This window comes from Medicago sativa, chromosome 1 (genome assembly GCF_051527215.1).
Source record: "Medicago sativa cultivar Bolivia chromosome 1, Bolivia_mono, whole genome shotgun sequence".
NCBI lineage: Eukaryota > Viridiplantae > Streptophyta > Magnoliopsida > Fabales > Fabaceae > Medicago > Medicago sativa.
Genome location: NC_140749.1, coordinates 21,016,376 through 21,088,464, shown reverse-complemented (window position 1 = coordinate 21,088,464; position 72,089 = coordinate 21,016,376). Strand labels below are relative to the sequence as shown.

The 72,089-nt window shown below is 34.4% G+C and overlaps 4 protein-coding genes and 2 long non-coding RNA genes across 7 annotated transcripts; 4 read left to right on the top strand and 2 right to left on the bottom strand.

Annotated features, from left to right (window-relative positions):
* Positions 1 to 850: 850 nt before the first annotated feature.
* LOC146953549 (B3 domain-containing transcription factor VRN1-like) lies at positions 851 to 3,393 on the bottom strand. Its single transcript, XM_085710570.1, has 6 exons — positions 3,129 to 3,393; positions 2,618 to 3,026; positions 2,141 to 2,259; positions 1,793 to 2,066; positions 1,456 to 1,514; positions 851 to 1,361 (listed from the first exon to the last, which is right to left on the bottom strand). The coding sequence occupies exons 1-6, from the start codon at positions 3,183 to 3,185 to the stop codon at positions 1,113 to 1,115; spliced, it is 1,167 nt and encodes a 388-aa protein (XP_085566696.1). The 5' UTR covers positions 3,186 to 3,393; the 3' UTR covers positions 851 to 1,112.
* Positions 3,394 to 4,172: 779 nt separating this feature from the next.
* LOC146953548 (uncharacterized) lies at positions 4,173 to 7,438 on the top strand. The gene is made up of 4 exons (XR_015010676.1): positions 4,173 to 4,429; positions 4,618 to 4,739; positions 6,258 to 6,332; positions 7,148 to 7,438. It is a non-coding gene; the product is annotated as an uncharacterized LOC146953548 (long non-coding RNA).
* A 21,487-nt stretch (positions 7,439 to 28,925) lies between these two features.
* On the top strand, positions 28,926 to 29,558 carry LOC146953547 (uncharacterized). Its single transcript, XM_085741707.1, has one exon. The coding sequence runs from the start codon at positions 28,926 to 28,928 to the stop codon at positions 29,556 to 29,558; it is 633 nt and encodes a 210-aa protein (XP_085597833.1).
* An 846-nt stretch (positions 29,559 to 30,404) lies between these two features.
* Positions 30,405 to 34,850, top strand: LOC146953546 (B3 domain-containing transcription factor VRN1-like). Of its 2 annotated transcripts, XM_085710561.1 has the most exons (9): positions 30,405 to 30,545; positions 30,815 to 31,095; positions 32,143 to 32,177; positions 32,297 to 32,774; positions 33,111 to 33,229; positions 33,304 to 33,577; positions 33,679 to 33,765; positions 34,166 to 34,224; positions 34,423 to 34,850. In XM_085710561.1, the coding sequence occupies exons 2-9, from the start codon at positions 30,948 to 30,950 to the stop codon at positions 34,669 to 34,671; spliced, it is 1,449 nt and encodes a 482-aa protein (XP_085566687.1). In that variant the 5' UTR covers positions 30,405 to 30,545; positions 30,815 to 30,947; the 3' UTR covers positions 34,672 to 34,850. The 2 variants fall into 2 exon arrangements, with proteins under 2 accessions (XP_085566687.1, XP_085566691.1); XM_085710565.1 differs by lacking the exons at positions 30,405 to 30,545; positions 30,815 to 31,095 and having other exon boundaries at positions 31,985 to 32,177.
* A 1,738-nt stretch (positions 34,851 to 36,588) lies between these two features.
* LOC146953545 (uncharacterized) lies at positions 36,589 to 39,139 on the top strand. Its single transcript, XR_015010639.1, has 3 exons — positions 36,589 to 37,068; positions 37,310 to 37,421; positions 38,878 to 39,139. It is a non-coding gene; the product is annotated as an uncharacterized LOC146953545 (long non-coding RNA).
* A 1,536-nt stretch (positions 39,140 to 40,675) lies between these two features.
* LOC146953544 (B3 domain-containing protein REM12-like) lies at positions 40,676 to 45,566 on the bottom strand. The gene is made up of 8 exons (XM_085748499.1): positions 45,086 to 45,566; positions 44,645 to 44,805; positions 43,979 to 44,258; positions 43,435 to 43,574; positions 42,823 to 43,105; positions 41,256 to 41,369; positions 41,106 to 41,164; positions 40,676 to 41,044 (listed from the first exon to the last, which is right to left on the bottom strand). The coding sequence occupies exons 1-8, from the start codon at positions 45,564 to 45,566 to the stop codon at positions 40,802 to 40,804; spliced, it is 1,761 nt and encodes a 586-aa protein (XP_085604625.1). The 3' UTR covers positions 40,676 to 40,801.
* Positions 45,567 to 72,089: the final 26,523 nt, after the last annotated feature.

Here is a 72,089-nt window from a genome sequence, read left to right as displayed (position 1 = left end):
TTAAGGATATTAAAAATAAAATTATATAGTAGTTAATGCATTGAAATTGTATAATTAATTTATAAAAAATCAAAAAAAGTTTCCTATTAGAGGTCAAAATATCTTAATATTTGTAACTTAGGCTTTGTTTCGGAGTTTGGAGAGGAATAAAGGGCTTGAAAAAAAGAAGGAGAAAGAAGTGGAAAGAATGAAGAGTTTTGGGAGGGTAGGACTTTGAGAGGTCATATTAAAAATATCCAATGGCAGACACATACAGCTTATACGTACACACTTGCTTGCACCACTGTTGTCTCTTCCCTCAACGTCAACCAAACACCGCTTGAATACCTTGTCATGAAGACTTTCTTTATGAGGAGCATGTTCAAACCCTTCATCAAACCTCAACTTTAATATCACTATTAGATTAGGAGGAGAGCTCGGAAGATCATTCATATTAGGATCATTGCTTTCACATAAGTGATTTGAACATCACATATTTACCAAAAAATTTAAGTCATTAGGTTTAAGAGTCATCTCATTTATAAAATTTTAAACCTACACTTTTTTAAACAATGTGAGAGTTCTAACTCACATGCCCTACACACAAAAATCATAAGAAAGAAATACATTTTATTCGACAAATTTTTTTCCAAAACTATGTGTGTTGCGACACGCGTAATTATAGTGGTATCCGTTCTAAGAACATTATGCAATTTACATTCAATGCAAATTCAACAAGTAAATTACAATACATTTCACATGAACTCACAATGTAAGTTAGAAATAGAAGCAACTTTTTTTAATTTGCTACAAAAGTGGCTTTGCTTTGTCCTATTTAACAGAACATTCTCAATATAAAATACAAAACATCTTCCCCAATTCAACGTCACTGCTTCAATCCATTTCTTAATTAATCATGTCATTCTATTTCACACGTTAGAACATCTATGCTCTCTCATTACAAAACAACCAAAAAAACATTACAAGCAACCATATTATAAATATCCAAAGGCAGACACGATACAACTTAGATTCAAATGAAATACAAATGTTAGCAATAATAGAATACAATGCTTATAATTGTAGAGTTAAATATCCAGCACTTAAAAAGGGCAAAGCAAATAAACATCTAGTTAGTGCCTTAAAGAAGCACAGCTAATTGAAACATCAAACACAAATTTCCTTTCATCAATTAACCTAAAGAGACAAGTATCTCCAATCTCCACATTGCATTCTTTCATGAATTTTATCCAATCTTTACCGAACCTACAGCCACGAATACTCTCATAATAGTTCACCTTTACGAACCATGACTTTCTCCCCATTTTTAACTCCACAATATTTTCATGACATCCTCTTTTCATAAACTCCTTTGGTACAGTCTGCAAATACAAACAAAAATATCATTTATTTATTTTTTGTAGTTCTTACATCTCTATCTATATATGTAACTATATTTTATGTAATTAATCCTACCGGGGCTGTGTTCTTCACCAAAACCTTGAATGTGTTATGTTTCATCACATCAGGACCTTCTGTACAATAGGCATAAACACAAAATGATATCATCTAATCTAATTTTCATAATACCCAAAAAATTTAGAGATATTTGAATTTATTTTTGAGCTAAAAAATTTCAAGTATGAACTTAAACATACAATATACAGTTAGGTTTTAAACTAAAAAAGAAACTGAATTCTGGATAACTTAGGCTACTAACTATTAAAAAAAGAGACCCCTTTCTTATAACCTTTTTCATAAAAAAATTATAACATACAAAAAAGCAAATAAAAGAGAAAGAAAGAATTAAAACCTAGTAGTTTCTTTGGGATTGCTTCGTTTCCGGCACGAGTAATTGTGACAATGAATGAAAAAGGTCTCCGTCGAATCATCTCAAATTTACAAACATCGTCAACTTGCAAATTATATTTTTCCCTGAATATTTTCCAACCACCACCCAAACAAGATCTTTCTTTATAACCATAATACCTCAAACTAACCTCCACACTCCTTTCATTACCAACCCTTATTGTTGCAGTTCCATTAAAATCTTTCAAGTGTTCTCTTGAAAACTCACATGGTAACCACTGTTTCAAATAATGATTTATTAGAGATATTAATTAAAGCTAAAATTATTAGATACTTTGTATAGAAAACTTACCAAGAAATAGCCATTGGTGTAAGATTGTGTCATTATAACTTCAAAAGAGGGATTCTCATTAACAGCTTCAGATGTTTGGTATTTTCTAGCCTTCTTCACCATGGCCACTTTGTTACAACCTGTAAAGTTTAAAGATATAATGATCTATTTTGTTTGCGTTAACTATTTATCATACATTTGATTTAGAGATTATTTTCAAACGATTTTAAAAAACCAAATTTTTTTATCATAAATGATAAAAATCACATATTTTTCCTTCCAAAAAAATAACATATTTTTATAGAAAAAGTATCTAACAATGCTTCCAAAAACGATTTTCAAGACACTTTTTTTTCTTCCTTAGATTTACAAGCTTTCAGAGAAAAAATCACAACAAACCATGGAATAACTCTTAAAAGTTAAAAGCAATTATTTCTATAAAAACTAATGATTTTTGTTTTAAAAAATAAATAGAGTAACAGACAAGCCTAAACTCACCTGAGAATTTTCTCTTGCCATTTATTGTCCTTTGAGCTTTCTTTGGCATTTCAACCTTATCACTCTCTTCATCACTTTCTTCACCTTCTTCAGTGGCTTCCTCATCACTTTCTTTACCTTCTTCAGTGGCTTCAGCACCTTCATCAACTGCTTTGATATTTGCATAATTTATTTCTAAAGTATTGGCACCAAATATCTTAACCTTAAAATATGATCCACCAATGAATTTGAAAGTTAAGAGATATCCATATTTGAAAGACTTTGCAAAACTTTCCCAATTTTTTTGAAACCAAATATCACCATTACTCTCCACCCAAAATATTTTTTGTTCAACACCGTTTGGAAATTTAAGGAATATAGGGTTTGATATTCCTTTCCAATATTTCTCCACATATTTCTTTGGAACCCTCTGCAACAAAGAAATTAAGAAATCATACATTAACAATAGGGATTACAGGATAAATGAAACATAATATAAAATATGCAATATAATAATTTCTAATAGACTTACAAGTTTCTTATCTTGCAATATTATTCTATGAAAATCTGGAACATGTTGAAATGACATGATGTTACTGAGTGAGTATTGAGCTAAGACTTTAGGAAATGAGGTGATGAGTTAAAGATTTTGAATGTGAGGTTTTTGTCTCTGAAGTCTCAAGTGGGTATTTAATTATTTAGTTAAGGAGAGTTACATAGAAAAGCCACGTTTGTAAAAATGCTATAACATCCTGTGAAGTGTCTTTTCATTTTAATTATCTTTTTTATTTTTGGGAAGCAAGTAGAAAAAAGATAGGCAACTTTCACTAATATAGAATCATTTGGGAAGTGAGAAAAGTAGCAGAAATTGAATTGCCCTAGCCCTAGACTTATTGGGAGAAGAGTTTCATTGATAGGTATGTGTTATGAAGGAATTGTGTTTTGACTATTGGATCTAGGCAATCTGGTTGGATAATTTGGTTTGAAGAGCAAATTAAGTTACAAGTTTGTCTTCTTTCATTCACCATGTGGTTACTTGTTATGGTTACAATTGAAATCATAAAAGCAATTCAATTTCTACCAATTGATTCTATTTTAGTGAAAGTTGCTTGGCTATCTTTTTATACAAACTTCATGTATACATACATGCTTGATGATCCAACAGTCTCATACGGCATACACTCAAAAACACAATGGTTTGATCCCTTAACACTACAAAAAAACGCATTAATTCCGGCGGTTTTGTACCGGCGGTCCCTGTAAACCGCCACTATATCCGGTATATTGCGGCAGTTTTTCTAGCCGCCGCTATCTACAGTACATTGCGGCGGTTTTGACCGCCAGTATTAACATAATTTAATTGCATAATTTACATTGTATATTATGGCATTTTAGACTGCCGATATCAACCATTTTAATTTTCCCAACCTCACAATATTTGGCGCACTAACTTCCCTCTTTTTTTTTTCCCAATTTTTTAGAAAATCCCTCCATCTTTTTCTTTTACCCTTTTCTGTTGAGATTAAATATTTTATAACAAAACTTAAATCTTTTTCCAAACATTCTCCAAGCTTCCAAAAACCCTCACGATTTCCATCACTTCTAAAACTATAACTAACCCTTTCTTCCTCAATCTTTCTTCTATTCCCGTCCTTTTCTTCACCGATTCCTCAATCTTTTTCAATTCATTCCAAAACCCTCAAACACCCAACATTCGATTCCCTCAAACCCAATCTTCAACCGATTGCAAAACCATCAGACCCAAACTATTCCTCAATGTTGCCGATCTGAAACCCTCATATTTGGTCCCTGTCGAAGTCTTCTCTCAACTTGGTGAGTTTGAAGTTTGCTTAGTCTGAAATACCCAAACCCTCATCTTTGTATTATTCTTGATTTTAGTTGGTTAACAAGGTTCAGTTTTGATTATAAGGTTCAATTTTGATTATATGATTAAGACTTTCTGCTGTTGGAATTTGTTGTTGTTTTTGTTATTGATTTTTTTGTTTTTGTTTTGCTGGTAGAAAAACTGAGGTCTGTGAAAAGAAACAAGCAGATCTACTGTTGATTATTTGAGAAGGTTTTGATTAAGCTAGAGATTTTGATTATTTGAGGAGGTTTGCTGCCAAATCAGGAGGATCTAGAGGTTTGTGAAAAGGACCCATTCAAATAACTAACATGTTTTTTATTATTGTTGTTTTATGTGTTTCACTTTTTATGTTTATACAATATGTTCCATCAAATAACACGTTTATGATTTTTTTGTTTTATGTTTATTTTATTTACATTTTTTTATGTTTTGATGAATAATTACTCTCTAGCTTGGTTATTTTAATTTTGGTTGAGTTCTATTTATTTTTTTGGGATGTCATAACAACTTTAGATGAACAATGAACTAAGGTGGTTCTTTTCCAATTTTTGTACCTTAAATGGTTTCAATTTGTGTGAGATGAGTTCAAACATACTTGTAACCTTAATTTTTTTGCATATACTGATCTTGTGAATTGATGCCATTTGACTCGACAAAAATCGAAAATTTTGGTTAAATTGTTTATCCTATGGCCTTGTTTAATTGTTTCTCCTAAAGTTTTCTTTGATCTACTTTTCTTACCGGAGCCTTAATTGAAATTCTTTCAACATGATCAAACCACCCAACTTTTCTCCTCAACAATTGGTGTTTGTTTTGTATATATATTTGTTTCCTGTTTGTGTTGAGCATGGCTCATAGTCATTGATAAGTGGGAACCGCTCAACTATACTTACTACTTCATTTTAGTTTGATGGTGGAACCTTTCTACTGTACAATCAAATGATAGAGTATCATTGTTCTTATCTTAGTAGTTAGGAGTTGATAAGGGATAGAATAAAGGGAAAATAAGAGTAGTTAAGAGGAGGTAGTGGAGTTTTTTCGTCTCTGTTTGTGCCAGTTTTTGGTGTCTGAGTGGTTCTGTTTGGCTGCTGGTCCAGCAGAAGTGGCAGGCCTCTGTTGTTTTTCTGCTATGGTGTGTCTTTGCTGCGGCTTGGATTGCATTTTGGGTCCTTGTATGTGTTTTTTTTTGGTGTTTTAGGCATGACAGTAAGTTGTGTAACAGCTGATGTGTGCAGTTGCTACAACTTCTGTAGTTGATAAGGGATAGAATAAAGGGAAAAAAGAGTAGTTAAGATTTGTTACTTGTTTGAGTAGTTAGTTAGCTATTTGGTTAGGTAGAGAATACAAGGATAGAGATGATCATTGAGTATTGTAAAAAAAAGCATATCCTTCGTAGTTGACCTTTCTGTCATAAGCCAAATTAATGATGTTATATGCAAGTCAAATTTTTCAAACATTTTCTCAAACTACACTTTTCATATTGTAAAAATTTGATGAGCACCACCATTGTGCTGTGGCAGCTGCCACAGGCCACAACACCTATTATATCTGACATAGACCACAACACCATGTTTTATGGTGGATTGTTTGCTTGCTGCCATAATCTGTCATTTGCAAATAGATAACACTGGATATTATTATTTTATTTTTTTTGGCTTTTCTGGATAACATAAAAAGTCAAATACACGATTTTTTGCTTGCCAAATAATTGATTTTAGTTTCCTTGTGATTCAAATATACTTCAATTCATTCTGTACTATACTTTTAACATTTCATTTTCTGTTTGTCCCATAGAACTGCTATAACTGTCAGCACATCAATCGCCGTTGCACCAAAATTGCCGTCTGAAATCTCAAAACTGTGCAGGAGGTATGAGATGCGTTCCTTGTACCTTTATACACTGTCTATATAATTCTATATCTTAATTCATCATCAGTGATTATTAAAATCGTGTAGTCATGTCAATTGATAAATCATGGATGCTTTAATATATTTTTTTTGTAGTCATGTCAATTGATAAATCATGGATTTGCAAACCACTAGGCACACCTGAATATGAAAATAGGATAATTCACTTTTTGAATTTTGCATTTGAACATCAACCTGCCGATGTACTTACAATTAAGTGTCCGTGTTCAAAATGTGGTTTCAAGAAGGGGGGAACATGGGATGAAGTTTACATACACCTAAAAAATAGACCTTTTTCGAAAAATTACAAAATTTGGACTTGGCATGGTGAAAGACCAAATGTAATCGCGTCTGAGGCAGTTCAAAGAACCTGTGTTGCAGAAGATACTTTTCAACCACAAAATCCAATGGAAGACATGGTCAATGATGCATTTGGAATTGGTCGAAACAACCTGGACGATGTTGTTCCATCCTCTGTGCATAACAATGAAGGGCATAACTCGACACGTGATGCAGACGATGTCGAGATTTTACAAAATGGATCTGAATGCTATTGGTCTAATGAAATCAATACTGCTAATTTTTTTTATCAATTAAATGCATTTCTCTAAGTTTATCATCATCAATCTTTATATTCATCAATTATGAAAAATTGATTTTGGATAATACTGTCTTTCAAGCTTTTACTTTGATAATAACTTTTACTTTGCTTAGGTTGTTGAATTGGCAATAATATCTTGCTTAATATGAGTTAACAATTATAATATTTTTTGCAGGCATCAAACGTAGGAAGTGAATCTCCAACACCTAATGACATAACTAGATCATCAGATGAAAGCAATGCACGTGGAGCATGAGAGTCCTAATTTTAGTGACATCAGTTGTGTAGTCATTTTTATGTTTTGAAACTTGTTATTTTGAGAATAGCTAAAGATGGTGGCAATTGTTTGTGTAACTTTATGTTTGGAGACTTGTTTATATTTGAGACTTGTTTATTTTGAGAATGGATATTTGTATCAAACTCCACTTGAATTGAATTATAAATATATCAATGACAATGTTCAAAATTTTTTGTCCTTTAATTTTGTTCAAAAAATAGAAATGTACAATTATATATTCCTATGAAATAATAATATTATAAATAAAATAATTTCAATTTTTTGAGCATTGTGGCATATTATATGTCAATTGTGGCAGCTCAATGATTAAATATCAGAAGTAAATTCTGGCAGTTGGACATGCCACTAGATGCATAGGTCTCAGGAGTACTTTCTGGCGGTTAAAACCGCCGGTACTTTCTGCATGTTACGGCGGTCAAAAATGCCAGAAACACCTATTGGCTTTGTAACAATTATGTACATAGTGGCGTTTGAAACTGTCGCTATATACAATTAAATGACCGCCACTTTAAACCAAGTATAAAACGGCGGACAACATGGCGGCTATGTAAAAACTGTCGCTTTAAACATTGTGGCAGGCAAAATTTCGGCAGTTTTAAAAATGCCAGAATTGTGCATAGTGGCGGCAAAAACCGCCGGAATATTCATTTTTTAGCCGCCGGAAAACACGCGTTTTTTTGTAGTGTAATCTGCCATTTTTACATAAGGAATTGTAGGGTCCATTTCACATGAGCTCACAATGTAAGCTAGAAATAGAAGCACCTTTTAATTTGCTACAAGAGTGTGTGTATCATCACAATATCTATCATACTTTAAGTGTCTCATTGTGTTTTGTGTCGTGTATTTGATGACATGATCCATATTTTCTAATGTCTAATTAATTAGATGGCTTTAGTTATTTAAGAGAACGTTCTAATGGTGGGGTTTAAAATGGGAAAGGAGAGTTCTTTCCCATGATGGGAAAGTTAAAGCATGACCATTGATATAATGCTTTTTAATTTGGATGGCTGAGATGTGTGACCTGTTAACTTTTTGATGGGTTATATAAAACAAAAACTGTGACCCCACCTCATAATTAAATAACCTTTTGTCTTTTGTTTGTAGTAGTGGGCTTTTGCAATTATTTTTGGGCCTGCACGCATGAGCTCCAAGTGGGTGTAGCTGGCTGAAACTGCTTCTTCTTCACCCATATAACAGAAAACGGGTCGTTTTGACCCGCAATTTGGGCCGACTTGATCTCGCGATGTAGCCATTGAAACGCAACAAAATTACACAGTTTTGATCGTGAGGCTGATTCAGCATGAAACCCATTGATAATTTTCAATTAATCTTCAGTCAAAAACACATCAATTATGGTAGAAAAGAATTAAGCTTATATTTAACTATATCATTGAAATAAGGAACATCCATTTCTTTTGTTTGAATGTGAAGAGCAACGAATTATCATCCAAACCTTTAGCTGCACAAATTTACTTTTAACAGCTAAACTACTTTTTGGTCCTTAGTAGTATTTCTATTTTTTTTTCTCTCGAAATGCTGGTGAATTCTTGGAAACGGTGGTTAAAATCCAAAATGTGTTTCTATGAGAGATCAAAAAGAGAAGAAGATTACTTGGGTTAAATGATTTGAGGTGCGTAAATCAAATTCAAAACGTAGATGGTCTTGGAGTGAAAGTTCATGGGAAGGAGATTCTTTGTCTGAAGATATGTTCAACCAGAATAGTAATTTCTTTAGATGTGGACGAACATCCATTTCCCAAAATTTGGTGAGGGTGGACTTTTGCGCTATTATGACTAAATGGGGAGGTGTGGTAGGAACGTTAAACAACATTAAAAAAATAGACCGAGTAATTTTTTTTGTTTTTTGTTCTACCTGTTAAAACCTACAGCTGTCCTGGGAAAAGGGACTTTCCCATGGTGGGAAAGAACTCCTCTTTCCCAGGTTAAACGGCACCCGTTCTAATAGTACAAAATACAAAACAACTTCCTCAATTCAACGTCCCTGCTTCAATCCATTTCTTAATCATGTCGTTATATAGCCCTCCAAAGTTCTTCAAGATTATGCAGAATCATGCACTTCAAAATGAAGAATTTGTAAGCATTTTATAATCTCCTAAACTTACTTGCATAATAATAGTTCAAAAGTCCAGTATAATTTCAAGTCAAGTATAGTATAATAATTTCTACTTAATTTTATGTGACTTACAATGACGAATTAAAATTTAGGAGTACGGGGTCATTGCAAATGCTTAACCTTATACATGTATTTTAATTTTACAAAATTTCAGTATTTTTACGAAAGCATAAAAAGTTGAATAATTTATCATGATTAAATTCAAACAAATTTTTTATAGGGGGTTAAAAAGCTAGATATTAACATTATTTTCAAACAAATTTTTTATAGGGGTTAAAAGCTATATATATTAATATTATTTATTTGCATGGATTAAAATATTTGTGCCTTGTTCTGAAGGAATCTAGTTGGAAAGGAACCCATAAGTTTAAAACAACTCAAAAAGCATTGCAAACATTCATGCATATAGTAACATGATACTTCTTAGAGTCAAATGAAATATAGATGCTTAAAATTAACAAAATACAAAGCCTTAAAATTGTAGAGCTAAGAAATGTTCAACTAAACATTTAGTTGGTACCCTAAAGAACAATAGAACAAACAGCCAATGGGTTTTTTTTTTTCCAACAATTTCTTCAATCAACTCAAAGAGACAAGTATGTCCAATCACTTTTACCAACCATGATTGTTCTTTACATAAACTCCTTAGGAACATTCTTCAAATACAAGCAAAAAATATTATGTATACATAATGTAGTTCTAACATCTCTATCTATATATCAACATAGTAACCATGTTATATTTAATTAATCCTACTGGGTTTTTGTTATTCACAAAAACCTTGAATGTGTTATGCTTCATCACATCACAACCTTCTAAAATTGCAGAAAATCAAAATGATGACGTGTAATTTTAATAGCACCAATTTTTTTTTTATAGATATTTAAATAGATACATCCTCCGGTCACTAATATAAGAAAAAATCCACTTTCTAGGTTCATTCAATAAATGAGTGTGCAGCCTATGATAAAGACTACATACATAGGCTGCATACTCATTTATTGAATGAACCTAGAAAGTGGATTTTTGCTTATATTAGTGACCGGAGGGTGTATGAGCCAAAAAAGGTTCAATTATGTCCTTCAACATATATTTTATAGCTAGGTTCCAAAATAAAATAAAAAAATCTAATCCTTGAACCCTCAACTATTATGTAAGGCACAATCACAAACTATTTAAAAGTTCAACAACATTAATACAATTTATTTCAAAATCACACGTATTTAAAACTAAAGATTTAGGATACAATTAAAAACTTTTAGCTAAAAAACATTTAAGATATTGATAACTTTGAAGGCCAAATTAAAAACTTTTAGTTCAAAGAAATATTTCAAAAGGTACAAATATTTAAGAATTCTTTACAATAAATGGTCTAATAAGAGTTAGAAGAATACCCTCAAAAAAATGTACTTTTGGACGGCTCCTAGAAGTTCCTCCGATCTAAGTTAGTTAAATTATAAATTAGTACGTAAAAATCAATTATAGAATTAAAAGTTACTGATTCTAGTTTGAAGTAGAATTTTTTTTTTAAGAAATCAAAATGATATATTAACAAGAAACAACGGACTATCTAAACGGCACAAGATGTACCATCTAAGACAATCGAAAAGTACAACAAGTGTTCAGCAAAAAGAAAAATAAACTAGCCAATACCGGCACATAAGAATGGGTTTTGGCATCAATCATGAAAGCTATAATAAAAGTTTACAAATTTAGCTTTAAACCACTTTCTAAGTCTCTCCTCCCTCATCCCATCCCTAAGCAAACATTTGTGCTACAGTCACCATTTTATTTTCTGATAAATCAAACAAACGGCGGAACCTAACACAAAAAGGTACCTCACCTATGTTGAAGCAAAAATCTTTTTGATGAATATTTTAATGATAACAAACCTCGTGGAATAAATGATAAGTTTTATGAATGGTGATCTACTGATGTTTGCACTTGAGTTTTTGTTAAAAGAACAGGAATCACATAAGTGGATAAGCTAGAAGCCACCCACATTGATAAGTGCATCATATCTACTCAACATTGAAAGAATGAGTATATCATCAGTTGAAACAACAAGATCATATCTCCATGAAGATTCATAGCTCAAGAATCATGATGGAAGAACTTACATCACAAGCTGCAAAAGAATGTGTTTGAAGTTATGTGACAAAACTCACATTGAGCTTTATGTTATATGATTTGAAGATCCATCATGGGTAAAGAAGATAAAAGGAAATATGCATACAAGTTAGGAAGATTCTCAGAACCTCCTCAAAGTATCACACTTCCAAAGCTTCTGAAGATAAGAATTTCTGAGTTCAGAATGTTCATATGAACAGAGATCAGAATGTTCATATGAATGGAGTTCATAATAATCATGAACATTAACCCTGAATATATCCAGAAATAATAAAGGATTACTTCATGGATAAACAAGAATATTTAAAGTCATCAGTTGCATGCAATGATGAACTAGATGCAAAGAAATATTCTTTTGGACTTCAAAGAAAGAATCATCTTGTTTGTCAAAACAAATGATCTCTCATTTATATGCTTCAAGTTGAAGGAAATAAATAAACAACCTTCATAAGGTTTAAAGTGTTAAAGAACATCAGAATGTTCAACACAAAGTACAACCGTCAAAAAGGAAGGAGCACAGAAGAAACATTCTGAAGTTCATATGTATGAACCTAGAAGGAGTTCAGAAGGTTATTCAGAAGGTTGCTCAGAAGGTTCATTAAAGCAAACCCATAAATCAATGTCCACACCAAGAACATGCAAGAACAGATGTGACATGAACATATCTTATAATGATTTTGACTTTGGATCAAGAAATCATTAAAGACATCTATGGTGATGAAAGGATTAATGGAATTGATGGTTCTTGGTATTTGTGCGTTCTTGAGTAATTAGCCAAGACACAAACAAAGTTTAAATCATACCAAGATACAAGAAATCAAAGGACATTTGAATTCATGAACTAACTCTGAGTTCAGAAAGTTAGATCAGAATGTTGCTCAGAGATCAGAATGTTCGCGCAAGAGATCAGAAGGTTACTTCTATACAAGCCCAGAATCTCAAGAACATGGATCAAGGTCATGCAAGGCACATGTGACATAAATAAATGTCAAAAGAAGTACTTATGCATGGATCAATCAAGCAATAAAGGCATATACAAGGATTATGTCAAAAAGGATACTTAATGTTCACTTAAGACTATGAACATTAAAGTCATAGGAATATTCCAAAGAGGAATATCATCCTAGATGTTATATACACTGCTCTTCATTGTGTTTCACTATTAGGATTTGATTACATCAAATGATAGTCTTACAAATCATCCTAAGTGAAACAAATGGAACATTCTGATGATCAGAATGTTCAGCTCAGCACAGGCTTACTTTATGAACAGTACAGTAGGTGAAAAGCAAAAGCCAAAGCAAAGCAAATCTGTCTTGCTCAATCAGAGATAGACACGTATGGGAGTTGGTACAGAACAAGGACCACACAATCTCTCAAAGCCTGTGTATGAAGATGCAGAATCCCACTATATCTTCCTGCACCAAGTTCCAAGGCAGATCTGGGAAATGAACTTTCTGAAGTATGAAGAAAAGTCCATATTTTGGTTATTGCCCAGAAATTCATATGAAAAGCATATGACATGCCCAGAACTTCATATGTTCATTCATACATGATGAACCCAGATGAAGAACATGATGAACCCAGATGAAGATCATCATGAACGCAACAACATTCTGATGTTCATCAGAGATCAGAATGTTCACCCAGATTTTCAAGTAAAAGCTTGTGGGGCCCAGGACACGTGGCATAACACCATTGGACACCCTACAACAGCTATATGAGCCCAAAGACTCTATAAATACAGATCTAAGGCTCAGCAAAACTTGCACCTTGCCAAAGCTTTCAAATAAACAACTTGAAGATTGTTTAAAAGCTCTTGCAATAGAAATTGATCAATCACTAAGGCTTTCATTTACTTAGTGCAAATCAATACTCTTTGTTATCTCTTGCAAAGATAACTTCTCTTCCCCCTCCTCTGTTTGATTCTCAAACATTCAAACTCCACACAAATTGCAAAGCATACAAGAAAACAACTTGATTTTGTTTGAAGCTTTTGCAAACTGAAATTGATCAATGACTAAGGCTTTCATTACTTAGTGCAAATCAATACTCTCTGTTATCTTCAAGATAACTTCTTCTTCTTTCTTCTTCTGTTTGTTTCTCAAACATTCAAACTCCAAACATCTTGTAAAGTCTCATCTAGCTTTAGGGGTACTAAAGTGTTAGTTTGAGCTGAAGGTGCAAAGTCTAAGTGGGTAACTTAGCAAGAAGAAAAGAAAGTCTCATCTAGCTTTAGAGGTGCTAAAGTGTTAGTTTGAGCAGAAGGTGTAAAAGTCTAAGTGGGTAACTTAGCAACAAGGTGCAAGCCTGCTGAGGCTAAGAAAATACAGAGGTGTAAGTGTTCAGCTGAACACAGATTGTAAAGTGCAGGACTTGAGAGGTTATCTCAGGCATCATAGTGGAAACTCTCACAAGATTGTGAGGAGAGGACTAGCCCACATTGGGTGAACCTCTATAAATCTCTGTGTGTTCTTTCTTTCTTCCTTATACTCTTTAAATTCAGTATACACTAAACACACACAACACAGTTACTTAATTAAATCAGTTTCTGCATAATCTGCACAAGAACGTCAGAACGTTCTGAAGTCAGAAAGTTAACTTAACTATTCCAAGTAAACTACTTGAGAATCATTTTTAAGTTGCAGGTTAATTTTTAAAGGGTCACAATTCAAACCCCCCTTTCTTGTGACTATTTTATCCACTTCAATTGGCATCAGAGCCTGGTTCTATGGTTTGAGCACTTAACAGTGTATGAGGAAAAGATCCAGAAAGAAGTGATGTCAAAGCCTGCAAATCAAAGTGCATGTCACATATGCAACAATATGGGACACTTCAAAACTAAATGCCCTCTGAAGAAGAAGATGCAAAGATGGCAACCAGAGATGATTTTGAAGTCAACACATGAGTAAAGACAAACACAAGAAGTGAATAGGTAAGAAATTCTAATCCTTATCTTTTATATAAAGTGTTTAATAATATCTCATTTGACTCATGCATTTTATCTTAAAAGTATGAACTTTTAAAATAATAACTTTTCTTGTATAAAGAAAGAAAATGTGAAACTACTAATCCTGAATGATATATATCTTAAAACCATTCAAAAATTGTAGTACTATCATTTTTAAATATTTGAGAAACATAAGATTCTCAATGATCAAAAATTTGTAAGATTTAGAAAAGTCTGAATTTTTGAAACAAGATGTTATTTTGAAAAGGAAAGTAAAACTTTGAAAAATGACATATTCAACTTTCTAAAGTCTGTTAAGACCTTTCAAAAAGCTGGTTTAGGATTCATAACCTATCACAAACAAAAGTGAGAAGGTAAATGAAAAATTTTCATTTTGAAAAATCTGAACCTATATATTTTTCTTAAAAAGAAACTTGAGAAAAGTCCTCATTTCAAAAAGACATTTTATCCTAAATTAGAATGAGCTCAAAAGGTTGAGATTGGTAAAATATAGTTTTCTTGTTTCAACAAATCTGATCATCTTAAATCAGAATGTGGTCATAAGAAAGAATCTCTCAAGAAGAGAAACACTAACCTCCAAGGACCCAAAGTAATACGGGTACCAAAAGCTTTACCAATTTGTGATGCAGGAATGTCTTCTAAATTTCTAGGAAGAGCTTGATTCATGGACAAATTATGTTCAAGAGATATGTGGAGATCAAAATGATGAAGATTCTCAAACTTCTCAAGATGGTGCTGAGTTGTTCTAGAACAATGGAACAATTTAAAATGAGTTCAAGTAAAAAAAAATCAAAACTTCATTTACTTGCACACCTCTAAGAAGCTATCATTTGTCATCACCTAAACATGAACCACAACCTATCCTAGAATACACCAAACCTTATCATGATTCCACAAATCTTAAAGATGTCCCTAAAATCTTCCACAACATAATTAGGCACACTTTACTCCCTAGATGTGGAACCTTTGATGCTGATACTAATTTATGTATCATCTCATGATCAAAACAAAACTCAACCTCTGCTTCATAATCCTTCAGTACATGATTGATTCTTGTTTGGATGTCAAACAAAAAGTTGTTGAGTTGCCATATGGGATCCATATGACTCCCATCTTTAAGGTTGCACAAGTATCCCTAGAAGGTGAAGAAAGTAAATACACCTTCATGAGATTCACAACCAAAACCTTAGGACAACTTCACATCACCACTTCAAACATGCCAACTCCTCCAACTTCAGGAACATCTGGATCTGTAAAAAGATATGCAGATCAGAAAGTTCAGAAAACTAGGAAGAAAAGAAGAGTTAAGAAGGTTAGAAACCTATCCAGCATACAGAAGGAAGAAGGAAATGGGTCTCCTGAAAATATGGAAGACAATGAAGCTTTTTCTCCTCCAGCCCTGGAATTGTTTCAACAAGTTGCTGAGCTTGCAAGAAAAGCAGTTCAGAATGTTGCTGGTGAGAATGAAGAACAACTTCAGAAGGAAGATGAAGTTGTTGAAGAAGAAATTGTGCAAGATGAGGCTGTCACTCAAATGGAAGATGATGAGATACTTCAAGAGGCTCATATGGTTGCTGCAATTACTGAAGAAGACAGTCAGAAGATTTACTCAGCTGGTGATGCATCTCAGAAGTTGGGAATGTTGCTGAAGAAGAACATCAGAAGGTTGACACACCTCAGAATGTTGAAGAAAACCCTTCTGACCAAGATCAGAAAGTTGAAGAAAATATTGAGCAAGCTTCTCACAAAGTTGATAAAGACACTCAAGAAGATGCAGAAATCTTGGCTTCACAAATAATGAATCAAGGAAATGTGCAAGTACAAAAAGATGAACACATGGAATTTTCATCTGGTTTTGATCTCAACATAGAAGATCTAAACTCATACTTCAACACTGATGTGTTTCAAGATGCTCAGGATACAGTCCAGATTGTTCAAGAAACATCTGAAACTGAAGATCAGAATGTTCAAAGTGACTGCAATTCAAAATGTTCAAGAAACATCTGAAATTGAAGATCAGAATGTTCAGGTGTCTGCAGATCAGAATGTTCAGGAAAATGCTCCTGATGCTGAAGCTACTCAATCCAAAAAAAAAAAAAAAGGTTGAAAGCTTCAAAGTTCATCCCTCTGTTTTCAAGCAAGGTAGAAATCTTATACTTTGAGAAAATTGGTCAGCAAGAGCTATTACTCAAAGAACATTCAATAACTTTGGAAGGTTAGAGAATGTTGGATCAAACATCAAGGCCCTTACTGGTCATCTGCACTCATATGATGCAAATAAAAGAATTATTCTTGCAAGCTCAAGATTGAAGAAGATGGTCTGATCAAAAGACTTGTCTAAACAATCTCTGCATTCACTTGCTACAATAAGTGAAAGTGTTTGAGTATGTCATTAATGTTGATCATATACCATGTTCTCAACGTATTGTCTTTCAATCTCAACTACATGTTTTTGCAACATATTATTGAAGAACAAGAAGACTTCTCATATTCTATATGAATTGGTCTTCACACTCATATTCAAGCATTTTAAGATGCCTCTGAAAAAGTGAAGTGTATGGGAAGGATTGTCAAATCTTTGACATAAAGAATTTGACAACAATGAGGATCCTCCAACAATGGATTAAGACATCCCTGGAGAAACCATCCAAAAAGTTTCTGACATTGCTAACAAAGTTGTTCAGAAAGCTGATGAAGTTCAGAATGTTGAAGAACTTCGAAAAGATGATGGTGGTGCTGAGAAAGAGAGCCAGCTAGCTGATGGTTCACCTTAGAAAGATGATGGAATTCTCATTGCTGCTAATGAGGTTCAGGAAGCTGATGCAACTACTGAAACATCACTTCAGAAAGTTGACACAGCTGCTGAAGATGGGAAAGTTGATGAAGTTCCTGCATAACAACTTCAGAAGGTTGATGAAGTTGAATAAGCTTCTGGAGAAATACCTCAGAAAGCTAACAAAGCAGAAAGCTTTTAGTGGAGAAAGATTCTTTAAATCTTCTACTGCTGAAACAATTTCAAGATCTGAAGTTGATGTTACAAACATCATGGGTGAACTCCAGTTTGATGAACAAGAAATTGTTCTAGAATCTGATATGGGAAATATTCCTGTGTCATTAAAAAATCCAGATATGCATGATGTTGCTAAAGCTCTGGGCACACACATGCTTAGTGAAAACACTACCATAGAGGAATCTGATGAGGATGAGCTAGCTGGAAATCAAACTGGTTTTGATCTGAATATGGAGGAATTCAGCTCAGACTTCAATGCAAATGTCTTTGAGGATTCTCAGATGGAAAATGATGGAACAATTCCTTCAACTCAAGTTCAGAATGTTCAAAGAAACATTCTTCATGAACAAAGCATTCCATCTGTTGATCATATGTCTGCAGATCCTGAAACATCTGGATATGTTAAAAGACACTCATATCAGAAAGATGGAAAGACTAAGAAGAAGAGAAAGCTACTGATGATTAAGCTGCTTCAAAAAGTCATGCTTATTGATGCTTGGAGTTCTCCATCCAGATGAGAAAATATTTCAAAGGAAGAGAAGCATGCTCTCTTGATTGAATCTGAAAGTGAGGGATATCATCTCATAAGGTACACATTTATTGCACTATGATAAATATGATATGATGATTGAATGCATCAAATTTTGTCATGATTAATATGTGTTGTTTATACCTAAGGGAAATATTTTTCTTCATACTCCTTTCATGGTGATATTATACTTATTTGCAACTGCAAAAGTCATAATTGATAATTAAAATCATTGCATGATGTCTTATGCTTTAACAAGATATATTAAGGGTGCATTTAAAATGAATTAGTATTCTTATAATTGAACAAGGGAATGCTTCTGTTATGTATAAATTCATGCATAATATTCTCTCATTGTTTGCCCCAAATTCCTTTTTAATTATCATGTTAAATGTTAAATGTGTTACATCATTTTGTGAATACTTATCTTTTCACATTTGAAATAAATGATTTTGATGCATTTTTAACTGAGTTATTGACATGAGATGCAAACTAAATCATCATTGTTGTTAAATAATTGATAGGAAGATTTATGTTTGATCATAAATGTTGAATCATGATTGTTCATTGATTTGAAACATAAAAATTGTCTTAATTTGTCAAACTTCAGAATAATCTGAAACGTGAAGATATTCACTTGATTTTGATGTAGTTTATGAAAATATCATTCCTCAAACATGATTTTAAATGAATCTTATGTTTGAATTAGCATTAGAAGATTTTTTATATACTTGATCTTCATGTTGATGTTGTGTATGATCTTGTTATAATCTTCAAATATTGCTCTAAGGTTTGCATATTTTGTTCTTAAACTTATATTGGACTTGCTTTGAGCATAAAAATTTGTTTTAAGCATTGTTGAATAATTATCTTACTTTAATTGCAAAATTGAAGACAAAGATAGAGTTGTAAACATCAATGGCATATCAATATGTGTTTGTGCATAAATTTGCTGCATATACTTGATTGTAAACATGTGTGTTTTCCACAAATTGTGTCAAAAATTGTTGCTTGTAATTGATTTCTTTTAAAGAAACTATCTTGCATCAAATGATACTTTGAAGCATTTCATCTTTTGAAAAAACTCAGCAATATTTTCAAACATGGGAATATTGTAAAGAGAGAAAGATATTTTCTAAACTCTGATTTCACCGCTTCCATAAATACTTCATTTTCTCTCAATGTCAAAAAAAATTGTTGAAAAAGATCAATTGATCTTTTCTCTTTTAAAGACTCAATTTAGATTAGATAATCATCTTCTAAATTATGAGCATGCCTTTGTCAAAATGAAAAACTTATCTGTTATGACAATAAGTAAAAGAAAATAATTATTTTCTTAGAAAATCAAAAGATTTGAAATGTAATAGGATATTCATCTCTAAAACTTAGGGGGAGTTTTCTATACTTGAAGATATCAATCTTTTCGAAAACATTGAAACCAAGGACAAAAACATTTTATCAATTTTTGAGAAAAATATCTCATATTTTGAATATGTTGAAATGGTTGCATATGTTATCATTTTTTATGTCTTGTTTACACAACTGATTGAAATAATGATTGCTCATGATCCTTGCATTGTGTTTTAAATTAAACCATGAGTTTAATATATGAATGCACTTGTGAATTACATGCAATGTCTTGTGATTCTTACCTTCCAAAATTATGTCACTTTTCTTTCATATCACCCCTACTACTTTTTGATAGATGACAAAAGGGGGAGAGATATATATGATGGGAGAAAAACCTAGGATGGGGAGACATATGTATTATGGGAGAGAAAAATCTAAAATGGACTTAATTAATGAAGAATGTTATGAATTAACCTTTTCCATATGTTGAGGGGGAGTTTAATTAGTTTGATAAGAATTAAACTCTTGCATGTGTTGAGGGGGAGTTTAATTGCATATCCATGAACATTCTTACATTTATTATTATATCCATCATAAAACTTAATATTTATTCAAAAGGTTTGTCATCATCAAAAAGGGGGAGATTGTTGAAGCAAAAATCTTTTTGATGAATATTTTAATGATAACAAACCTCGTGGAATAAATGATAAGTTTTATGAATGGTGATCTACTGATGTTTGCACTTGAGTTTTTGTTAAAAGAACAGGAATCACATAAGTGGATAAGCTAGAAGCCACCCACATTGATAAGTGCATCATATCTACTCAACATTGAAAGAATGAGTATATCATCAGTTGAAACAACAAGATCATATCTCCATGAAGATTCATAGCTCAAGAATCATGATGGAAGAACTTACATCACAAGCTGCAAAAGAATGTGTTTGAAGTTATGTGACAAAACTCACATTGAGCTTTATGTTATATGATTTGAAGATCCATCATGGGTAAAGAAGATAAAAGGAAATATGCATACAAGTTAGGAAGATTCTCAGAACCTCCTCAAAGTATCACACTTCCAAAGCTTCTGAAGATAAGAATTTCTGAGTTCAGAATGTTCATATGAACAGAGATCAGAATGTTCATATGAATGGAGTTCATAATAATCATGACATTAACCCTAAATATATCCAGAAATAATAAAGGATTACTTCATGGATAAACAAGAATATTTAAAGTCATCAGTTGCATGCAATGATGAACTAGATGCAAAGAAATATTCTTTTGGACTTCAAAGAAAGAATCATCTTGTTTGTCAAAACAAATGATCTCTCATTTATATGCTTCAAGTTGAAGGAAATAAATAAACAACCTTCATAAGGTTTAAAGTGTTAAAGAACATCAGAATGTTCAACACAAAGTACAACCGTCAAAAAGGAAGGAGCACAGAAGAAACATTCTGAAGTTCATATGTATGAACCTAGAAGGAGTTCAGAAGGTTATTCAGAAGGTTGCTCAGAAGGTTCATTAAAGCAAACCCATAAATCAATGTCCACACCAAGAACATGCAAGAACAGATGTGACATGAACATATCTTATAATGATTTTGACTTTGGATCAAGAAATCATTAAAGACATCTATGGTGATGAAAGGATTAATGGAATTGATGGTTCTTGGTATTTGTGCGTTCTTGAGTAATTAGCCAAGACACAAACAAAGTTTAAATCATACCAAGATACAAGAAATCAAAGGACATTTGAATTCATGAACTAACTCTGAGTTCAGAAAGTTAGATCAGAATGTTGCTCAGAGATCAGAATGTTCGCGCAAGAGATCAGAAGGTTACTTCTATACAAGCCCAGAATCTCAAGAACATGGATCAAGGTCATGCAAGGCACATGTGACATAAATAAATGTCAAAAGAAGTACTTATGCATGGATCAATCAAGCAATAAAGGCATATACAAGGATTATGTCAAAAAGGATACTTAATGTTCACTTAAGACTATGAACATTAAAGTCATAGGAATATTCCAAAGAGGAATATCATCCTAGATGTTATATACACTGCTCTTCATTGTGTTTCACTATTAGGATTTGATTACATCAAATGATAGTCTTACAAATCATCCTAAGTGAAACAAATGGAACATTCTGATGATCAGAATGTTCAGCTCAGCACAGGCTTACTTTATGAACAGTACAGTAGGTGAAAAGCAAAAGCCAAAGCAAAGCAAATCTGTCTTGCTCAATCAGAGATAGACACGTATGGGAGTTGGTACAGAACAAGGACCACACAATCTCTCAAAGCCTGTGTATGAAGATGCAGAATCCCACTATATCTTCCTGCACCAAGTTCCAAGGCAGATCTGGGAAATGAACTTTCTGAAGTATGAAGAAAAGTCCATACTTTGGTTATTGCCCAGAAATTCATATGAAAAGCATATGACATGCCCAGAACTTCATATGTTCATTCATACATGATGAACCCAGATGAAGAACATGATGAACCCAGATGAAGATCATCATGAACGCAACAACATTCTGATGTTCATCAGAGATCAGAATGTTCACCCAGATTTTCAAGTAAAAGCTTGTGGGGCCCAGGACACGTGGCATAACACCATTGGACACCCTACAACGGCTATATGAGCCCAAAGACTCTATAAATACAGATCTAAGGCTCAGCAAAACTTGCACCTTGCCAAAGCTTTCAAATAAACAACTTGAAGATTGTTTAAAAGCTCTTGCAATAGAAATTGATCAATCACTAAGGCTTTCATTTACTTAGTGCAAATCAATACTCTTTGTTATCTCTTGCAAAGATAACTTCTCTTCCCCCTCCTCTGTTTGATTCTCAAACATTCAAACTCCACACAAATTGCAAAGCATACAAGAAAACAACTTGATTTTGTTTGAAGCTTTTGCAAACTGAAATTGATCAATGACTAAGGCTTTCATTACTTAGTGCAAATCAATACTCTCTGTTATCTTCAAGATAACTTCTTCTTCTTTCTTCTTCTGTTTGTTTCTCAAACATTCAAACTCCAAACATCTTGTAAAGTCTCATCTAGCTTTAGGGGTACTAAAGTGTTAGTTTGAGCTGAAGGTGCAAAGTCTAAGTGGGTAACTTAGCAAGAAGAAAAGAAAGTCTCATCTAGCTTTAGAGGTGCTAAAGTGTTAGTTTGAGCAGAAGGTGTAAAAGTCTAAGTGGGTAACTTAGCAACAAGGTGCAAGCCTGCTGAGGCTAAGAAAATACAGAGGTGTAAGTGTTCAGCTGAACACAGATTGTAAAGTGCAGGACTTGAGAGGTTATCTCAGGCATCATAGTGGAAACTCTCACAAGATTGTGAGGAGAGGACTAGCCCACATTGGGTGAACCTCTATAAATCTCTGTGTGTTCTTTCTTTCTTCCTTATACTCTTTAAATTCAGTATACACTAAACACACACAACACAGTTACTTAATTAAATCAGTTTCTGCATAATCTGCACAAGAACGTCAGAACGTTCTGAAGTCAGAAAGTTAACTTAACTATTCCAAGTAAACTACTTGAGAATCATTTTTAAGTTGCAGGTTAATTTTTAAAGGGTCACAATTCAAACCCCCCTTTCTTGTGACTATTTTATCCACTTCAACCTACCCACCTATCCAACCAAAAAAAAGAGCTAACTTCGTTTCCGACAATGTGACGTAAATTGTCACGAAACCAACTACCCGATACCGCACCATCACCATCTCGGATGCTAGCTATCGTCCTCCACCACACCGACCCCTCCCTACCACAAGCCTTCAACCGACCTCCTACCAAGTTGTATCTGGCGGCTAGTATTCTAAACCAAAGACCCTCTCTATCCCCCAATAGTCTCCAATATCACTTTCCTAACAAAGATAAATTAAATTCCCTAATTATCCCTACCCCTAAACCACCAACCTCCTTATCCAAACAAATGGACCCCCAATCAATCCAAGTAATTTTCCTATTATCCTCACATCGACCCCAAAAAAAGCGAATTAAAAGAGATTCAATAGAGGCAATGATACCTGAGGGAGCTTTGAAGAAGGAAAGGGCATAGACAGGGAGTGAAGTTAGGACAGACTTTAGGAGAACAAGGCGACCACCAAAAGAAAGATGTCTGCTTTTCCAACCGGACAGGCGAGACTTAATTCTGCTAATCACAGGTTCCCAAAAATTCAACCGGCGAGGATCGCCCCCAACTGGGAGGCCCAAGTACATAATAAGGAAGCCACCAACTTTACAATTTAAAACCACCGCCGCTCCAAGTAGCCAAGACTGATTAATATTAACACCAACAAGCTCACTCTTATGGAAGTTTACTTTTAAACTCGACATTGCCTCGAAAAGATGCAACACGGCTCTCATAGCCTTGACATTGACCCAAGTTTTCTCCCCCAAAATGAGAGTATCATCTGCAAATTGTAAGTGGGAAATGGAAAGAGACTTGTCCCTACCAACTTTGTAGCCTGAGAAAATATTATTAGTAATCAGAGAAACCATCATGACATGGAACCCCTCCGCCGCCAACAAAAATACGAAGGGAGAAAGAGGGTCCCCCTGACGAAGACTTTGAGCTAAGGGAAATTCATCAGTGGAACTCCCATTCACTAAGACCGATGATGTAGCCGTAGTAACACACTCCCTCATCCATTTCCTCTAAAGGGTCGGAAAAGACATTTTTTCCATCACATCATCCAAATATCTCCAATCCACTGAATCATATGCCTTTTCAAAATCCACTTTTAACATCAATAAATCTTTGTTACATTTTTTTGCTTCATCTACCACCTCATTAGCAACCAGAATACCATCAAGAATTTGTCTTCCTTTGATAAAAGTTGTCTGGGTGTCTGAAATAACACTACCAATAACCGTCCTCAACCTATTTGCCAGTAACTTAGCCAATATCTTATACAAGCTGGCCACCAAAGAGATGGGGCGAAAGTCATTCAAACTCTGTGGGGAATTTTTTTAGGAATGAGAGTAATGAATGTACTATTTATACCTCTCAGGAGCTTGCCATTTCGATGAAAATCAGCCACAAAATGCATTAGATCTTCTTTCATATCCAGCCAGAAATCCTTAATAAAGCCAAAATTCACACCATCCGGACCAGAACATTTATAACTCTCACAATCCCACACCGCAATTTTGAATTCCTCCATGTTGAATGTTTGAAGTAGAATTAATTTCCGAATGCAAAAACTATTATACTCGAAAGTAAACAAACATATCAAAATCAATTATACATCATTTTGTTGAAGAAAAAAAAATCAATTATACATCATTAAAAATAATTTTAACCCTTTTAGAAGTGGAACCAAACATACAAAATCAACTTTAGGTCAAAGTAAAGAATTAATATTAAAAAATATATACAAGATTTAAGTTTATGTTTTTATAAACCAAAATAATATCTAATTCAAATATTAAAAAAATGTATAAAGAAAACTACATTTTGTTGATATTTTCATCAGAATTAGTTTTATTGTTTTCTTTTTTCTCCAAAAATTTAGTATCTATCGAACATTATGATATTATTAAGCGACATTGTCTTCCCACCGAATTTTGATATGAATGTCTTTGTGTCTTCCATGCAAATTTACCATGTGTCCAAATATTAATACAACATACTATCAAGTAGGAAAATCATTAATGATTCAAATTAAAGATGCTTTCACAACACCACTCCACAACCTATCCATAACCACTCCACATTTAAAGTACTAGATAGACCTTGTAAAACTTGTAAGATTTTGACAAGCACATATAAAATGGAAGATTGTATGTGTTAACAATAACATGCCAACCTGAATAAGAAGTAGTTAATGCTTGAGTATACGGTGTAAATTCACAAGAGCATAACAAAAGTCGTACATTGTGTGGCTCTGAAACAAAATGGGATGCATTTGATCAAAATGCTTCCATGTCAATAATGTCATATCATTTTCTCTGCCGTTTGTATTAATGCATACATTATCTATCATTTAAAAAAAAATTGGCGAAAGATTTTTTTAATTAATTAAGTGACAATAATGTTAAGGGCAATTTCATTCTCCACATCTGAAACAAACGCAACCCCGTTTTTGTTCCTTCATTTTTGTTTTTTGGTACAATGTTCCTTCATTTTATATACAATCATAAGTTAGTGCAAAACTCCCTTGTAAATTACTTTTTTTTTTAATAATTAGTGGTAAAACTAACACACATCAAATGTTAAAAAAATATATTACAAAAATGTCAGGTCTAAAAATTATAAAAGAATTATACTATACTTTCCCTCAAAATATACTATACTTAGCTTGAAAACTAAAAAAAAATCCAAAATGAAATTTGGATTTTCATGTAGTTTGGTTGGGATGGCAATGAACCAAACCAACTCGAAAATAGTTCGAGACTCTATTCGGTAATTAATTCGTTAAACTTGGTTCATGAATCAAACGAGTCAAACTTAAGTTTAAAATTAAGCTCGTCAAACAAATGAGTTGAACTTAAGCTAGGTATAGTTCGACTCGTTTGGTTCATGAGCCGGCTCTATATATATATATATATATATATATATATATATATATATAATATTGTTAAATCAATTACACTATTTTTAAAAGAAATATTATTTATCAGTGTTTTTTGTTGCTACTTTATTAACAACTATAAAGTAAAAAAGAGTTAAATCCAATAGAGAAAGAATGGCCACTTGAGTCAAAAGAAAATAAAATGATAATGTAAGATGGTAATTCTCACTTGAAAATGTTGACAGCAAAATAAGGTTATTCAAAAACTAGCAAATATTAAGCTTGCAGCGTTCACAGGTAGCACTTGGGTGACATAAAATTTATGATATTGATGATATTGATCAATCACAATATCACAAGTGACTTTTTCTCTCTTTTATAAGGATTGTGACATTGCGATTGACAAATGTCACCAATATTTCCAAGTCTATGTAACTCAAGTGCTGCCCACAGTTCACATTTCCCACATTGGAAGTTTAAATAAGGGTATTGCGCAACTTCTCTTTCTTGATTCATTTGATTTAAGTTACGAGTCGAATCGAGTTGTTCGTGAGCTTGACTTGGGTCGAGTTTCAGCTTCGTAAACTGATCTAATTTGAGTCGAGCTTCTAGGCAAACATTTTTATATCGAGCATCAAACTAAACTTAACGAGCCGAATCGAACTGTTCGTGAACTTTAAACGAGTCGAACTCGAGCTGAGAAAAAAGTTCGTGTCGAACTCGAGTCAAATTTCGAGCCGAGCAAATTTTTATCGAGTCGAGTCAAGCTCAAACAAATTCATTTTGACTCGACTCATTTCCAGCCCTAACTTTAGTCTTAAAAGTTGAATTTCACTTTAGGTGTGATTGATTTTTCATACATTTGGTATCTTTGTTTTTATCGTTCTCTTAATAAAAATTCTCTCTCATCTAAGTAATGATTCTTTTTGTCAATCCTCTCGTTCCTAAAGGAAATAGTTTTAGTAATTTAGAGTTCAATACATAGATAAGTAAAATTTGATCGAGTATTGTTTCATACACCTGGTCGCTATTATAAGCGAAAAAAATTAACAATTTTGATCCGTTCATTTAGTGATGTATAAAATCTTTATTGGAGAATTAGTCACTTTAGTCCCTGAATCGGAAGGGATTCGTCACTTTAGTCCCTGAATGCAGATAAATTGCAAAATAGTCCCTGAATGTAGACTTTGTTGGTCAATTTAGTCCCTGAATGCAAACTTCGTTAGTCAATTTAGTCCCTGAATGTAGACTTCGTTAGTCACTTTAGTCCCTGAAATTGACCATGCAGGGACTGTTTTGCAATTTCTCTTCGTTCAGGGACTAAAGTGACGAATCATCTCCCATTCAGGGACTAAAGTGACTAATTCCGCAATCTTTATTATAGATCACATACACCATTTAATGAATGAATCTAAAATGTTGATGTTTACTTGTAATAGTAATCGAAGAGTGTACATAAATCGAATTCTCTTCAAAAGTTCAAAAACTTATCTTTTCAATACAACATTTATTTTTTAATTCTATTTTTAGATCCTTATCTTATGCCCTAAGGGCACAAGTTAACATTTTCTTTACTTTATTTAAATTATAATTTATTTTAATGAGTCATGTATTTATTTTTCTCGTCCAAAATACTACTTTGGTCTAGATAAATAATTGAATTAATCTAAAATGCGATAAAAAAAGACAATGACACCTTTACGTATTCTACTTGATAATATCAGCACAACAAAATCCCTTCATCTTCAGAATCAGAGCAACATGTCCGGTGTTCACAATGGGAATGGTAGTGAAACTAGAAGAATACACTCAATTCATTCTCTTATCTGATTCATTCTTTCGATTATAGATATGGAATAGATCAAGAATTGCATGTAAATTTTGGCTTTATTTTCGCTTAATTAAGAAATTATTGTTGATTTGATCATGTATATTCTTGTTTTTGGCTTTGTTGTTCATCTTCTATCAATTTCTTTGTGTTTACGCATTTGCCTTATGGTTTTGTTGATTTTAGCTTCTGTCTCATTGCCGTGATTCATCATTGTAGCTTCTATTAAGTGATTAAGCCTTGACTTACCATTTCTGCTTAATGGTTCAATTTTTTTTTTTACCCTTTCTTGGCTTTGATGATTTTTGTTTCTTCCTTTTCGTGGTTAAGAACTAATAGTTGTCCTTGGTTTGTCGCTTCAACTAATGTCTTATGAAAGTGTTCATTATAATTTGTTTCCACAATTGTTCATTCAAGCTGGAAGTGTTGTCAACACCTTCCATCTTGCTGGAGGGTATTGGAGATTAAGAGTTACTTTGTTATTGATTGGTTAACTTATATAAAAGCATGACTTTTACCATTTTTGTATCATCTCAGACTCATCAATATACTCTATGTTTGGAAGAGATTGGCTTGGTTGTTAGGACAAAATGTTTGGTATTGAATGAAGTTTGCTTTACTGCATTAATCTTCAGTGATTTTGGTTTGTTTCCTATACTTTTTTTTAATAAATATTGATTTTGGTACATAAATGTGTGACAGACTTTTAATTCACTATAGAAACTGGATGTATTGATATTACAAACAAATTCTCAAATGCCTATTTTGTTAGGAATTTTATTGACTAACAGAAGACATATTCAAGGACACATTCTAAGGAATCTCGAAGAAATATGGAAAAAATTGCTCTGCTAGGGTTTTAAAATTTGCTTCATAATTTTCTCTCTCCTCGCCATAATTGTTTTTGTCCGGTGGAGTCCGGTGACCTTTTTTCATTGTTCTCTTCGCTGATTCACCTGCGTCTTACTTCCCCCATCCTCAAAACTACTCTACACTGCTCTTTTCTAAGTTTTGGTGTTCAGTGCTGGTGGTTGTGTTTTCCGGTGAGGTGGTGTTGGGTTTATGAAGTAGCTACGGTGGTTTCCTCTTGTTTTGGGGTCCTTGGTGATCGTTTTGATGTCCACGATTTGTCCTTGGCCTTGCTTGGCTTCCATGGATCCGACGGTGACAATGGCGGCGAAGCCGCCAGAATCTGGAAAATCTTTTGTTCAAGCACTTTCTACTTCGTGTGAGATCCAATTGAGTCAACTATATCCTAAGGTTGTGATGGGAGATTTGGTGCGTGTCAAAATCTCACAAGATGAGCACGAATCTGGCATTGCAGATTGTAGATGCAACCTCCATGGCAGATTGACCCTGCACAAAAGTGATTCTCCTTTGATAACTCAAGCTTTGAAGCAGAAATTGTGCAATCTATGGCCAAATTTGCGTAACTGGAACCTAACTCCTCTGGGAAAGGGTTTTTGTGAGTTCAATTTCAGTTCAATTGAAGAAATGCGAATGATTTGGGCTTTGGGGGTGGTGAATTTGAAACTTGGGTTTCTTAGATTTTATTGCTGGACCAGTGATTTCACTCCTCAAGCTCAGGTGCAAACTCATGCTCGGATATGGGTTAGTAGGTTGATGCACTTGCCATATGAATATTGGAGGAAGAAGACTCTTTATGAGATTGCTTCAGGTTTAGGTACCCCTCTCACCGTTGATGATGCTACTTTGAACAAGCGTTTTGGACACTTTGCTAGAGTTCTAATTGATGTTGATTTATCTGAGAAACTCTTTGAAACTGTTGTTGTTGAAACTTGAAAGAGAGGGTCATGCTTTGTCCATAGCAGTTCAATATGAGAAACAACCTTTCTAGTGTGCTAATTGTAAGATCTTGGGACATAATCTTCAAAATTGCATGAAATTAGGCTCTAATAATAAGAATGAAGGCCCTGTTAGAATGAAATCCAGAAATGATTTAACTAGGAAGAAATACACTGAGAAGGATTTGATTGCAAAGAAAAATGTGGAGAATAACTTGTCTGGCAAGAAACAGGTTGATGATTCCTTGTCTGGCAAGCAACAAACTGATATTGACTTGTCTGGCAAGAAACAAGTTGTTTTTGAATTGTCTGGTAAGACACAGGTTGGAATTCATGTGTCTGGTTAATAACAAGCTGAGATTGTGGACATCATTGTTAGCAGTTCTATCTCTGAACCTGTCATTGTTGACAACTCTCAACACTCTGATGCAAATGAAATGCCTGAGGTTTTTTATGCTTTAGATCATTTTATTGTTCAAAAAACCATAGGGTAGGAAGGAACTAGTGATGATGTGACTGTTTCACCGGTAATCATGAAGGAGAAGGATCCTTCAACACTAGTTCTTCACAACTCTTTTGATTTGTTAGAGGAAAATAGTGAACTTCCTTCTAGGGAGGCTAAGTTACCTGACATGGCTGTTGCTATCAGTTCAAAGGATATGCTCTTAGGTAGCGCTGGACATGATATGCATGCACGGTCATTCCCCAGGGTTGTTTCTGTGTCATCTGGCCAAACTTGGGATCCTAATAATGCTATGCAGTGTGATTCTGTTGAATTGCTTACTACTAAATTAGTGGAATCTGTTTGTGCTTCTGCTGAGATGCCTATTACTGATAAATTGGTGGAACCTGTGACTGTTACTGAAGTGTTAGGACCAGACAAAGGAAAAATTCAGAATGCTAATAGCTTTAAGCATTGCTCAGAGGCAAGCAAGAAAGAGTAGCAGCTCTGCAAGAGGCTAAGGCTCTGATGGCATCACATGTAGTAAGCACATCCAAACTCGTTCCAAAAAGGGTGTAATCAAAAGCAATCCCAAATATGTTTGACTGTCATGAGATGTTTCTTAATATGTGCTAGTAGCTAGTTGTTTGACAGCTTAGTTTAGCCAGTTGATTTGCTTCTTTGCATATATGTTGTTTTAGTTGAGTTTGGTCATAGTTAGCCGCTTATATGTTGTAATAAGGTTCAGGCCTTATACGTTTGATTAATGAATATATTTTAATTGATATATTTTAAACCATGATCTGAAACAGAGGATACCTAATTGGATTTCAAAAGAATACATGAAAGAGTTGTTGCAAAGGGAATGCAACGATTAGAAATGTTGATGAGGACATGACATGGTTAGCGACGTTAAATTTCGATGAATGGATTTGAAATTTTGCTATGCGAGCTGGTTGGAAGTCGTTTGTGCAGGAACATAACTTGCAAGCTGGTGATGTATGTAAATTTGTGATGACTCAACGAAAACCACTTTCATTCACAATTACTATTATCCCAGCTACAAAGGAACCATGCCTGGAGCAGTTTCAAGGTATTTCTTTCGTTATTATTGTTTTTGGAAAGATACATATTTTATTGTAGTTTAATCTTGATACATTTGATCAATGTAAAAAGTTTTTTAATTTGTCAACAAATTACAATCAATCATATATGTTCATCTTGGAATAGTCACCATAATATATAAGTATTTGGTTTTAGTCATTCTAATATTGGCTACATAAAGACTAAAATAAATATTATGCATGTATATATTACAGGGATTAATTCTAACATATACAAATTTTACAAGCACTGAAACAGAACAATGGTCAAAAGTAAAAAATGATATGTTCACTATGATTGAAGTTTTTTTTCCAAGTACTAAAGGTGATATATTTGTGAGGACAAAAAACAAATTTAAACTAAGTTTTAATGATCTAAGATCGTCATTGATTTATACTGTAAATATCTTTACACATTCATATGAGTTAATTCTAATTAATTAGACATTAGAAAACAGAATGAAACATTCAATGACTCGGTCATGTTAAAGTATGACAGATACTGTGATGATACACACACAAATAGGACAAAGCAAATCCACTTTTGTGGCAAATTAAAAGTTGCTTCTATTTATAGCTTACATTGTGAGCTCATGTGAAATGGACCCTACAGTACCTTATGTAAAAATGGCAGATATCAAGGGATCAAAGAAAGGAAAAGACACACGGCTTTGTAATCTAACCAATGTGTTTTTGAATGTATGCAGTGTGAGACTGTTGGATCATCTCAAGCATGTATAGCTTTCACTGAATTGTACTAACTGCTAAACACTTTTTTATTGTGTCATAAATGGCAAGTTCAATCCAACACCAAAGTAGATATTTAGATATATAGAAAATGCATCATTTCTCTACATGACCTGTACTGGACAGTAATAAAGTCTTGGTTTTCTACCATACTACAAAAAATATCTTTAACTTCATAACATTCACACTTCATAATATTCAGACCTAACACTCAAAATCTTTCACCTCACTTCTCTAAGCCTTAGCTCAATACTCACTCACTAACATCATGTCATTTCAATATATTCCAGATTTTCATAGGATCATCTTGCAAGATAAGAAACTTGTAAGCATATTAGAAAGAGTTATCTTGCATATTTACATTATGTTTCATTTATAATATAGTATTTATGTATCATTTTTTAAAAAATGTTTATGTATGATTTTTGAATTTCTTTGTTGCAGAGGGTTCCAAAGAAATATGTGGAGAAATATTGGAAAGGAATATCAAACCCTATATTCCTTAAGTTTCCTAACGGTGTTGAACAAAAAATATTTTGGGTGGAGAGTAATGGTGATATTTGGTTTCAAAAAAATTGGGAAAATTTTGCAAAGCCTTTCAAATATGGATATCTCTTAACTTTCAAATTCATTGGTGGATCATATTTTAAGGTTAAGATATTTGGTGCCAATACTTTAGAAATAAACTATTCCAATATCAAATCAGTTGATGAAGGTGCTGAAGACACAGAAGAAGGTAAAGAAAGAGATGAATCAAGTGATGATGAAGTCACAAAAGAAGCTCAAGAAAGTGATGAATCAAGTGATGAGGAAGCCATTGAAGAAGGTGAAGAAAGTGATGAAGAGAGGGATGAGAGTTCAGATGAGGTTGAAACACCAAAGCAAACTCAAAGGACCAGAAATGGCAAGAGAAAATTCTCAGGTGAGTTTGATCTTTTTTGGGTAGATTTAGGCTTGTCTGTTACTCTATTTCTTTAAAAATAAATCACTTGTTTTTATAGAAATAATTATTTTAAGAGTTATTGAATGGTTTGTTGGAATTTTATGTCTGAAAGGTTGAAAATCTTTGAAAGAAAAATGTCTTGAAGTGCTGAGTAGATACTTTTTATATAAAAATGTGATTTTTTTTTGTAGGAAAAATATGTGATTTTTATTATGATAAAAAAAATAATAAATACTTAATTGGTTTTCTTAAAATCTTCTAAAAACAATATCTAAATCAAATGTATAATAAATAGTTAATGCCTAAACTTGGCAGGTAGTAACAAAGTGGCCATGGTAAAGAAGGCTAGAAAATGCCTAAGATCTGAAGATGTTAATGAGAATCCCTCTTTTGAAGTTATAATGTCACAATCTTACACCAATGGCTATTTCTTTGTAAGTTTTCTATACAAAGTATCTATTAATTTTAGCTTTAATTATTATATCTAATAAACCATTACTTGAAACAGTGGATACCAAATGAGTTTTCAAGAGAACACTTGAAAGATTTTAATGGAACTACAACAATAAGGGTTGGTAATGAAAGGAGTGTGGAAGTGAGTGTGAGGTATTATGATACCCAGAAAAAATATTGTATGGGTGGTGGATGGAAAATATTCAGGCAAAAATATAATTTGCAAGTTGATGATGTTTGTAAATTTGAGATGATTCGACGGAGACCAATTTCATTCAATGTTACTATTACTCGTGCCAAAAACGAACCAAAGCCAAAGAAATCACTAGGTTTTCTTTCTTTCTTTTTTATTTGGTTTTCTGTATGTTATAATTTTTTTTATTTGATATTTGATTAACATCTAATATTTTTTTTTGTTATCCATGACAAGGTTATAAAAAAGGGGTCTCTTGTGGTAATAGTGTTGTAAAGAAGCAAGACATTGGAGGAACATCTAGGAGCCATCCAAAAGTAAAGGGTATTGCTCTAACTTTTTTAATGTTTTTAGATTTTATTATTGTAGAGGGTTCTGAAATATTTGTATCTTTTAAATAGTTCTTTGAACTGTTATATATATTTCTTAATTTGGTCTTCAAACTTATGAATGATTTATAAGGTTCTTGGACTAAGTTTTTAATTGTATATCGTTAATCTTTAATTTTAAATACCTGTGAATTGAAATATTTTTTATGTTCAAAGAACTTTTAAAAAGTTCTTTGAACTTTTTGATAGTTAGTGATTGACGTAACTTATCCAGTTTTCAGTTTCTTCTTTTACTTTAGAACCTAACTTTAAATCTATTCAAATGTATCTAAATTTTTTGGGTGTTAAAAAATTAGATTAGATTAGATACTATCATTGTGTTTATGCATGTCCAGAAGGTCGTGATGTGAAGGAGCACAAGACATTCAAGGTTTTCGTGAAGAACAAAACCCCGGTAAGATATAATTACATAAAAATATATGTCAAATCACATTTTCATATTTTCCCATAACTAACTTTCGTTCAATTTAGTCTCATAAGTTTTCTCCGTTAGTCAAGTTAATCCCATTCTATTAACTTTAACCTCTAATGTATAAGGTGGACACACAATGTATGTGAAAGTCCTCACTAATATTTTTGTTTGTATCTGCAGTGTGTACCAAAGGAGTTTATGAATCATGAAAATATCTTGGAGTTGAAAATGGGGAGAAAATCATGGTTTGTAAAAGTCAAATATTATGAGAGTCTTTGTGGCTGTAAGTTCGGTAAAGGTTGGAGAAAATTCATGAAAGAATGCAAAGTGGAGATTGGAGATACTTGTCTCTTCAAGTTAATTGATGAAAGAAATTTTGTGTTTGATGTTTCAATTGTAGGAAAGAATCCATTAGCTGTGCTTCTTTAAGGCACTAACTAGATGTTTATTTGCTTTGCCCTTTAAAGTGCTGGATATTTATTTCTACAATTTTAAGCATTGTATTGGTATTGTAAACATTTGTATTTGATTTGAACCTAAGAAGTACTGTTCTGTGATTGTTGGTAATGTGCTTTAAACTTTAGGTTCTATGATATTTGTGGCTTGAAGATCTATTAGTACATGCAAATATATTGTTTTTTTACCTAGTAGTTAAAAAAATTGTTTGATTTTAGTCATGGTGAAATTATTAATCTTTTTGGTTTGTTCCATTATAGATGAACAGTCACAAAACTTTTTTAAGAATTCATCTTCTTTTCATGTCTTCCTTATTTTTGTTGGATGAAAATGTCATCTTCTTTAGCTCATCAATTTGTTCCATTAAAGACAATATGACTTGCTTGGCTCTGGCATTCATTTATTCATCATCAAAATAATTTCAAGCTTTCCTTCCATGTAGCATGACTGATTAACGACAGAACATCAAACAAAGGAGATTAACGCGGCAAATTAAATTACATAAACAAACAATGTCTACCTTAAACATACCACACCCAAGCTGTCATCAATGAGATTAATACATAGTGACGAAGACACTATGTATTAATCTTTTGACTTAAATTTGTTCGACTACCAAGGAACAATGAAAACAAGTCACTAAGGAAAACGTGTGACTTTTGTCTTCAACACAACACTCAATTCTTGCAGCACCCATAAAGCAAATCAATTCTGCCATATTAGTAATGTATTGGTGTAGATATTACCATTATTATAACTTAATAATTAGAGACACTTGACACAAGCGTTTCCAATTTCATTGTGAATCATCATAGGATAGCGTAATATTACTCACAAGATAAGAATTAAGAAGCATGTAAGAATATATTATTGTAAACATCTATGTTTCATTTGAATGTTTTACTTGTAATACATTTGGGCTTGAATTAGTGCCATTGCAAAGTCCAAAAGTGTAACAAAGTATTGATTTTGACAAGTGCAAGATGTGGGTTGTGTATGAACAAGTCAATAATTTTATCAGATGAAACAATATTATCAGTAGAATGTGCTTAGAATTTGTTTGGTAATAGTACTAGAATAGTTGCAGAAATCAGTATTGAAAAATTTCAGCAAATACCTCAAAATTATAACCTTGCAAAATACCAACAATGGCTATTACTCTAGGTCTGCTCAAAGTGAAAGTTTTTGGCTGCATTTAATACTAGTAATTGGATAAGCTTATACATGTATATCTTATTACTTTCTCTGTTATCTTTTTTACTGGTATGAACTATTCCACATATATGGAAATTTTTTATCATGCCATCAGTAAGTGTTACATTTCAATAACCTTTAAATGTTACTTGATTGATGCAGCTTGTATAAAGAGTCTAGGCAATTACAAATGCTACTTTAACCTTGTTTGATTTATTTGGATGATGTAATTATGATCTTGTATGAGGAAAACCAATTATAATGAAATGGACATTGTCAAGTAATCCTTCCACTACAAGAATTCCCCAATCTACTAACCAATACAAAATTGCATTACTGAGGGATTTAGGCCCTCAGTAATTACTGGCGGAATAAACCTTCAGTAACATCCAAAAAACCCTCAATAAAGTTACTGACGGAAAAATCCCACAATAATTTAGTGAGTTACATTACTGACGGATAAATCCGTCAGTATTTTCAATCAAGAACCTACGAATTATTACTGAGGGATATAATCCGCCAATAATGTAAACACATATGTCTTTGCTTTACTGAGGGAGATAATCCGTCAGTAATGGTATAACGGAATTATATAATCCGCCAGTAATTCAAAAGATCTGCCAGTAATGTTGTTATTTACAAATCCGTCAGTAACGTATACGGTCCGCCAGTAATTAAAGCAATAGTCCGCCAGTATTGAAACCAAGTCCGCCAGTATTGAAACCAAACAGCCGCAGCATTTTCACACTATAGATTCCCCCCTCAATGTTTTCCCAAATGCGCGCCTACAACCCAAAAATTTCATTCTCCAAATCTCAAACCCTAAAATTTCCCCCTCACTCTCCAAATCCAAAAATTTCATTCTCCAACAATCACAAACATTAGATCTGAGATTGCAAACGAACCCAATTTATCCCACCTTCCTCTCCTCCGACCGCCACCTCCGTCATGTCGTCCTCTCCTTCATCCCTCTCGTGTCTCGTCTCCACTCATCCGATCCACCTTTCTATAATCCATCAATTCCATCAATCTATCATAACCTTCTTGATATTTTCTTTAAAAATTCGCTGGTGAGTGGAGAGTTTTTGTTCGACGGAAAAAGAAGCCTCTAGAAGCTCACATGTGAATTCAGGATTCAACGTAACCACGCTCAAGAAATCACTTTCTTATTTTCCGGTAAAATTCGATTAACCTTCTTCTGATTTCTGATTTCAGGTTCCTTTCTTGTTGTTGTTTTTGTTTTTTTTTTTATTTAATTTAATTTATGCAACTAACTATTGCTCATAAATTGTTATAGATTTTCAACTTTGTGTGTTTCTATCGTTTTATTATATATTTGTGTAATTTTTTTAGTGCCTTGTGGTTTTATTTTATGCTTCAATTTCAATCTAAGAGAGTTGATAATTTTGATTTTCAGTTAATTTTCGGAAATCTTCAATCAACTCCTTTAATTGGGTTTCGCCGTCGGTTTCGCCATCATTCAGTACGTTGTTCACACTTGTTCACCTCTCCTACTTAACTTAGTCAAGGTAAAGACTTTGCTTTCCTCTAAACTTTATTCATTTGAAGCTTTGTTTATTGGTTGAGAAAGAATCATAAAATTACTTGAAATACAAAGAGGACTGATTTTTGTTCAATGTTGTTTGGATTGTTTGGATTTTTGTTCAATGTTGTTTGGATTGTTTGGTCATAAGAAAGAATCATAATTTTCATTTTTATTGCTGGGTCTATGTTTAATAATGCTCAAGTTTAGGTTTTTCTTGTTGGGCCTTAGCTTAATAATGTGTAAGTGTAAATTGTGATGTGCATTTAATCTTGTCATGTTTTGAATGAATCTTGCTCTGGACATGAATATGTGTTGGCTTTGTACATGAATACGTGTTGTGATTCTTCTAAGTTCTAATTTTATTTTTGTACTAATTTTGTTCTGTTAATTGAACCATGACAAATGGGTAAAGTTATGAGAAAAAAGAGGGTTATCTGCAAATGGGTTCTGTTAGTCTTTGTTAGCAGATTACAAATAAACTCAGTTGTAAATCTTTCATGACATTAGTGGTTTTCCATTGTTCACATTGTATGAAATATGCCTCCTTTAGTCTAAGTTTTCTAAGATTTTGTTAAGTTTTCTAAGGGTTTCTATGCCTTGATAATTCAATTGTTTTGATTTGTTACTAGACCGATAGATTGGATTTATGTCATGTGTGGCTAAAAATTAGTCCAATTAAATTAAGCCAAGCTCTTCTGATTGCTGCTGATGTTTTTTGGGCTGCATTGGTTTTCTGCCTACTGCTGTTGACAGGGTCTGTGTGATGGTCTTAAGTGTATGCGTATTAGATTCTTCTGTTTACGAGTCAGTGCATTCATGTTTCATGTCAATGTGGTATCTTCTGACTTACGTGTGAGTATTCTGTTTGGTGCCCTATGTGTGCTTCATGCCCTTGATCTAAATAGGATACTTTACATTTCGACATGGGAATGGGAAAAAAGAAGCACCAATGTATAAGATGGTATACAATTTTTTCTTTGTTAAATAGATGCCACTAGAAGGGAAATTCTACCACAACATTACATTACTTGTTGACTGATATATATAATACGTTTGGTTTCAGAACCATGATGTTAGAGCTTATACTAACTCATACATTCTTTTAAGAATTAGCATAACTTGTGAGAAGTTGTTATAATAAACATTTTATTCACAGTAGCAACTGCTAACAGACTTGGTTCCTTAAATGCTGACATGCATAATGTGGCAAGGTTCTTAGTTGGAAAAGATTAATTATGTCAGCTCTATCTATTAATGAATCATTTTTAGCCAATCTTCATCATTCATTCTTTTTCATTCCTATAATCGGCTTGATCTCGCATTTTAGCTTTTATTCTGATCGTCTTTGCTTTAACTTGTACTCTGATGTAATTTCATCTAGTTTCTTTATTATGTTAGAATTTGTTAACTGTCTTATTCAGTTTGTTACTTTATCTTAGGTAACAGGCATTGTAACAGGTTTTGTACTAGAAGAGGACCTAAACTCACAATCCATCATTCATCCTTTGTTCCGATGCCACCGGAGGAAATACGAGCAGCAAATTACCAGGAGGGAGACTAGGAACAAATTTGTTTGAATATTATGATCATTAGCTTATTATGTTAGTTTTATAAATTGTATGAATATTATTTAAATATTTATGATTTTTTACGAAAACTATTTAAGGATTGTACAAATATTATGATATATTGATTAATTAATTTGTGTCTTGTTAAATTAAAATTTTATTTCTTTTATTTATTTGTGTTGAATTAATTTTATTTCTTTAATTAGAATTAAAAAGTAGGAAGGGATCACAAAAAAAAAGGTCCATTACATTACTGGCGGAATTTTTCGTCACTAATGCAAATCTGTATAAACATTACTGGCGGAAATTTCCCTCAGTAATGGAGAGGTAGTTTTGACAAAGTATTACTGAGGGATTATTCCGCCAGTAATTACTGACGGATTGCAATCCGTCAGTAATTACTGGCGGAATAATCCCTCAGTAATGCTTTGTCAAAACTAACTTCCCATTACTGAGGGAAAATTCCGCCAGTAACATTTCTGACGCTCATATTACTGAGGGACTCGAATCCGCCAGTAATGCGTATTACTGAGGGATTTTTTGCATTACTGGGGGATTATTTCCACCAGTAATAAGGAAAATTCTTGTAGTGTTCTATGTTTCAAGAACTGTAATTTTATTGTATCAGGTATGTAGAAATCTATATAGTGCTTGCATTGTATATGTGCGGCATTGGTTGCCAACATGGGCTAACTCTCTTGGATTGTATTTTGATGATTTGTGATAGTTAGTGTTCTCAGATAATGGCTATAGCGTAGTGAAGTTTGAACAAAGCGCCATTGTTCCGCAATGCACTATTTTGTACCAAGTGTTGTCAAATAGCAGCTATTGTCGTGCAATTGCATTGTAGCTTAGAAAAATTTGAACAAATTGATATTTTCTGTAATCCACGATTGGCAATTGTGATACCGTTGTCAACATACTACCATGTGTGCCATAACAAATTAGTGTTTTAATTGTTATGTTAGTATCTTTTCTCCCTTGCTAAAATTCGAACCTGGAACTTTAACTCGTTTAATTCCTTAGCTCAGCCGAGTGAGCTACCCTAATCCCAAACAAATGGTTGCAATCTTGATCTAATTATCATTCAATGTTAAATATATATTTCTTTTTACAAAAGTTAGTTCTTGGTAATGGTTAGAGAGAATTCTAATTGCCATCTGATATTGAATTTTTTTCATATACTTGAACAGGTTACAATATGCTCTTGAATTTTAGGAACCTGCAGCTAAATTAGAGGTTTTAAGCAATCACAGAACGTTTACATTTTATTTACTTTTTTCTTTATTATCTCTGCAGGATACATAACTAGTATTCCCAGATATTGTAAAAATTCCATAAATTATCACTCTCCAATATAGTAATTTTTTTTTTTGTAGAAATAAAGAAACTTTACATTCATAAATTAATGAAATCATCTAAAAAAAAGGACATACACAAAAAAAAACATTTCATAGTAGCTATGAAACATACAAAAGATCAGAAAGATTGAGCAAATAAACAATTTTATGCACTGAATCATCTTAGGTGCCTTACTGTTAATGTTGTGGTTGAAGAAGCTTTGATTAAAGATGATCGAGGAAGGCAATGTCTTGATGAACCTTGAGAATTGGAGGAAGCATCATACCTTAGGACTGCTTTCTGATTTTCCAACCTTGTCAGATGTATCTTAGTGAACCTTTGTTTCATTTAAACCAACGGGAAGAACACAGTTGCAAAATAAACCGAGTCTCGTAATTAGAGAATATTTACATTTTATGTAACACCCCTTAAAATGACAAAACAAGCAAGTGTCTCAAACAATTGAAACCTTGAACACATGATTTTGCACATCAATCGTCTCAAACAAGCAAGTGTCTCCAGCCTTTACTTTGCAATCTCTCACAAATTCTTGCCAACCTTTAGTGAACCAACCATAGTCGAGATGTTCATTATAATTCACCTCTACAAACCATGTTCCTTCCCCTACTCTCAACTCCATGGAATTTCCACTAAATATACCATGCTTCTTCAACAGCTCACTTGGTAGTACAACCAACTGCATATATATGAACAAATTAAATTTTATACGTGGTAACAGCATTTTACGTAATTCATACCTTGTCTGATGATGTTATAAGAACCTTGAACATCTCATGTAAATTCAGACTTACAGAATCTGCAGTAATTAACAACAAAGAAAACATAGTTTAAGGAGATTTGCATGAATTGTACACAAAAAAACACGAAAACAAAATTAAGATGAATACCCCTAAAACCATGTGTTTTTGTACAGCTCCTTGAAATTCCATCTCCAAAATTGCCCGCATATTCCATATCTTTTATGGGTGTTGTCTCTGATTTTTCTTGGACTCCTTGGTTTTCTGCACATGTCCACAAACTTCTCAGGGATCTACTGAAGAAGTTGGGGAAAATCTACTAATGCTATGTGCAAATCAATTATAATCACAAGATCATTACAACTTAGTTTAAATAAGTTTTTTGTCCTGGCAGATATATCACTTTTAGCTTCTAATCCGTGTATAAAAATTAATCTTAGTAAATATATCACTTTCCATCATAGTTTTGTATTAGTCCTTGAAAAATTTGTATATTTTAGAATTAATCATGTAATATATATGTGTACAGTATTTATCTTAGTTTTTATGTAGCCATTATTAGAATGACTAAAATCAAATACTCTATAGAAATGCCACGAACACACACTCTACACATTCCCTTAAACACACTATCATCTATTGTTCCACGTCAGTCATTTTTTCTATTTTATTTTACAGTTATTGGTCACCACAATTTACACTACCCACAACCCACCATTATCCTTCATCCTGAGGTTTTATGACAGTAGGTGAGCACCGGTCGGTTACGGGCGGATTCGGCCCAACAACTGCTCACCGAAGAACACCCGTAGATCAGAAAACGTGAACCATTCCCGACCGTTTCAACGTCAGTTTCGGCGGGTGACGGGTCTAACGGAATAACGGGTGGGCCGGGTGGTTTGTCTCGGTTGTATCTCTAGCTTTCATCTGCGAAAATGTTCTTCTCCTCTCTGTATATCTCTCATCTCATGTGCTTCGTGTTCATTCCCTGTTCTTGTTTCTTCTCTCTGGTAGTGGTGGGCTCAATATCATATTCTTGCTTGCTTGTAATAAATTAATATTAAGGTAAGAGAAAGAAGTTTATTTTAATGGAGTGCATGAGATATGAAAAGCCAAAAAAGGTAAACATGACAATTGAAAAGTCAAGACACACCCTGTTTGATGGCACACATACATTGGACAGTGTGTAGGTTGTTGAATTTTCAAGACTTGAGATAGTCTCACACTTCACGCGCGCGTGGCTTCTACAGAGACACAAACAACAGTAATAAGTGGACAGGTTCGGACACCGCTCATTCCATTTTGACAGAACCGCTTTCGTCCGTTCCAAACCATGTGAAACTGATTTGTCTCACTTCTTTCCGAAGCCCGTACGCATCCGACCGTTGAACAAGTATTTGTTACGGTTACGTCGGATTTCGGTCGGATGACAAATTTTTGCTCAGCCCTAATGACAGTAACATTAACATATGTATTTAACCAACGCAATAAAATAGAGCTTGGGGGACTAGCTGAAGGGTTGTACAATCAAGTGAAATATTCGTTCTACTACACAACATGATGTCCAAGATTTAAACCTTAAAATATTTTACACATTTGATTGATTGTAGTTTGTTGGCAAATTAAAACTTTTAACATTGATCAAATGTATCAAAATCAAAATCAGAAGATAATAAAATATGTATCATTTCAAAAACAACAATAATAAAAGCAATACCTTGAAACTTCTCCGGGCCTGGTTCCTTTGTGGTTGAGATGATAGTAATCGTGAATGAAAGTGGTTTGCGTCGAGTCATCTCAAACATACACACGTCACCGACTTGCAAGTTATGTTCCCGTGAAAATGACTTCCAACCACTTCCCATTCGAAAATTTATTCTGGATTCATTAAAGTTTAACGTCACGTGCCATGTTCTATCCTCCTCACCAACACTTCTAATTGTTGCCTTCCCTTGCAATAACTCATTCATGTATTCTTTCGAAAACCAACTAGGTATCGCCTGTTTCAGGTCATGGTTTAAACAGATATTGATTAAAATATATTCATTTTGTTAGTAAATTTGTTAGTCATTTTGATCTTCAAATGTGTCTTTGGCATGTTTCCTCTACTTTTTCTCTTTTGTTAATAATTTTATTGAATAAATTTACTTTAGGCCTTGAATATGTTTTTGTTAGTAAATTTATTCAATACAACTATTAACAAAGGAGACATTTGGAGATTTGTTTGTAATTTCCAATACAATCAGTTCGTATAGTAAAATGAAAGCCTCTCACACAGCTAGGCACAAAAATCACTATTACTGAGAAAAAAGAGGTATAAGAAACGTACCAATCTATTATCACCTTCAACATGACATGCCGATAATATGAGAGTGAAGCTAGGGTTTTCATTGGGATGAGAATTTTTGCAGTTTCTCTCATTCCCATCTTCAGTTTTTGTGCATTTCTTATCCCTGTTTCCATTAGCCTCTGCAAAACTTCAAAAATTATTTTCGGCATCTGAAGGGTACAAAAAAAAGGTTCATGTGTTGATTTCTTTTGTATGACAGTCTTGAAAATGAATTAAATCTTAAAAAAGAACAAATAAAAAATATACATTAATAAAGTGGGTCCAGGATTAAAACATGCGCTTTTGTAATTTGTATGGATTAAAAAATGGGTAGAAAAAGAAAGACAGAAAACAAAATTTGAAATAAACACATTGATTTAGCTGGGTTGCATTGATAGCAGCAGTAGTAGCAATGTCATTTGAATTGATTTTCTTTTTCTTGAAGAGGATTTTATTATTTTAATTATCACTAGGAATCTCATCATCATAATCATCATCACAATCTTTAGTATTTTCTCTAACGTCGTTGCATCTCATATAATACCTTGAAACTGCTCTGGACATGATTCCTTTGTGGTTGGGATAATAGTAATTGTGAATGATAGTGGTTCGCGTTGCGTCATCTCAACTTTACATACATCACCAACTTTCAAGTCATGTTCCTTTGAAAATGACTTCCAACCAAGCGTCATTACAAAACTACTCTTGCTTTTATGAAAGTTTAATGTCACGTACCATGCCCTGTCCTCACCAACACTTCTAATTGTTGCCTTCCCTTGCAATAACTCATTCATGTATTCTTTCGAAAACCAACTAGGTATCGCCTGTTTCAGGTCATGGTATAAACAGATATTGATTAAAATATATTCATGCATGAAATGTGCAAGGCTCATTCAAACAGTACTTAAATGTATCAAAATTATAAAAATATGCCTAAATGTCTCTTCTTCTAGTTATTTTGATCTTCAAATGTGTCTTTAGTATGTTTGCTATACTTTTTTCTTTTGCTAATAATTTAATGAATAAATTTCATTACTCCTTGAATATGTTTTCTGTTAGTAAGTTTTTTCAATAAAACTATTAACAAGAAAGACATTTGGGGATTTGTTTGTAGTCTCAATACATTCACTTCCTCTAGTAAAATGAAAGCCTCTCACACAGTTTGGTACAAAATGTCACTATTACTGAAAAAGTAGTATAGGAAACATACCAATCTTCTATCACCTTCAACGTGATATGGTGATAATATGAGAGTGAAACTAGGATTCTCATTGGGATGCTCAATGGGATGAGAATTGGCGCAACTTCTCTCATTTAGTTTTTGTGCATTTTTAGCTTTCTTACCCATGCCTCCTGTGTTTCCATTAGCCTCTGCAAAACTTTAAAAACTATTTTCAGCATTTGGAAGGTACAAAATAAAAGTTTGTGTCTTGATTTTTTTCGTATGACAGTCTTGAAAATTAATTTAATCTTAAAAAATATACATAAATAAAATGGGTATAGAACTAAAAACATGTACTTTAGTAATTTGTATGGATTAAAAAGTGGAAAGAAAGACTAAAACCAAAATTTGAGATGAACTAAGGGACTAATTAAAAGCATATTCTGCTCATAAACAGATGAATAATTAAAAGGAAGTAGAATAACTTACCAGAAACATTTTGCTGGGTTGCATTGATACTAGTTTTTCTCTTGTCAATGTTAGTCCGTTGAGGTGTAACAGTAGTAGTAGCAATGCCATTTGAGTTGGCGGTTCTCTTTTTCTTGAGGGGAATTTTAGTATTTTCAATGTCACTAGGAATCTCAACACACTCATAATCGTCGTCGTCATCATCATCATCATCACTCTCTTTAGTATTTTCTTGATCGTCGTTGCATCTCATACTTGAATAGTCAATTTCTAATTGACTATCATCTAATACAATGACATGAAAATCTGACCCTCCTTTGTATTGGAAAACTAAAAGATCTCCGTATCGGAGCAAACTTGCAAACCTCTTCCAATTTTGAAGCCAAATACCATCACTGCGTTGCACCCAATTCATTTTGCACACTGACCCATTTGGAAGTTTAAGAGATATTGGATTTGGTACATCTTTCCAATATCTCTCTACAAAATTCCTTGGAATCATCTGCAAGAACATTTTAAAAAACCAATGAGTTTCAACATGGATTGAACTAGTGATGGGGGATTTCATCAAACACAATGACTACAAACCTAAAACAGTGTGAAAATAACAATAACAAGAATAACCTATTAATGATGATAAATCCCTAATCTATAGCTTTAATAAATTCCATTCCAGTTAAGGAAACATGCATGGGTTTAGTTAAGATAGAAATGGAAAGAATGAAGAAGAAGAAGAAGAAGAAAGTGAGTGTGGTGTGCTTACTAGTTCTTTATCTTGAAGCTGGCGTTGTTGAATAGTTAAATAAAAATGCATTCCTTTAGCTTCACTCCCACGTCCATTGTGAATGCCGCCTGTGCCGTGTTGTTGTTGAAACGACATGCTGCGTTGTGAAGTTGAAGAAGAAGGGGTGATTGTGTTATGGTGAATGGTGTACTATAGAACATAAAATACGTAAGAAGAAAGAAAGGTGACTTTTTGTGACTTTGTGATTTTTTTTAAGTCAATTTAGTCTCTAACATATTCAAATGACCTATTGGGAGACAGACAAATACACCCTCCGGTCACTATTATAAGCAAAAAACTAGTCTCTAACATATTCAAATTGATCCATATTTTCGTTCAATTTTGTTAAAAATTGCTTACATGACCAAATAACATTGAAGTCAAAGGTTCAAAAAGTGTTAATGACACCACATAATATGATTAGTTACATGAATTTTCTTCTTATTGTACATGTTTCCCAATTCAATCTAAATTTGCTTTCATGGCTGTGATTTTTGTCACGGCACAACAACTCTCTTCTATTCTTTCCTATCTATCCGAAATCCATTTTACTCTTAATATTTCCAACACCCTAGGAGGAAAATGTCCCAGTATTGCACGAAAATATAGCTGAGAACACTGAGCATATTGATCAAATTGGGAATGTTCTGAACGTTCTGAATAACGAACAACTATACATCAGATTTAGTGAACTCTGATGTGAAGTTCATTAGGAGATAAACCAATGGTGTTGCTCATAGTTTAGCTAAGGAAACACTACACTACACAAGTCTTCGCATTCATCTTAACATTCTAATGAAAAGATATAAGCTTCTTTCCGTAAAAAAAAAAAACATTATAAAAGGTCGTAAGAGTGTTTATGACACAAAATATGATTACTTACATAAATTTTCTTCTTATTGTTTACCAATTCAATCTTAAGTTTACATATAAATATTTCATAAATAACATTATAAATCAACCGATTGATCAATTTTGTTTCGAATTGAGATTGCATAAAACACCTATAAACCCTAGTTTTAAGAGTGTTGAAATTTGGACTTATCAACTTAGCAATAACCATTTACATTATCACTTTTTTTTTAGCAATTACATTATCACTTTTAACTAAGTTTGTTGAAAAGAAGATAACTGTGCACATATTTTACGACTTGAAGGAATGTGTGCATACTCTTACTGGCATAATGGACCAATTAAAATAAAATAAAAAACTAAAAGGATTAATCTAGTACAAATGTTAAATTTAAAGGATTCAATGATGTATTTGACCAAATCTTGATTATTTACACTTTTTTAATAGTGATTTATTAATGTGGTTCTACTAATTATCCAATGCTTCGTCCAATTAGCCATTGACTCAATAATTGGTTTAAGTTGAATAACATCAAATTTGTTAGGGAGCAAGCTCGAACCCTTAGTTTCTTATTTTGCAACAGTTGGTCGTGTGTGCGTGGGAGATTTACCATTAATTATTTAAAATAGCAAATATATGATGCTTAGATAAATTACCATTAATAAAATAAAAATCTAAAATTCAAAATAAATTAAAAAAAAAAAACTCAACAACATCGATCAAATCACCTCTTCGATTCCACTTCTTCTTCTTCGGTACCCATCAACTATATGTCCACCCTTTCTGTGAATTCTACTTTTGTTTGAAGCACGTATGTATGTTATGAAGGCTCATTAAACCATGATTATATGCAATTTTTTCTATTTTCTTATTGTAGATCAATGGAGTATTATGAAGAAAATGACCTATTATCCTACCAATGAGGAAATTGACTCCCATAATGATGAAAACAACTCTCCTGACAATGAGATCACGCATGGGATAACCGCTGTGAAGAAAGTCATCCGCGTAAGAGATAAAGGAATAAAATAGGAGGTTGTTCAGCATTTTGTTTAAACTTAAATTATATAAGTTTTCTTTCTTCTAGACATACCTACAATCATGTTAAAATTATTAGGTGTCATGGAATGATATGGTCAACCAATTGAGTCTAACGCTAAAACGTTTGCAAGTTTCATTGGTACTGTTGTTCAGAGACACATTACAATCACTTGTGATTTTTGGAGCCCTGCAGACAAATCAATAAATCCCCCTAAAGACTTTGTTTTTAAGGAGGTAGAAGTACTAAATAGTTGTTGACGTTTGTTTGCATATAAATACTTTTATTCGTACATTTGTTAATTTATTTTGTAGAGTTTTTTCCTTATTGTTGATGATTCACACAAAATATATGTACTTCCACTTGCTGGGAAATTACATAGATTTTTTTTGGATCTTCTTTAACAAGAAATCATCTTAACGATGTTGGCGGAAGTTTTGAAGACTGTCTAGCACTTTACGAAAGCCTGCTATCTCCGGAGGAATGAGAAACTTTTGCAGCTAAAACGAAAAACTGAAAAATTCTAAGTTAGCTAATTTATTGACAAATATTTTTTATGACACACACACTGGAATACCATGTTTTATTATGATCGAGTGTTACTTGCTTGTACAAGAATTAAGTGATAGAGATAAAGAGATAGCATCAAACAACCAATATCCATACCACATGGGGCGTTTGGGATATATTGCTTAATAGTTAAAATAGTAAGTATACGTGTTATATTGTAACAATACTTTCTAATTGGTGTGCTTTTTTTTTTTGTCATTTTATAACTAGAAGAGACTAAATCTAAGGAAAAAACCATTGATCAATGTTTAAGGTGGAGGGAAGGTCATATGAAGGATTGAGTGATTAATGAAAATGTTCAAAAATTATATGAACAATATGTAAGTATAATCAGTGATGTTTCTTCAGCCACTTATCTTTCTATTTTGATTTTACTTCAAAAAGTTTTATGTGACTTCAAATCAAACTTGTCAAATTTTTTATGACGAGCTTATCTTTTTCTGAAAACCATATATTCCAGGTGACTCTATCTCAATAGGAAAGCCAAATATTCGGACATACTTAACAAAGTATGAAATCTTTGTGAATCTTGTGGTCGTGTAATGGGTATGAGGTTAAGGGTCACTCAAATAGTTCTTAATAAACGCCAAAAGAAAAGTGAAAAAAAATCCAAGTACTAAGCAATTAAGGGCTATTATTCAAGAGGTAAAATCCAAAGTTCATCAATTGGAAAAGGAAAAGGGAAAAGATATGTCAGTAAGTCAACATGATATGCATATCTCTAGTGACAAAGATAGTTTCAACAATAATGTTTTGAAGGATATTCCCAAGGTATTTATTTACTTACGACATATATATTTAATTAAGTAATTTGCTAATTATGTTTGTAAAGCTTTATGTTGATTAATGCTTTAGGGTATATCACCTTCTTCACTATACTTGTTGTCTCCTACTTATCGCATGGTCGCACGGTAAGGGAAAGGTATACAATATTTTGATTCACAAATGATTGAATACCAACTCTGAATTCCGTTCTAAAGCAATATCAACTGATGCTTTCAAATAGCCAGCAGGGTGCGGCTTATGGTGAAGTTTATCTCCCAATATATTGTATACCTTTCCCTTTCTGACCATGCGAAAACTAGGAGACAACATGTAAACAAGGAGATATACCCTAAACCAATAATCAACATAAAGGTATTGACAAACATAATCAACACATTACTGAATGAAATATATATAGTAAGTAATTAAATACCCCGGGAATGTTTTTCAAAACATTAATGTTGGAACTATCTTTGTCACTAGAGATATGCATATCATGTTGATTTCCTAACATCTTTTCTCTTTTCCTTTTGCAATTGATGAACTTCGGATTTTGGCTCTTAAATAATAGTCATTAATTCCTTAGTACCTGAGTTTTTTCAGTCTTATTTTGACGTGTATTAAGATTGACCCCTAACCCTATACCCCTTACACGACAAAAATACTCACAAAAATTTAATACTTTGTTAAGTATGTCCCTCTAGCTGGAGGTTTCCTTTCCTCTTGAGATAAATAAAGAGATAGAGTCGCCTGAAATATATGGCCTTACGGAAAAGATAAGCATGCATACAAAATTTCACAAATTTTATTTGAAGTCACACAAAACATTTTCATAAGTAAAATAAAAATAAAAAATATAAGTGACTGAAAAAAATAATTGATTATACTTACACATTGTTTATATACTTTCTGAACATTTTCATTAACCACACCATCCTTCACATGACCTTCCCTCCACCTTAAACATTGATCAATGGTTTTTTCCTTGGATTTAGTCTCTTCTTCTAGCTGCAAAATGACAAAAAAAGCACACCAATTAGAAAGTCATGTACTTTATGAACATTTTCATTAACCACCCCATCCTTGACACAACCTTCCCTCCACCTTAAACATTGATCAATGGTTTTTTTTTCCTTAGATTTAGTATCTTCTAGCTACAAAATGACAAAAAAGGATACCAATTAGAAAGTATTGTTACAATCTAATACGTTGTGATATATTGTTTGATTATATATACTTATTATATTTTATGTCAGACATGCATATCCCAAATGGCCCATGCGGTATAGATATTGGGGGTTTGACACTCGCTTTCTATTTTTTTCACTTAATTCTTGTACAAGCAAGTAACACTCGATCACATCAAAACATGGTATTCTAGTATGTATATCTATCATAAAAAACACTTGTCAATAAATTATTCTAACTTGGAATTTTTCAATTTTTTGTTTAGCTACAAAAGTTTCCCATTACTCCCGAGATATCAGGCTTTCGTCAAGTCCTAGACAATCTTTAAAACTTCCAGCATCTTTAAGATGATTTCTTGTTAAAGAAGATTGAAAACATGTGTGTAATTTCCCAACAAGATGAATTACATATATCTTGCGTGAATCATCAACATTATAGAAAAAGACTCTACAAAATAATAAAAAAAACAAATGTACGAGTAAATGCATTTATATGCAAACAAACGTCAACAACAATTCAGTACCCGTATTTCCTTAAAAACAAAGTCTTTAAGGCGATTTATTGATTTTTCTATGGGGCTCCAATAATCACAAGTGATTGTAATGTGCCTCTGAACAACAACACCAATGAAACTTGCAAACGTTGTAGCGTTAGGCTCAGTTGGTTAACCAACAATATTCCTTGATACTTAATAATTTTATCAAGCAATATTAGGTATGTCTAGAAGAAAGAAAACATATATACTTTAATTTTAAACAAATTGTTGAACAACCTCATATTTGACTCATTTATCTCTTGCGCGGATGAATTTCTTCATAACGGTTATCCAACACGTGATCTCATTGTCAGGGGAGTTGTTTTCATCATTATGGGAGTTGGTTTCCTCATTGTCAAGATCATAGTCATTTTTTTTCATTTTAATACTCCATTGATCTACAATAAGAAAATAGAAAAAATTACATATAATCATGGTTTAATGAACCTTCATAACAGAAATACGTCCTTCAAACAAAAGTAGAAGACCATAGAAAAGGTGGACATACTTTTATCAAAAACTATCATGGTTTGATGAACATTCATTATCAAGCAACAAACAAATAATTTTATTAGACAGAGAATCTATTCTAAAGATTATAAAGAAAAGTTATCTTCCCTGATCTTAAAAGTTTTTAGATCTCTTTTTTTGTTGTTGTGGCAATATTTTTTTTTTTCCATCTTGAGTACATGGAATGATGGATCAATGAAAATTCCCTCATCATGATCATTTAATTAACATACAAATCATCATTTATGGTTGGACCAACTTTAGGTGATCGTGGTTTTGCTACGAAAGGATCATCCTCAACATCCTCATTATCTTGATCTTTATTGTTAACATCTCTAACTTTATTGGTCAAAAGTACTATGGACCATTTTACATTAGTGGGATCGGTGACATAGAACACTTGTTTAGCTTGTGATGCTAAAATGAAAGGCTCGTCTTTGTAGCCCGCTCTATTAAGATCCACCCTCAAGAATTATGGGATCGGTGACATACAACACATGTTGTTACTCATATCACCATGCATTGTCCAACATGTGTAGCTTCGGTCAATTTTGTTCCTCAGTAGATGCTTTCGCAACACAACCACATTAACTCCTTTTCTATAACAAGAACCTAAGAAAGGACATATGATTTGATTGCGGTATGTGGCGTGTTTCACGACAAACTTAACAAACCCTCTACTCCATTTTCATATTCCTTTGAAAATCGGTTGATAGACATCCATTTTTTTATCCATTATTTCTTAAAGTCTGTTTAAGAAACAATTGATATTTCTATCTATAAAAGAGTTCCAAAAACTACATCATTCAACTATTAGACCTACAATATCAACTGTAACTATACCCGACCCAGACCCTGTATAGTCTACACCATGTATATCCCATGCTAAATTTTGTATGTATTTAAAAAAATACGACCCAAGTTTTCATTTAAGTGCTTACAATATATATAAGAGATGGAGAATGATGGAGTATAATATGAAACACAAACTTATATAAGACATAGGAACTAGAGCAACCTTGATGCTAAAGTATCTATGGGTGCGTTTCTTTCAATTTTAAAATAATATATTTTGGGTTAAAAGAATTCAGAGATATTTTTTAGAGATTTTAAAAAAGATCTGAAGCTACTTTTGTTTGTTTACTATCATAAAAATCATTTTTTAAGATTTGAAGATCTTATTCTTTAGATTTTTGTTGCTGTGAATTAGAGTAACCTTAAAATGCCTCTAATTTTTTTCCATTTATAAAAAGCCCTACAAACCATCTGTAAACCATCTATATCATGAGAATAAGGAGAGTATAACGGAGGATGCTTAAAAATAAAAAACAAAATTTCTAAGATATTATATAAATTTCTATCCCACAAAACATATCAACGTATAACCTAATATATTTTTTTTTTGACGGAAACGTATAACCTAATATTGCTAAAACCAAAACCAGGTTTAAATGGAATTGGCTAGAGTATTTGTAATCACAAAATAAATAACAAACTTAAACTTTTGCGGTAAGATTACAGCCACAAAAATAAGCAGAACTAAGCTAATAAGTAATAAGAGGGCTTGAAAGGATGCAATAATATCAATAAACAAGATGCAATTATATTTTTGTATCATCTAACACTTTGAACATTATCAATTTCTATGTTCTTTAAATCCTTGGGCCAATATCTACCACATTAAAAAAAAATATATCTACCACATTAAATATCTCTCTTTTTGATGCATAGACGTTCATGTCAATCAAAAGCAAAAATTCACTTTCATAACACAAATTAAGTTTCATAACACTGTAGTCTTAATTTTAGTGAGTCCTAAAACCCTAAAACATCAATATGAAAAATTGAATAGTAATTGAGTGAAATTGAATTGACTGGTGAAATAAAAGGTAAAGAATGAATGATGATGGTACCTGGAATGAAGAAAGACGGAAACCTGTCGACAGCAGCGATGACATGCGGTGGTCGATAGGTAGGAGAAAGACGAAAGGGGTGACATGCGGTGGTCGTACGATAGGTAGGAGGTGATGAATGAATATAAGGAGAGAGACGATTGATGGTGGTTTTGGAATGAATGATGGCAGTGGTTGAAGGTGAGAAAAACACAAGAAGGGGGGTTGAATTGTGTTTTAGAAAAATTCTTCGTTTCTCCTAAAAACTGAACACACTGATCAGAAGCTAAGCGAGACAGCTTCTGAAGTGATAATCAGAATCTAAATGCAGCGGAATAAAACAGAGAGAGAGAAGAAGAACGACACAAAGCAATTATACTGGTTCCTTCCACAATCCGGAAGTAGTCCAGTCCCCCTTGCACTTCCAAGGAGATTTCACTATGAGTAATATCTGATTACAAATGCTCAAGCACACAAGCAAGAGACTTCCAATGCTCAAGCACACAAGCAAGAGACTTCCAATTCTCAAGCACACAAGCAAGAGACTTCCTTTGCTCAAGAACACAATCAAGAGACTTCCTTTGCTCAAGAACACAATCAAGAGACTTCCTGCTCAAGCACAACTGCAAGAGACTTCCTAACTAAACAAAATTACACAGAAAATTGTTTAAGGTTGAACACTTGATATACAATCAGAGGTGCTCACAATACAAATCAGATACAGACTCAATGAACTTAAGAATTTCTAAGATATGACTTTGAGACACAGAAATTCTAAGTGAATGCAGAACAATTTCAGCAGAGGTTTGGTACTTGTGAAAATCTTGTGAGTCTTTCGTTCAGCGTTCTTGCATTGCCAAAACTCTAATTCTTCACTCCTTTATATAGAGGTGTGAAAGAGACGTTGTGAAATTGCCAGCACACCAAAGAGTCGTTGTTGAAGCTTGATCTTTCACCAATGATCTTTTGCCTGATTTGGTTGTTGTCCTATGAAGAACAAATTTGAAATCCATTCCTTATCCAAAGGAACATCTATGCAGGCGAAGCTGTATTCTGGAGCTGTTTTCTTGTCTTGTAGCGTGGACACAAAACAGAGTAGTGGAGAACGTGGTTGTACAATTCGTACAAAGTACAATGTCAACGCTTTCGTCCAAATTGCAAGCACAAGCCTTCAAACACCTTTGAAATGACCGTTGCAAAACTCCACTAATCCTTCGTTTGCGTTTTCGAATCCAATAGACAGGTTTTGTATTGATAATTCTTCAAATCTTGAATCTTTTGTAAATTCAGTTGAGATTCAGCTTCTGGTGAAATAGCTTCTGATGAGGCAGCTTCTGATGATGCAGCTTCTGATGATATGATTTCTGCAGCTTCTGGTGACGCAGCTTCTGATGATGTGGCTTCTGGACCTCTTGTCTTCAGAAGCACTATTCTTCAGGAGCAGCTTACTTCAGGAGCGCTATTTCTTCAGGAGCAGCTTGACTTCAGGAGCGCTTTGCCTTCAGAATCATCTAAGCTTCATTTCCTTTGCTCTTTATTTGCTCATTCAGAACCAATGATGATGTAACTTTATAATTATGGTCCTGTACACTTGAACAAATATTAGCTAGTCCAATTTACAATTTTTAATACCTTGTTATCATCAAAACTTTTTAAGGTTCATTGTTAAGCACATTTTGTTCCAACAATCTCCCCCTTTTTGATGATGACAAACAAAAGTATTTAAAATTGATCAATTGTTGTTAATCTAATTAACAAGTTGACTTTGGGGTTCTGAGGTTTGTAAGCTCAGAATCTGAGGTTTGTAAGCTCAAACTCCCCCTGAGTCTGATAGTCTTTAAGGTGAGGTTTTTAAGCTCCCCCTAAGTTCTATCCAGGTTAATTAAATTCATTTTACGCACAATAAAAAATATCAGAGCTTAAGAACAAAAATTGAATCATTGAAAGAATTAACTTATAGATAAGAGGAATGGTTCAATTAATTTTACTTGAATTTTGATACTCCTTCGTTCGTTCATAGCTTATACCAATAAGGTAAAAAAAATGATAGAAGTTTTTCAAAAATTTCAAATGCCATTAATGGGGCTCAGAGCCTTTAAATACTTGTCACATATACTCCCCCTTTTGTCATTATCAAAAAAAAGGTAAAAAATAAGCATAAAAGACAAAAAGATTTGAGAAAAACTCAAACAAAAGAGAGTATACAAGAATTTAATCAGATCAAAAAATATATGAACATGAATATCTAAAAAATCAGAAGCAGCTAAACAGTCAGAAGCAGTAAGCATTCAGAAGCATAGAAAAGTAAAACAAGATGGTTTCAGAAACAAGGACTAAGAATTTAAAACAAACAACAAACAAAAGATAACACTAAGGTGTGCAACTAAGGGTTGGTTTGTTGTTGTTTCTTCATCTCCTCCATTTCTTCAATTTTCTTCTGCAACATTTCTTCAAGCTGTTGTTGCCTCTGGAGAAGAGCTTGTTCCCTTTCTCTGGCTTCTTGCTGCTGCTGTGCCATCTGTTTCTTCAGAAGCTTACACAACCTGGCTTCTCTGGTCAAGTAGTCCGTTTCTGAGAAGAAAGGCTGGTTTGCCAGGAGCAGTGTAGAACTTCTTACTCTGAGACTCTGATTCAGATGCTCCATTAACTTCCTGACAGAAGCTTCCTTGCTTCTGATGCACTTAGCCCTTAAGCTTTCAATTAGCTCAGTTGCCCGGTTCTGAAGTGATTCCCAGGAGTCTTCATATGCACTTGTGAGATCAATTGTCCTTCGTTGATCCACAAGATTATGCAATTGACTAAGGATTGTCAGAAGCTCAGAAGTAATATATCCAGATTCCAGGATGTTTGAGGGTGATTGTTCAAGGATTTCAAGATCAGAATCACTGATTTCCAAATCTTGAACAGGGTTAGGAACTGGAATGGTAAAGTGTGTTTGTGTGTTTGAAGATGAAGGCTGGTCAGAGGCAATGTGAGTGGTAGTGGTTGAGGCTTGAACATTGACTAGAGAGATGTCAACATCCATGGGAGTTGGTTCTGGGGAGTGTTCAGGTAAAGGTTGAAATTCAGTTTCAGTTGGTGGTTGTTGTGGTGAAGTTGATGTATGAGTGTTGAGTTGGGGGTCAATGGTAGCTGTTGGTGATTGTGGAGGTGTTGTGGGTTTATGTGGTTCCGGTGTTTGTTGATGGGGGTTTTCTGAAACAACATTTTCAGAAGCAGCTGCTTCTGGAGTTGCTTCAGAGGCCTTTTCTGAAGTAGATTTGTCTAAAGGTAACTCACCTGAGTAGTGGAGAGCAAGATTGTCTAAGACAGAAGTGTCTTCTATTGGTTCGGGTGCTGATGGTGAAGAGGGTGAAATGGGGAGAGAGGTGACTGGAATCTGAATTACCTGATCTGCAGGGCCAGCTTCAGAAGTGATCTTTTGTGGATCAGCAGCTTGAGGAACTACTTCTGAAGTTCCCTCTTCTGGAGCATTTTCAAAAATGAGCATCATATCGTCTTCCTCATTGTCTTCAGTAGGCTTACCAGCAATGGCTCTTACTTCAGCCAATTTATCTTTGTAGAACCTATCACAATCTTCCAATCCCAAGGCCTTGAGCTTTTCATCTCTTTGATGAATGTATTGTGCTTTTTGTTCCTTTCTGTCTGATATAAGATCAGAAGCACGTTCATCTGCCATCCTTTTCCTTATTGGAGTCATCTCAACCATAGGACTCACAAGTTGAAGGGGAGCCTTCTTCTTCTTCAGCTTGGGATCAGCCTCTTCTTTCTCCATTTCTTCAAGAGCTTCCTCCAGCTGCTCTTGGGTGATTACCAAATCTGCCTTACCTTTTCTTCTTTTCTGAGGAATAGAGGCAGCACCAACCTTCTGCATCTTTCCTTTTTCCTTGATAGAAACAGGTTTAGCAGCTTCTGACTCAGTACTAGTTCTGGCCTTCTTTCCTTTAGTAGGAGCAGCATCAGATTCAGAACTAGTTCTGGCCCTTTTCCCTTTAGGTGCATCAGAAACAGCAGCTTCTGACACAACAACTGCTTTGGCCTTCTTGCCTTTCCCTTTAGCAAGAGCAGCTTCCTCCTGAGACCTCGCATCTTCCTCCAAGACGTACTCAGCTACTGATTGAACTAGGAAATCAGAGTCACTTTCCTTAAAGATGGGAGGAAAGTCCCTGATTATCTCAGTTTCAGCAGTTGTCATCTCTAACCACTTTTCATCTTTAGGGGCTTCTTTGATGAACTTCATAGAGCATAAGCTCCTGCTACTGATAGTCCTTTCAGCAGTAGAGACTTCGAAACATCTATCAGAAGCACTCCTTGTCCTTTTTAAGAACTCCAGCACCCTTCCTTGATAAAAGATTTCAGACAGCAATCTTCCATAGGGTACTTGTTTTCTTCCTCTGATAGTGCTTTCATTTATGGCCCAGCAGAGATGATCCATTACATATCTTGGGAAGTTTATCTTTTCCAGAATAGCCATGAAGTAAATTGCTAGCTTCTGTTGATTGTTGGGTTGGTCAGATCCTCCTGCTCTTTGAAAGAAGCAATCATTACTGAATTTCACCAACATCCTGTTGTGAATCTCCATTTCAGAAGGCTTTGCATCTTTCTTCCCACCCAAAAGAGTGTTGTAGTAACCTTGTAGCAGGACATCTTCCTTCCTGACTATTTCTTGGAATCTTCCCTCTGCATCCATCCTACAAGCTTTAGCTATAACGTCCTCAGTGATGGTTATAGGAATGCCCATCACTTCAGACCTTATTTCTAAGCTATCAAATGATGTAGGATTCATATCCATGATCATTTTCCCTTTCTTTGACCCAGCTTGTTTGCTTACGACTTTTGCAGGCTTTTCATTGTACACTTCAGCTTTTAACCAAAAGTCCTTGACCAAGTTCACATATGTTGGCCCATTTAGCATCTTGAAATGCTCAGACAGCATCTGAGTCTCTATCAATCCTTCCATGTTTACTTCATACTTCTTGAGTGAAGCAAAATCCATCGGTGACTCTACTTGAACTACTAAGGATTCCCATGGAATATCCATAGTCTTCTCTTTGTAGATGGACCCAGATTCTGATACGCTTTGCTTGTTTGATGTAGATTCTGAAACTTTTGAGCTTGATGATGCCATTTGATGATTGACGAAGATTTGAAGAAGATGAAGATTTTAGGGTTCTAAGGTTGAGAGAATGCGCTTACTTCGCAAGAGGTTTGAGAGCAAATGTGTTTGTTGTGAGTGAGTAGTGTGTGAATTGTCAAAGTGTTAAAAGTAAAACGATTGCAATTCAAAAGAGACAAACAAACATAACATTAATGACAAAAATTGGGGGCGCGTGAAAAGTACTTTCAAAGCTATTAAATCATCATTGCCCTTTTAGTTATACACCAACACATACAGGCCACGTAAGAAGTTCACAGAGTAACTACCAAGTTAGTGGGCCAGAAGTTACTTTTTTAAAAGGTAACTTCCAACGTTTCCACTAATTCAACTATTCAGAAGCAACAAATCCAGCTTCTGGACTTCAGATGCTGACGTCATCATCAGAAGCGAGTTTTCCTCAGAACCTCAATAAAGAGCTTCTGATGGACTACCGCTTCTGAACTAACTTCAGAACCTAAAATCCTATTCAGGAGCAAGCAAGCATTTAATCAGATACAAAGTGCATGTTCAAATTTTTCTTTATAAAATCAAATCTTTCAACAGTTAAAGGCTTAGTAAATATATCAGCCCATTGATTTTCAGTATCAATGAATTGTATATCTAAAATTCCTTTTTGAACATAATCTCTGATAAAATGGTGTTTGATTTCAATGTGCTTCGCTCTTGAATGCAAAATTGGATTTTTAGACAAACAAATAGCAGCAGTATTATCACAATAAATGGGAATACTGTTAGCAGTTATCTGATAATCTTCCAACTGATGTTTCATCCAAAGTAGTTGTGTACAACAACTTGCAGCTGAAATGTATTCTGCTTCTGCTGTAGACATAGCAATAGTTGTTTGTCTTTTGCTAGCCCAGGATATAAGATTATCACCCAGAAATTGACAATTGCCACTGGTTGACTTTCTTTCAATCCTATCACCAGCATAATCAGCATCACAGAATCCAATTAGCTTATAATCTAAGGATTTCCTATAAAGGAGTCCAAGATTAGTTGTTCCTTTCAAATACCTGAAGATTCTCTTGACAGCAGTCATATGAGATTCTCTAGGATCTGATTGGAATCTTGCACACAAGCATACACTGAATAAAATATCTGGCCTAGATGCAGTAAGGTATAACAAAGAACCAATCATACCTCTATACAGCTTCTGATCTACTTTAGCTCATTCATCTTCTTTGCTTAAGGTGCATGTAGGGTGCATTGGAGTGTTCATCACTTTACAATCTTCAAGTTTGAACTTCTTCATAAGCTCCTTTGTGTACTTTGATTGATGAACATAGACTCCATCTTTGCATTGATTGATTTGAATGCCCAGGAAGAACTTCAGCTCTCCCATCATGCTCATTTCAAATTCATCCTGCATTAACTCAGAAAATTCCTTGCAAAGAGATGCATTAGTAGAACCAAATATTATATCATCAACATATATTTGCACAACAAGAATATCTTTCTCAAGGGTCCTTCTGAAGAGTGTAGTATCAACCTGTCCTCTTTTAAAATCATTTTTGATTAAGAAATTACTTAGTCTATCATACCAAGCTCTGGGAGCTTGTTTCAAGCCATATAGTGATTTCTTCAGTTTAAAAACATGGTCAGGATATTTAATATCCTCAAATCCAGGAGGTTGCTTGACATACACTTCTTCTTCTATGACACCATTTAGAAATGCACTCTTGACATCCATTTGATATAATATTATGCCATGATTAACTGCATAGGAAAGAAGTAACCTAATTGCTTCCAATCTTGCAACTGGAGCAAACGTTTCAGTGTAATCAATGCCTTCTTGTTGACTATACCCTTGTGCAACAAGCCTGGCTTTGTTTCTTGTTACTTCACCTTGCTCATTCAGCTTGTTTCTGAATACCCATTTTGTTCCAATAATGTTCTTGTGCTGAGGTTTGGGTACCAGATCCCACACATCATTTCTTTGAAATTGATTCAACTCTTCTTGCATAGCTAGGATCCATCCATCATCTGAAAGTGCTTCATCAACTGTTGTAGGTTCAATCATTGAGATTAGTCCAATCATTGACTCCTCTTGTCTGAAATGTGATCTTGTTCTTCTTGGACTATCTTTGTTTCCAATGATTAGCTCCTCAGGATGTGAAGACTTGTGTTTGAATGTGTTTCTGGGTGGATCTGCTTGATGTGAGCCATCTTGTGCTTCATCAGAAGCAGCTTCATCTTGCGCTTCTGATGTGGGTTCAGCTTCTGGACTATCTTCAGATTCAGCTATCTGATCAGGTTCTGGAGTAGCTTCAGGAACCTGTATCTCTGCAAAACTTTCACCTTGCTTTGAAGTTTTATCTTCAAGCTCCTTGTCATCAAATTTAACGTGCATAGATTCTTCAACACAAAGTGTTTCTGAATTATACACTCTGTATGCCTTTGACCTTTCAGAGTAACCTAAAAAGATTCCTCTTTGGGCCTTGGCATCAAATTTCTTTAGGTAGAGCTTGTTGTTCAGAATGTAACATGTACATCCAAATTGATGAAAGTAAGAGATATTGGGTTTTCTTCCTTTAAAGAGTTCATATGCTGTTTTCTCCAAAATAGGTCTAATATAGATCCTGTTTTGAACATAGCATGTTGTATTCACTGCTTCTGCCCAAAAATGTTTTGGTAAATTGTTTTCATGAATCATGGTTCTGGCCATTTCTTGTAAAGTTCTATTCTTTCTCTCTACAACCCCATTTTGTTGTGGTGTTCTAGGAGAAGAGAATTCATGGAAAATTCCATGTTTTTCACAAAAAGCTTCAAATGGCTCATTTTCAAATTCTCCACCATGATCACTTCTGACTTTCAAAATTTTTGATTCTTTTTCAGATTGAATTTGAGTGCAGAAGCTACTGAATACATCACACGCAACATCTTTACTCTTTATGAATTTCACCCAAGTCCATCTGCTGTAATCATCAACAATGACTAATCCATATCTACTTCCATATAAGGATGCAGTACTCACTGGTCCAAATAAATCAATATGGAGTAATTCTAAAGGTCTTGAGGTTGAAACAATGTCTTTGGTTTTAAAAGATGATTTCACAATTTTCCCTCTCTGACATGCACCACAGAGTGCATCTGAATGATAGTCAATGTCTGGTAGCCCTTTCACAAGTTGTAACTTACTAAGCTTAGAGATTAACCTCCAGTTAGCATGTCCCAACCTTCTGTGCCACATCCATTTCTTATCATTCACTGATAGTAGGCAAACCACCTTCTGATCAGCCAGTTCAGAAAAATTGATTTTATAGACATTGTCAACTCTCTTTCCCTTGAACACAATGGATTTGTCTTTCTTGTTGATTACTGTACAGTTGGGTTTTTCAAAAAGCACATCATAACCATTATCACAAAATTGACTAATGCTCAAAAGGTTATGTTCAAGACCATCTACCAACCATACATTATTAATTGAGGTAGAGGAATTACCAATAGTTCCTGTACCTATGATCTTGCCTGACTGGTTGCCCCCAAATTTCACATTTCCTCCCTCTTTCATTGTTAGGCTGAGGAACATGGACTTGTCTCCTGTCATGTGTCTTGAGCAACCGCTGTCTAGGTACCATGATCTTTGCTTTGGCACTGCTCTTAGACATACCTGCATCATTGACATTTTTAGATTTAGGTACCCATTGTTCTATGGGTCCTGGAAGGTTAGTACTTAAGGCTTTACTCTTCACTTCTTGTACCTTGTGCTGTGAGTTGGGTTGCTTCTGATTAACCATCACCTTAGGTTTTGGTACTTCAGAAGCAGCAACTGTCTTCTTCTGAAACTTAGACTTCAGAACCCCAGATTTTGGTTTCACCAGACTCTGAGGAATAGGTTCTGATCTTTTCAGGATCCTGACCTTTGAGGTCTTGGAATCAGATTTGATCATAGCCTTTGACTTAGAGTTCTTTGGCTTTGAAGTAACCTTAGCCTTAGAACTAGAAGCTTCAGGTTCTGATTGAACAACAGTTTCCAACTCAGCCCCTTCTGGTACAAAGAATGTTTTCAGACCTTCCTTGATGCATTCACAACAAGATTTTAGATTGGTTTTCTCAAGTTTCACTTCTGGAAAACCAATTCCTCTGCCATTGTTCTTGTAAATGCTATAAATCATAGAAGCCACTCTGCTTCTGCCAATGCCAGATATAATAAAATCTTCAAGAGCAATTTCATGGTTACTTAAAGGTTTTTCATTACACTTTTCTTGTAGCTTCTGACATAAGAACCTGAGCTGATCTTCATATGTTTTACACATGAAGTCAAAGCCCCTAAGTCCTTGTTCAGAAGCTTTCAGATCCAATAGAGTTGATTTTTGCTGTTGTACCAAATCAGCATATTTTTCTTTTAAATCCTTCAACTCATTGGTTCTTACTTCAAAATGTGTAAGAAGTTCTTTAAGTGACTCAACAAGTTCATTTCTGGGAATTTTGGAATATACCTCGTTTTCATCTTCTGAGTCTGAATCTGATCCAGCTTCTGAAGTTGCTGTTGCTACCAACCCAACAGCTACCTTTGCATCTTCATCAGCTTCCTCTTTATCAGATCCAGATTCACTACCCAAATCATCCCAGGTTGCCATTAAACTCTGCTTGATCTGCTTCTTGAGTTTGCTTGGTTTGAATGTAGACCTCTTTGACTTGTCCTTTGACTTTTCTTTTTGAAGATCAGGGCATTCAACAATGAAGTGTCCAGGCTTCTTACAGTTGAAGCATCCCTTCTGATCTTCTTTCTTTGAGCTTCTGGAGTTACCCCTTCTGGAGAGAAACTTTCTGTTCTTCTTGGCCAGATATTGAAGTCTGTTTGAGAGCATGGCCATTTCAGCAGCATCTGGTTCAGAATCTGAACTTGACTGTTCTTCCTCTTCAGATTCAACTACTTTGAGAGCTTTTGATGACTTGCCTTTGGATGGAAGAGCTATTGATTTACTCTTCTTAGTAGACTCATGTTCATTAAGACTTAACTCATGAACTTTGAGAGAACTAACAAGATCTTCGACACTTAAAGTGTTTAAATCTTTAGCTTCCTCAATGGCAGTCACCTTTGGTCTCCATCTGGCAGGTAAGCTTCTGAGTATCTTGCTTACAGGATCAGAAGCAACATAGCTCTTCTTTAGAATCTGTAGCCCAGAAACTAAGGTTTGAAACCTTGAGTACATCTCCTCAATGGTTTCATCATCCTTCATCTTGAATAGCTCATACTGATGTACAAGCAGGAGAGCCTTTGCTTCTTTGACCTTCTTGCTCCCTTCATAATTTGAACAGAGAGAAGCAAACATAGCTTTAGCAGTGGATTTGTCACTCATCTTCATGTATTCTGCTTTGGGTATGGCAGTGACAAGAGCTCCTCTGATAATATGATGCTTCTTGTAGAGTTTCCTCAGTTCTGGAGTATGTTTCTTTCTATCCACAGCAGCTCCTTCTTCATCAAGGACTAAATCACCAACACCATCTTCCAGAATATCCCATAATTCTTCATCCAGGCTCATGATGTAACTGTAAAAGTTGGTCTTCCACCAAGAGAACTCTTCAGCATCTCCATTGAACTTTGGAACTTTTCCAACACTGGTTTTCTTACTATCACTATAATCATGTGAGACATGTTTATAGCTAGTATCACTAGAATCAGTAGGAGGAGGAGTAGACATGTTTTTCTCAGATCTTTGACTGTTGCACGGTTAAGTGTTACACAACAGACCAAGGCTCTAGATACCAATTGAAGGTGAGAAAAACACAAGAAGGGGGGTTGAATTGTGTTTTAGAAAAATTCTTCGTTTCTCCTAAAAACTGAACACACTGATCAGAAGCTAAGCGAGACAGCTTCTGAAGTGATAATCAGAATCTAAATGCAGCGGAATAAAACAGAGAGAGAGAAGAAGAACGACACAAAGCAATTATACTGGTTCCTTCCACAATCCGGAAGTAGTCCAGTCCCCCTTGCACTTCCAAGGAGATTTCACTATGAGTAATATCTGATTACAAATGCTCAAGCACACAAGCAAGAGACTTCCAATGCTCAAGCACACAAGCAAGAGACTTCCAATTCTCAAGCACACAAGCAAGAGACTTCCTTTGCTCAAGAACACAATCAAGAGACTTCCTTTGCTCAAGAACACAATCAAGAGACTTCCTGCTCAAGCACAACTGCAAGAGACTTCCTAACTAAACAAAATTACACAGAAAATTGTTTAAGGTTGAACACTTGATATACAATCAGAGGTGCTCACAATACAAATCAGATACAGACTCAATGAACTTAAGAATTTCTAAGATATGACTTTGAGACACAGAAATTCTAAGTGAATGCAGAACAATTTCAGCAGAGGTTTGGTACTTGTGAAAATCTTGTGAGTCTTTCGTTCAGCGTTCTTGCATTGCCAAAACTCTAATTCTTCACTCCTTTATATAGAGGTGTGAAAGAGACGTTGTGAAATTGCCAGCACACCAAAGAGTCGTTGTTGAAGCTTGATCTTTCACCAATGATCTTTTGCCTGATTTGGTTGTTGTCCTATGAAGAACAAATTTGAAATCCATTCCTTATCCAAAGGAACATCTATGCAGGCGAAGCTGTATTCTGGAGCTGTTTTCTTGTCTTGTAGCGTGGACACAAAACAGAGTAGTGGAGAACGTGGTTGTACAATTCGTACAAAGTACAATGTCAACGCTTTCGTCCAAATTGCAAGCACAAGCCTTCAAACACCTTTGAAATGACCGTTGCAAAACTCCACTAATCCTTCGTTTGCGTTTTCGAATCCAATAGACAGCTTTTGTATTGATAATTCTTCAAATCTTGAATCTTTTGTAAATTCAGTTGAGATTCAGCTTCTGGTGAAATAGCTTCTGATGAGGCAGCTTCTGATGATGCAGCTTCTGATGATATGATTTCTGCAGCTTCTGGTGACGCAGCTTCTGATGATGTGGCTTCTGGACCTCTTGTCTTCAGAAGCACTATTCTTCAGGAGCAGCTTACTTCAGGAGCGCTATTTCTTCAGGAGCAGCTTGACTTCAGGAGCGCTTTGCCTTCAGAATCATCTAAGCTTCATTTCCTTTGCTCTTTATTTGCTCATTCAGAACCAATGATGATGTAACTTTATAATTATGGTCCTGTACACTTGAACAAATATTAGCTAGTCCAATTTACAATTTTTAATACCTTGTTATCATCAAAACTTTTTAAGGTTCATTGTTAAGCACATTTTGTTCCAACAATCTCCCCCTTTTTGATGATGACAAACAAAAGTATTTAAAATTGATCAATTGTTGTTAATCTAATTAACAAGTTGACTTTGGGGTTCTGAGGTTTGTAAGCTCAGAATCTGAGGTTTGTAAGCTCAAACTCCCCCTGAGTCTGATAGTCTTTAAGGTGAGGTTTGTAAGCTCCCCCTAAGTTCTATCCAGGTTAATTAAATTCATTTTACGCACAATAAAAAATATCAGAGCTTAAGAACAAAAATTGAATCATTGAAAGAATTAACTTATAGATAAGAGGAATGGTTCAATTAATTTTACTTGAATTTTGATACTCCTTCGTTCGTTCATAGCTTATACCAATAAGGTAAAAAAAATGATAGAAGTTTTTCAAAAATTTCAAATGCCATTAATGGGGCTCAGAGCCTTTAAATACTTGTCACATATACTCCCCCTTTTGTCATTATCAAAAAAAAGGTAAAAAATAAGCATAAAAGACAAAAAGATTTGAGAAAAACTCAAACAAAAGAGAGTATACAAGAATTTAATCAGATCAAAAAATATATGAACATGAATATCTAAAAAATCAGAAGCAGCTAAACAGTCAGAAGCAGTAAGCATTCAGAAGCATAGAAAAGTAAAACAAGATGGTTTCAGAAACAAGGACTAAGAATTTAAAACAAACAACAAACAAAAGATAACACTAAGGTGTGCAACTAAGGGTTGGTTTGTTGTTGTTTCTTCATCTCCTCCATTTCTTCAATTTTCTTCTGCAACATTTCTTCAAGCTGTTGTTGCCTCTGGAGAAGAGCTTGTTCCCTTTCTCTGGCTTCTTGCTGCTGCTGTGCCATCTGTTTCTTCAGAAGCTTACACAACCTGGCTTCTCTGGTCAAGTAGTCCGTTTCTGAGAATAAAGGCTGGTTTGCCAGGAGCAGTGTAGAACTTCTTACTCTGAGACTCTGATTCAGATGCTCCATTAACTTCCTGACAGAAGCTTCCTTGCTTCTGATGCACTTAGCCCTTAAGCTTTCAATTAGCTCAGTTGCCCGGTTCTGAAGTGATGCCCAGGAGTCTTCATATGCACTTGTGAGATCAATTGTCCTTCGTTGATCCACAAGATTATGCAATTGACTAAGGATTGTCAGAAGCTCAGAAGTAATATATCCAGATTCCAGGATGTTTGAGGGTGATTGTTCAAGGATTTCAAGATCAGAATCACTGATTTCCAAATCTTGAACAGGGTTAGGAACTGGAATGGTAAAGTGTGTTTGTGTGTTTGAAGATGAAGGCTGGTCAGAGGCAATGTGAGTGGTAGTGGTTGAGGCTTGAACATTGACTAGAGAGATGTCAACATCCATGGGAGTTGGTTCTGGGGAGTGTTCAGGTAAAGGTTGAAATTCAGTTTCAGTTGGTGGTTGTTGTGGTGAAGTTGATGTATGAGTGTTGAGTTGGGGGTCAATGGTAGCTGTTGGTGATTGTGGAGGTGTTGTGGGTTTATGTGGTTCCGGTGTTTGTTGATGGGGGTTTTCTGAAACAACATTTTCAGAAGCAGCTGCTTCTGGAGTTGCTTCAGAGGCCTTTTCTGAAGTAGATTTGTCTAAAGGTAACTCACCTGAGTAGTGGAGAGCAAGATTGTCTAAGACAGAAGTGTCTTCTATTGGTTCGGGTGCTGATGGTGAAGAGGGTGAAATGGGGAGAGAGGTGACTGGAATCTGAATTACCTGATCTGCAGGGCCAGCTTCAGAAGTGATCTTTTGTGGATCAGCAGCTTGAGGAACTACTTCTGAAGTTCCCTCTTCTGGAGCATTTTCAAAAATGAGCATCATATCGTCTTCCTCATTGTCTTCAGTAGGCTTACCAGCAATGGCTCTTACTTCAGCCAATTTATCTTTGTAGAACCTATCACAATCTTCCAATCCCAAGGCCTTGAGCTTTTCATCTCTTTGATGAATGTATTGTGCTTTTTGTTCCTTTCTGTCTGATATAAGATCAGAAGCACGTTCATCTGCCATCCTTTTCCTTATTGGAGTCATCTCAACCATAGGACTCACAAGTTGAAGGGGAGCCTTCTTCTTCTTCAGCTTGGGATCAGCCTCTTCTTTCTCCATTTCTTCAAGAGCTTCCTCCAGCTGCTCTTGGGTGATTACCAAATCTGCCTTACCTTTTCTTCTTTTCTGAGGAATAGAGGCAGCACCAACCTTCTGCATCTTTCCTTTTTCCTTGATAGAAACAGGTTTAGCAGCTTCTGACTCAGTACTAGTTCTGGCCTTCTTTCCTTTAGTAGGAGCAGCATCAGATTCAGAACTAGTTCTGGCCCTTTTCCCTTTAGGTGCATCAGAAACAGCAGCTTCTGACACAGCAACTGCTTTGGCCTTCTTGCCTTTCCCTTTAGCAAGAGCAGCTTCCTCCTGAGACCTCGCATCTTCCTCCAAGACGTACTCAGCTACTGATTGAACTAGGAAATCAGAGTCACTTTCCTTAAAGATGGGAGGAAAGTCCCTGATTATCTCAGTTTCAGCAGTTGTCATCTCTAACCACTTTTCATCTTTAGGGGCTTCTTTGATGAACTTCATAGAGCATAAGCTCCTGCTACTGATAGTCCTTTCAGCAGTAGAGACTTCGAAACATCTATCAGAAGCACTCCTTGTCCTTTTTAAGAACTCCAGCACCCTTCCTTGATAAAAGATTTCAGACAGCAATCTTCCATAGGGTACTTGTTTTCTTCCTCTGATAGTGCTTTCATTTATGGCCCAGCAGAGATGATCCATTACATATCTTGGGAAGTTTATCTTTTCCAGAATAGCCATGAAGTAAATTGCTAGCTTCTGTTGATTGTTGGGTTGGTCAGATCCTCCTGCTCTTTGAAAGAAGCAATCATTACTGAATTTCACCAACATCCTGTTGTGAATCTCCATTTCAGAAGGCTTTGCATCTTTCTTCCCACCCAAAAGAGTGTTGTAGTAACCTTGTAGCAGGACATCTTCCTTCCTGACTATTTCTTGGAATCTTCCCTCTGCATCCATCCTACAAGCTTTAGCTATAACGTCCTCAGTGATGGTTATAGGAATGCCCATCACTTCAGACCTTATTTCTAAGCTATCAAATGATGTAGGATTCATATCCATGATCATTTTCCCTTTCTTTGACCCAGCTTGTTTGCTTACGACTTTTGCAGGCTTTTCATTGTACACTTCAGCTTTTAACCAAAAGTCCTTGACCAAGTTCACATATGTTGGCCCATTTAGCATCTTGAAATGCTCAGACAGCATCTGAGTCTCTATCAATCCTTCCATGTTTACTTCATACTTCTTGAGTGAAGCAAAATCCACCGGTGACTCTACTTGAACTACTAAGGATTCCCATGGAATATCCATAGTCTTCTCTTTGTAGATGGACCCAGATTCTGATACGCTTTGCTTGTTTGATGTAGATTCTGAAACTTTTGAGCTTGATGATGCCATTTGATGATTGACGAAGATTTGAAGAAGATGAAGATTTTAGGGTTCTAAGGTTGAGAGAATGCGCTTACTTCGCAAGAGGTTTGAGAGCAAATGTGTTTGTTGTGAGTGAGTAGTGTGTGAATTGTCAAAGTGTTAAAAGTAAAACGATTGCAATTCAAAAGAGACAAACAAACATAACATTAATGACAAAAATTGGGGGCGCGTGAAAAGTACTTTCAAAGCTATTAAATCATCATTGCCCTTTTAGTTATACACCAACACATACAGGCCACGTAAGAAGTTCACAGAGTAACTACCAAGTTAGTGGGCCAGAAGTTACTTTTTTAAAAGGTAACTTCCAACGTTTCCACTAATTCAACTATTCAGAAGCAACAAATCCAGCTTCTGGACTTCAGATGCTGACGTCATCATCAGAAGCGAGTTTTCCTCAGAACCTCAATAAAGAGCTTCTGATGGACTACCGCTTCTGAACTAACTTCAGAACCTAAAATCCTATTCAGGAGCAAGCAAGCATTTAATCAGATACAAAGTGCATGTTCAAATTTTTCTTTATAAAATCAAATCTTTCAACAGTTAAAGGCTTAGTAAATATATCAGCCCATTGATTTTCAGTATCAATGAATTGTATATCTAAAATTCCTTTTTGAACATAATCTCTGATAAAATGGTGTTTGATTTCAATGTGCTTCGCTCTTGAATGCAAAATTGGATTTTTAGACAAACAAATAGCAGCAGTATTATCACAATAAATGGGAATACTGTTAGCAGTTATCTGATAATCTTCCAACTGATGTTTCATCCAAAGTAGTTGTGTACAACAACTTGCAGCTGAAATGTATTCTGCTTCTGCTGTAGACATAGCAATAGTTGTTTGTCTTTTGCTAGCCCAGGATATAAGATTATCACCCAGAAATTGACAATTGCCACTGGTTGACTTTCTTTCAATCCTATCACCAGCATAATCAGCATCACAGAATCCAATTAGCTTATAATCTAAGGATTTCCTATAAAGGAGTCCAAGATTAGTTGTTCCTTTCAAATACCTGAAGATTCTCTTGACAGCAGTCATATGAGATTCTCTAGGATCTGATTGGAATCTTGCACACAAGCATACACTGAATAAAATATCTGGCCTAGATGCAGTAAGGTATAACAAAGAACCAATCATACCTCTATACAGCTTCTGATCTACTTTAGCTCATTCATCTTCTTTGCTTAAGGTGCATGTAGGGTGCATTGGAGTGTTCATCACTTTACAATCTTCAAGTTTGAACTTCTTCATAAGCTCCTTTGTGTACTTTGATTGATGAACATAGACTCCATCTTTGCATTGATTGATTTGAATGCCCAGGAAGAACTTCAGCTCTCCCATCATGCTCATTTCAAATTCATCCTGCATTAACTCAGAAAATTCCTTGCAAAGAGATGCATTAGTAGAACCAAATATTATATCATCAACATATATTTGCACAACAAGAATATCTTTCTCAAGGGTCCTTCTGAAGAGTGTAGTATCAACCTGTCCTCTTTTAAAATCATTTTTGATTAAGAAATTACTTAGTCTATCATACCAAGCTCTGGGAGCTTGTTTCAAGTCATATAGTGATTTCTTCAGTTTAAAAACATGGTCAGGATATTTAATATCCTCAAATCCAGGAGGTTGCTTGACATACACTTCTTCTTCTATGACACCATTTAGAAATGCACTCTTGACATCCATTTGATATAATATTATGCCATGATTAACTGCATAGGAAAGAAGTAACCTAATTGCTTCCAATCTTGCAACTGGAGCAAACATTTCAGTGTAATCAATGCCTTCTTGTTGACTATACCCTTGTGCAACAAGCCTGACTTTGTTTCTTGTTACTTCACCTTGCTCATTCAGCTTGTTTCTGAATACCCATTTTGTTCCAATAATGTTCTTGTGCTGAGGTTTGGGTACCAGATCCCACACATCATTTCTTTGAAATTGATTCAACTCTTCTTGAATAGCTAGGATCCATCCATCATCTGAAAGTGCTTCATCAACTGTTGTAGGTTCAATCATTGAGATTAGTCCAATCATTGACTCCTCTTGTCTGAAATGTGATCTTGTTCTTCTTGGACTATCTTTGTTTCCAATGATTAGCTCCTCAGGATGTGAAGACTTGTGTTTGAATGTGTTTCTGGGTGGATCTGCTTGATGTGAGCCATCTTGTGCTTCATCAGAAGCAGCTTCATCTTGCGCTTCTGATGTGGGTTCAGCTTCTGGACTATCTTCAGATTCAGCTATCTGATCAGGTTCTGGAGTAGCTTCAGGAACCTGTATCTCTGCAAAACTTTCACCTTGCTTTGAAGTTTTATCTTCAAGCTCCTTGTCATCAAATTTAACGTGCATAGATTCTTCAACACAAAGTGTTTCTGAATTATACACTCTGTATGCCTTTGACCTTTCAGAGTAACCTAAAAAGATTCCTCTTTGGGCCTTGGCATCAAATTTCTTTAGGTAGAGCTTGTTGTTCAGAATGTAACATGTACATCCAAATTGATGAAAGTAAGAGATATTGGGTTTTCTTCCTTTAAAGAGTTCATATGCTGTTTTCTCCAAAATAGGTCTAATATAGATCCTGTTTTGAACATAGCATGCTGTATTCACTGCTTCTGCCCAAAAATGTTTTGGTAAATTGTTTTCATGAATCATGGTTCTGGCCATTTCTTGTAAAGTTCTATTCTTTCTCTCTACAACCCCATTTTGTTGTGGTGTTCTAGGAGAAGAGAATTCATGGAAAATTCCATGTTTTTCACAAAAAGCTTCAAATGGCTCATTTTCAAATTCTCCACCATGATCACTTCTGACTTTCAAAATTTTTGATTCTTTTTCAGATTGAATTTGAGTGCAGAAGCTACTGAATACATCACACGCAACATCTTTACTCTTTATGAATTTCACCCAAGTCCATCTGCTGTAATCATCAACAATGACTAATCCATATCTACTTCCATATAAGGATGCAGTACTCACTGGTCCAAATAAATCAATATGGAGTAATTCTAAAGGTCTTGAGGTTGAAACAATGTCTTTGGTTTTAAAAGATGATTTCAC

Bases quoted from the DNA above. Each gene is read 5' to 3' on its own strand.
- LOC146953549 (XM_085710570.1), bottom strand. From the start codon at position 3,185: ATGTCATTTCAACATGTTCCAGATTTTCATAGAATAATATTGCAAGAT. The intron at 3,027-3,128 runs GTAAGTCTATTA...TCTTTGTTGCAG, and splicing joins TATTGCAAGATAAGAAACTT to AGGGTTCCAAAGAAATATGT. The intron at 2,067-2,140 runs GTAAGTTTTCTA...TATTTGAAACAG, and splicing joins ACACCAATGGCTATTTCTTG to TGGTTACCATGTGAGTTTTC.
- LOC146953547 (XM_085741707.1), top strand. From the start codon at position 28,926: ATGGCGGCGAAGCCGCCAGAATCTGGAAAATCTTTTGTTCAAGCACTT.
- LOC146953546 (XM_085710561.1), top strand. From the start codon at position 30,948: ATGCGAGCTGGTTGGAAGTCGTTTGTGCAGGAACATAACTTGCAAGCT. The intron at 31,096-32,142 runs GTATTTCTTTCG...AATATATTCCAG, and splicing joins ATGCCTGGAGCAGTTTCAAG to ATTTTCATAGGATCATCTTG. The intron at 34,225-34,422 runs GTAAGATATAAT...TTGTATCTGCAG, and splicing joins TCGTGAAGAACAAAACCCCG to TGTGTACCAAAGGAGTTTAT.
- LOC146953544 (XM_085748499.1), bottom strand. From the start codon at position 45,566: ATGATTCCAAGGAATTTTGTAGAGAGATATTGGAAAGATGTACCAAAT. The intron at 44,806-45,085 runs GTAAGTTATTCT...AAAGTTTTGCAG, and splicing joins AACCCAGCAAAATGTTTCTG to AGGCTAATGGAAACACAGGA. The intron at 41,370-42,822 runs GTATTGCTTTTA...GGACATGTGCAG, and splicing joins AGGCCCGGAGAAGTTTCAAG to AAAACCAAGGAGTCCAAGAA.